Raw genomic sequence first — 60,948 nt, 5'->3', positions numbered from 1 at the left:
ATATTAGCATAGGCAGGTGCGATATCCCATTGCAGTACCTGCGATCTGGATGTAATACACCCCGATACATAAAATTTAATCATTTCAATACTTTGCCTAAAAGTTCACACAAACTCAATTGGTGGACAGTTATAAGGGCCCTGTAGAAGGGCTTCCCTAACAGCCTCAATCCCATTGTCATGTGGTATGGTGGTGTAAAGGGATACTACATCCATAGTAGCCAGTAAGGCATCATGGGGCAGAGATTCAATAAGATTTAGATCATTAAGGAAACTACCCGTATCACGAAGATAACTTGTTGGATTTCACCAAAGGCTGTAAGTAGCAGTCAAGGAAATGCGCTATTGGTTGTAAGATAGATACCCTGGCAGATATTATAGGTTTGCCAGGCGGATCAATCATCGATTTGTGCACCTTCGGAAGGGTGTAGATAACAGGACATACAGGAAAATCCATTTAGAAATTCAGCTGTACTCTTATCGATCCACCCACATTTAAGGGCTGTATGGATGAGATCATCCACTTCTTTTAATACGCGTCATGTTCATGCCGCGATGATCCGTGCAGCGTGTGGCCCCATTCAATCTAGATGGGTTAGATTTGAACTGACTGCATAAGGTAGGATGTCTATATTAAGCTATAATGCAGATGTAATATTGGGGCTTTGAGGAGGTTACTTCCGGTCGCGGATCATGCGGCAGGTATGTTTTATTGATGTAGTTATATATGAACACACAGGTGTTCGTGCAGAGCGTCATTTCTATTATGCGTGGTTGCTGTGCAGGTTGTTGGTCTTGAGAAAAATCCTTGCGAGAACCGAAACATTGACCATTCATGACCGTTTGATGCAAGAATAAAAACGCTGAGTAAACCTTTCACTACTTGAAAAAGCCTGGCGAGTGCGCTCTCTCAATTTATTTATATTGGCTCCTTTTTGGATTAAAAAAGCCTAAGTGTGGCACCCCAGCAAGGATGTGAATATACAAGTGAGTGCTAGATATATCTGATAGATATATCTATACACACACACTTCTTATACAGGCTCAGGTGCACACAGGTCAAAATTAATCCGCTCAGTCTGCTGGTTCATCCTAGTCACGTCACATAAGACGTATTTTCAGAAGAAAAAAAAAAAAAAGTAGATGAAAAAAGATGCCCGGTGCTACCAAAATCTAACGGGACCTAGGGTGCAGAGAGGGGCTTTTTGGTGTGACTGCAGTAAAGGTGTAAGGACACATACATACACACATATACAAAGTGATTCTTTTGGAAGAGAACATAATATACTAGAAAATCGCAGGCAATCCCACAAATAAGGGAAAAAAAACCCCCACAAAATGAAGTTTTGTACATTTTTATTTTCCAACTAAATTCCAGTACTACAAGGCAGTTAAACAATGATAGACGGAAAAAAAAAATTGCATTAAACATTTGTTAAAGACTGAAAGAATAAATAAAAACTACAAAACAAGTAATCATAAATCCGTTTTCACCTTCCCCACAAAAGTCCTTTAAAATACACATGCCCTATTTTTTCACTCAGATCTGTTGAATGTCACTTTAAAATTGTCCCATGGAGTTTCCCACCACATTGACGGTGGTTACTGTTTTGTAGTGCACTGTTAAAACCTCACTGGAAATCTGTCAGAGATGACCAATTTGATTTAATTACACAACTAGTACAGGGCATGTTCTTAAACACCAGCTTTAATCCATTTTAAAACATTAACAAAAGCAGCCAGATTTCAATGATACAGCAAATGAGGCCACTGGTATAGTAATACAGGTAGCATAGATCCACATCCAGGTGGCACTGACACCAGGGAGCACTCCAAAACCAGTTGCTGCATAAGAGTGGTTGCCACTGACAAAAGCTTGAAATAAGCTGTGTTCACAAGGAAGGGGAATATGGCATTGCCACAATTTTTAACTAGGACATCTTGCAGCAATAGGGGGAGAACAGCCAAAAGGAAGGCAAGGAACAATTCATGAGACATCTGCAAAGGAAAAAAATAAAGGTAAATGTTAGTTGAAACATGGAATGAAGCTCAATACAATTTACACCAGTCAATACGCAGGATTAGATTTACAATTAAAAGGGAAATCACTTCAATAGTAGGATTTCAATAGTGACATTTTACCTATGAGACATGTTGAGTGCATGTCATGGTTTTTGACAGAATAGAGCCACTGAATGGAGATCCCAACCAAAACTCCATTAGCCGACTAGTGACTTTTTTTTTTTAAAGTGAGGCCACTATTAGTAAATGGTCATCGATTGCCTATTTAGGAGGAATATGTATCAAAGCTTGATTTGAGTACATATATATATATATATATATATATATATATATATATATATATATATATATATATATAGAGAGAGAGAGAGAGAGAGAGAGAGAGAGAGAGAGAGAGAGAGAGAGAGAGAGAGAGAGAGAGAGAGAGAGAGAGAGAGAGAGAGAGAGAGAGAGAGAGAGAGAGAGAGAGAGAGAGAGAGAGAGAGAGAGAGAGAGAGAGAGAGAATATATAAATTTAAGAGAAAAAGAGAAAGAGAGAGAGAGAAAGATATAGTTATAGATATATATCTCTATCTATCTATCTCCAGTCAGCTCCTAATTTCATCTTGAAGGTTGTGTTTAAGAAATGATAGTTTGGAGCAGATTGTGAAATATATATCACCAACCAATTTCATCTCACATCAAGCTTTGATACATATATCCCTTCATTTCAAAGAGAGAAGAAATCACTTTGGCAGCAATTAATATGGTAAACAAATGCTTTCTGAATATTGTATAAAGGAAGCCATTTTGTATAAATATACTTACAACTAGCAGGCTGTTCTCCATATCGTCGCATTATCTGATCATGCGTGAACTTCACAAAAGCATCATATTGTTCTTAAATGGGAAAAAAAATAAAAATGACTAAATTGACAGAAAATCATGGTCTACACTGATATATTATATAAAATGTGTTGAACAGAGCATCCATCCTGCTGTAGCAGCTTAAGGGGTCAATACAAATAGATTGGAGTTTGTGAAAGTGAACTTGCAGCACTAAACTTGCATACATCACAAAGATGAAAACCCAAAAAATGCACGGTTGATGGCGATGGCAATATGCTGACAGCGTGGCAATGTTGCACGACTTTTCAACAGTGATCTGGGAGAAGTGCATGAAAATGTAAGGCAGTCATCCTGAGCGCCAAACAAGTGACAACTGAGGTAGCAGGACCATAGGGAATGTACTGCAGGTTCTTAATAGGTGTGAAATGTTGGATTTAAATTTTTTTTTTTTTATTAATGGTAGAATAATGATAGCAAGGTCTTTAAATACATTGGCCTTTGTGCCAGAATAGTGTAATGTGAGTTATCATTGTTTTCATACAAGTTGTAAAGTGTTGGAACACACACTTCCCTCCACATCATTAAACCCAATTTTGACCTTTAACGCCACTCCATTTTGACCTTTTATTCTCCATTGATACTATTGAAACCCCTCTAAGTGCATTACTCTTCATTGGGAGGGTTGTACCAGAGGCTCTGGACTTTCTCCTGACATTTACCATAATGTACAGATTTTCCCTACCTTTTCACCTGCTCAGCGTAGCGCACACACAAAAAACAAAATACTAGACCATACAAGTTTGCTGGGAAAACAAATCACAAAATTGGAATTGAATTGAAAATAAAAGCTGCAGTGAAAGTGGCGCAGAGGAACCTATACGTTCCTAATTGAAACCATCCCAATAGGTTACCTAAAATATTGACAGACCTAAATCTTATTTATCTGCACATTTATACAACTTCATAAGAGGAATGGTGCTTACTACCCTTGTTGGAGTTATATAGTGTTGTAGGCTAAACTACAGCCAATGAAATTACTAGTGGTGTACCAAATACATGTTTAAGTGATTTGACTACTGTTTATTCACATTTTGTGTACTAACTGATGCACTTTTAAACATTACAGCTATAGCAAAAGTAAACTGAAAAAAGTTGGAGTGACACATGTAGAGGCTGCTGTTGTGACACGTGAGGGGTCTGGATTGTATTATATGAATCTGTCTTTTTCAGTGTATTTTATGTGGTTGTGGCTATTTCAGTGTATTTGTGGAGTGGTTTTCAGTGTATTTTATGTGGATCTGTTTTTTTTCAATGACAGTCTCGTAGGGTGGGTATAAGAATAAAGGACCGTATCCTGAGTGTGTCTTTTCTCAATTTTCTATGAATCTTCAATTCACAGCTACACCCATAGATTCTTCTATTTTCTCTCGAGTCAATAATCCATATGAAATGTAAACACAGAGCGCCGACATAGCGTAATCCAATAATTATTTAATATGGTAAAATATAAATATAATTCAATAGACAAATATCCAAAAAAAGTGAACCACCAATGAATGGAAGACAAACGTACCAGAAGGTGTGGGTGTAGGCAATCTACACCTAAAACCGCATAGAACATACACTCCCTGGGAACAGGAATCTGGAGTCCCTAGTCAGGATGGGGGTAAAACACCTCTATTCCAACCTTCAGGTTTAGCTGCTTGAAGTCTCAAAAAACTAACACGTTTCAACTTGCACAGAAGTCTTTATCAAGGTATGGTGGTGTATTGGACTGACAGGACATGGCGAACTGCCCACGAAGGACCCACAGACAGGAGTAGAGAGGTTTAAGAGAGGATGGTCCAGGAAGGCCCTCTTGAATGTAAGCCTCAGAAATCGCCATGCGAATCCATCCTGCCAAAGTTTGTTTAGTGGCAGGTCAACCTTTCTTATGGAAACCATAGAGGACAAACAGGGAGTCCGATTTCCTAAATGAACTGGAACGGTCAACATAAATCCTTAGAGCACGTACCACATTCAAAAAGGCTTCATCAGCGGAGAGGTCTGGGGAATTAAAGGCCGGTACTATGATTTCCTCCCTAATGTGAAAACGAGATACCACCTTAGGTAGAAAGCCAGGGCGAGTGCGAAGCAGAAACTTGCACCATCAGTGAAGCAAGGCGAAGACCGTGATCTAAGCCCACCTGAAGGAAAGCCAAAACCCTTCATATCCTAAAGACCTGAGGATCAGAACCTCTAGGACGACACCATTCAAAGAAAGTATGCCACACCCAGTGGTAAATTCTTGCAGAAGTAGGTTCCCTAGCTCTGAGCATGGTGTTAACAACAGAGCTGGAAAACCCCTGGACCTCAAGAGGGCTGTGCCAACAGCCACGCCGTCAAGGACAGATGACCCAGGTCCGGGTGCCAGAAAGTAACCTGAGACAACAGGTCCTGACGTAGAGGCAACAGTATCGGCGTGTCTACTGAGAGACCCAGAAGATCTGAGAACCAGTGCCGTCTGGCCCACGCTGGAGCTATCAGCAGAAGCGTGTCGCCTTCTTGCTTGAATGTGCGAAGGGGGGAAACCAGAGGGAACAGGTACGCAAACCTGAAGGTCCACCTGACCGACAGAGCGCCTACCAGAAGAGGCTCTGTGTCTCTTGTTCCGGACCCGTACACAGGCAGCTTGTTATTGTGTCGGGAGGACAAGAGGTCTATCTCTAGAAGGCTCCGCATATTCACCAGTTATTAAAATACCTCCTGGTGAAGAGACCATTCCCCTGGATGCACATCTTGATGGCTGAGAAAGTCTGCTTACCAGTTGAGGACTCCTGGTATGAACACTGCTGATATGGCAGGAAGATTGGCCTCCGCCCAAGCCAGAATGCGGGACACGTCTGTCAGAGCTCCCCGATCTGACTGTACCCATACGGACCTTCCGTGGAGGACATGTGTTACTTGTTGGAGAGCCTTGGTTACTGCACGAAGTGCAGATTCTGTTGGCGTCCACCTTCTCTGAAAGAAGTGTGGACCAGTCACTGCTTCCCAGCCTCGGAGACTGGCGTCAGTCGTCAGAAAGACCCAGTCCGCAATCCAAAAGGGGCGCCCCCTGTTCAGTTGAGCAGTCTGCAGCCACCAGGCTAGAGACAGACGTACCTCTGGGGAAAGCACAATTGTTTGTGTCCTTATCCGATTGGGCAACCCATTCCATCTGTAGAGGAGCAGCTGCTGCAGAGGTCTGGAGTGGAACTGGGCATATTCCACCATGTCAAACATAGACACCATGGAGCCCTGTAACCTCATTGCTGAGTGCACAGACACTCGTCGGCTGCGAAGGCAACTGCGTATTCTTGCCTGTAATGCAGAGATCTTGTCCTCAGTCACCAAGATCCACTGGTGTTGGGAGTCCAACAGAATTCCGAAATGGAGCATCCTCAGTGAGGCTTTCAGTTTATCAGCCAGCCGTGATTCTGCAGCACAGATATTGTTAGTTACAGATGGAGCTGAAGGATTACCGGAGACCCTGCTCACAGGAGATATTCCAGATAAAACAGGTGGACCTCCTGCATCCACAGGTGGGCTGCCATGGCTTTGGTAAATACTCGAAGTGCAGTGGCCAGACCAAAGAGCACCTGAAACTGGAAATGGCGGCTTAGCACCGCAAACCTGAGGAATTGCTGTTGCGCCAAGATAATAGGGATATGCAGGTAGGCATTCTGAATGTCCAAAGACACCATGAAATCCCCAGGTTCCATTGCCAATATAATGGAACGGAGTGTCTCCATCCTGAACCGAGGAACCCTCAAAGACTTTTTTAGGGACCCGAGGTTGGGCCGGTAAAACCCATTTGTTTCTGTACCAGAAAGAAATTAGAGTAATATCCCGTTCCCTGCTGGGATAACGAAACATGATGGAAGGCCTGTAGTGAAAAACCGGCTTGGAGGCCTTCGCAGAAAGAAGAGGGCGTACCCCAGAGAGACCACTTCTCTGACCCAAGTGTCCATGGTAGTCAGATACCAGCACTGGGCAAACTGAAGAAGCCAGCCTCCCAGTTTGGGGTCCCCCAAGGGAAGGCCCGTCCAGTCAGGCTGAAGGCTTATCGTCTGAATTAAGCTGCATACACACGTAAAGATTGTATGTCCAACCATCCAACTAGTTGATTGGATGGAACGAAAATCTGGTAAGGTATGAAAGCAAATGACAATCAGCAATTTGCTCCCAAACGCCAGGAAAATGGAGAAAAACTGTTTCAACAAATTGTTTAGCTCAAACATTTAAACTTTCTAACGATCATTTTCATCTGTTTTCTGGCATTTAGGAGCAAATTGCTGATCATTTACTCCCATACGTTACCAGATTTTCATTCCAACCAATCAACTAGTTGGATGGTTGGACAGAAAATCTTTACGTGTGTATGCAGCCTGCTTCTTTGGCTTGGCAGATTTCCTGGTTGCTGACTGCCTAGAAAAGGACTGCCCTTTGGACCTACCCTGGGCCCTATAGGGCCGAAAGGATGAAGCACCAGACCCTGATGGGACCGTAGCCGATGGCACACGCAGACTTAGCTGCTGCCAGAGTAGCCACAATTTTGTCCAAATTAGGGCCAAATAGGACCTGTCCATTAAAGGGCAAGCATTTCAAACACTTTTTGGAATCTGCATCAGCTTTCCAAGAGCTCAACCATAGGGTGCAGCAAGCTGCCAAGGCTGCCGTGGAGATTCTGGAAGCGAGGAGACCTATGTCTATGGCTGCCTCATTAATATACGTGGCTGAGATTCTGAGATTGCCCACCAACTCCGCCTGAACAGACAAGTCATAGTCCAGAGACAATTACAAGCTATGAGCCCGGCGCTCCATGGCTCTGGCCACACAGTAGACACTACAGGCCGCAAAGATGATGACTCCCCCTGTAACACATCCGTTAGGTGCTGTACCGTATTGGACAGTGAACCCACACACGCAGGCTGCTGCGAGACCTGAGTGGACGAGCCAGCTGCCTGTGGAACCCCTGTATGGGTGAGGACCCAACAGACTGCCGTGATAAACCTATTTGGGGCAACGCAGGGGGTGTGGCCAGCTGACCCAAGCAAAACAAGGCCAGGGTGTTCCTGCGCAGACACAGAAATTGGGTCTGATATCAGAAAACATGCCCTGCATAAACCCCCAGTGTTACATAACCCTCTGCTATTAGTACATTACATGTGGTACACCTTAGCAGTAGGGGAAATTCACGTTCACTCTCAGACATGATGAGTGTAACGGAGTGTATGCGATTCCCCTCACAAAAATACTTTTAAAGTGAGGCAGTGACTACCCTGCAGCACCGCACCGCAAGGGCTTTAGCAGAGGAAGAACAGGGATAGTAAAATGGCTGACAGTCAGAAGTGAAAGTACAGGCAAACAGCGCTAGCAGTAAGTCACACACAATGCAGAAATAAATTCCTGCACTACCAGCGCTGAGATCAACTACACAGACCAGAGCCTGGTAGGAAACAACACTGAATACACTGACCTTAGCTTGAAGGAGAGGTATGCGGAGGACCCGGACAACACAGCCACCAGCTTCAGCGTCCAGCAGCGCTTGCACATTAGAATAAAATGGCCACCAAGGAACAGAGAAGAGGAACACTGAACACAGTCCACCAGACCGCTGTGGAGAGGCACTGTGCAGCGGGGGAGGCGCCGGCTGTAAACAGAGAAGTCACGCTCCACTGGCATGCATTTAACCCCAGGGACGCCAAACGTTTACCGCTCAGCCGCTGCCTGCTGTCCCTGGGGCTTATGGAAGCGCAGGTTAATACCTGGCTCCACTCGCAAGCCAGTCTCCAGGGAGCCCCCTGCCTGGGGACAGAGGACTTTGTTCACTGGCGGGTACCCTCCGCGGGACCCGCCACTTACCTTGTCCCCTTGGATCCGGCCACAGTCCGGGGTCACCGATAGCCGTGACCCCAGACCTCCACCAGCATCCCCGCATCGGTACCGGCGTTCTGGTACCGTCGGGGTGAAGGAGCGACAGCATGGACGTCTGTACAGACTGTCCATGCTGTACTGCTCTAGATGTGCAGTCACAGCGGCCTTGAAAAGATCTTCAGGGGGCCCTTACAGCCCCCCTCTGCTACAGGTGCTCAAACTTCTGGCCGGGCACCGACGAAAACTGATGGCCTTGGCTAGGGAGCGGGGCATAGGAGAGTGACCCCAGTGCATCCTGGGAGGCTGTAAGTTTTAACTCTGTGGTGCACGATGCTGCCGCCATCGCCTATACCCCAAGGTATCCTGTGGATACCCTATGGACCCTTAAGTAGAAATATCTGCAGTAAGCATACAAGGAGACTAGCCTTGACTATATTAATCTTGGCTTTTATTTTCAGGACAATGTTCAGTACTAATTAGAGTTGATATGACCATCTTCTTTGCCTGGTTCTCTCCATGAAGCTGTAGTAGAGCCCTGAGATCAGCAGGACAGGATCTCTCCAGCCTCATTTTTGACATACTGGATTTGTGTGTCAATTATACCAAAGTGGCCAGGAGTCGTGTGTAATCCACAATTAACTTCTACTAAAAATTACTGTGTGTTAACAAGTAAGGAATGTTTATGCTAAAAACAAAATCAGTAATTAAAGAAAACATAGGCTTTCCAAGAGGACCATAGGGACCTAGTCTAACCTCCATATCAAAGCATTTTTAAGTTTCAAGCCATAGGTAAAGAACCAACCGACTAGCATTTGCTAATCATTTAAGTGTTCATATATTTCATGTACACGAATAATCAAGATAAATTATACATAGATCCCACCTACACATGCAGGCAGTGATAAACTGATTGTATAATACAGTTATGTAAGAGTTTCCTCTTGGCCCCATAATACCTTGCACCGGAAATATAAAAAAGGCATTAGACCACGTACCTGCCAATTTTGTGGTCAAAATTTCTTCATATTCTTCACGAACTTTATCTTCTCGCTCTTTTAGAAGACGTTCACATATCATTCCGACTTGTCTCAGAGTAAACAGTGGCTGTTCCTTCCGCAATGGAGATGTTGATGATGTACCTTTGATAGAGATCGGGATTAGCTTTAATTAAAGTGCTGAAAGCTTTACATTAAGTGCCACAATACATGCAAATTATCCACTGAAATTTGATTGGATAACAAATAATTTGCAGAAAGTTGCTTTCGGAACAAAAATAAAAATTTTTTACTTGAAAACGCTCAGTGATTAGCACAGAAATACTAATGTCAACTGTTTCATTACTAAAAACAGACTGTCATAACATTGCCCCTTTTGCAAAGAAACCTTGGCACAATTCGTTTTATTCCAAGGACAATTACTTGAACAGTGCTGAAAAGCACCATTGGAAGGATATGAAAGGAATTCAGAGCCAATATTTAAACTTCGTAATAAAGCAAGAATATATAGCACTTGTAAAGCAGACAATCAAAAGGCCTGTGACCATCAGACAGTTAAATACTTCCTTTATGTTTTTTGTACCTTGTATTGTTTTAGGGAGGAATCCAATTGTTTTCTATTCGGCATGACTTTCAGCCTTCTGCGGTGGCAAGTAAAAATCTTCAAAAAGTCAACTGTTTGGGCAGTGACTAGAAGTTTGCACAGGTTTAGCCGCTTTACGCAGCTAAACCTGGCGCAATTGGGGCACGACTGCATGTGCTAAATTGAATAGCTCTGGGAGCTCCCTCCCGGCGCTATTCAATTCCCGCTGAATTGAACTGCCCCCTTGGTGGCATCATACAAGTATTAAAAAAAAAATCAGATTAACAGTCGCTCCGGCTTGTGAAACCTTTATGGTGGGAGAGGCAATCTGAAATCTCACCTACACTTTGCCAGGAAACATGTGGGGGAGACAGAGAAACAAATTAATTTCTGTGCAATGTGCAAATGCACACTTTACAATAGGCTGTTGTAATGTGTGCATCTGCACATTGCACAGAAATTAGACCATCATTTTCTTGCGTACCACTATGGGGTAAGGCAAAAAAAAAAAGTTTCCAATGTTGGTGGTCGCTGTTCCAGAACACACATTGCAGAGACGAATTGTCCTCATATATGCATTATAATGTCTGAGAATACGAAGGTTTTAGCCTCACTAAGTAATATCACAAGAACTCTATGAACAAAGTGCTACGGGGATGCTTCAATCTCCTCTGAATGGAAAACTAGTCAAGGAAGGGGGCAATTTCAAGCTCATGTCCAGACCTCAATACAACTAAGAAACTGTACAATTATATAAAAATTATATACATGGTCGAGCAAAAGTGCAAATACTGGGTAAAAGTTGCAGTGTCCAAAATGTACACGTAAACTGAAAACATGACAAAAAGTTGAAAGAGTGGTCCTCCAATTGACATGTGATCTGTCTTTCCGCTCCCACCCACCTCCATCATTTCGAGCTTATTAGCTTAACTGAAACATTACATTGGTCCAAGTCACAAATATCCATTACATTTAATAAAACTGCATGTTTAGCTGGTATAATATTCATTCATTTTGACAGCACCATGTACCAAACATAGGGGGGGGAATTCAATGCACATTGAATAGCGCCGGGAGGGAGCTCCCGGAGCGATTCAATTCAGCGCGCTGTTATGTCGGAGAATGCCGGTTCTCACAACTTAACATGGGTGTTTAGGCGCGAGAACAGGCATTCTCTGACTAAAGTGCGCCAGGCACTTGTCGGATTTTTCCTCACATCCCCAGGGTGGTGCGAGAAGAAATCCTTAGCCTGCTCAAACAGCACGTTGAATTGAATAGCTTTGGGAGCTCCCTCCTGCAGCTATTCAACATTGCATTGAATTCCTCCCATACATACATCTATACATACACAAAAATTTTTGATATTGATGCTGTTAAAATCATTTTTGTCATTTGTTCCAAATTTACTGGTACTAGTTATAAAATAGTCACATGCTGTAACCAACACCACTATTCCCAGTTGGACTAAACTTTTTGAAAATCTTAAAATGATAAATAATGACATGTTATAATTTACTCTAGCTGTACTTTTAGCCACTTCAATGATCATTAAATGACTTGTGCGGTGTGTGGATAGTGAGGGATGTTTTACCCATTCTCAAGTACCAACTAATAGGTCAAGTTTTTTTGATTTTAAAAATGCACAGGCGAGAAACTATTTTGATGGGTCAACAATTACCAGTTTCGCAACACAAAAATTCGGGAACAATGACCTGTTGTAGTTACTAGAGGCCTGGAAATCCCTGCCATAACCATATTCCTAGCATGTAGTGCTCTATTCATAAAAAAATATAGTAATGTGTAAACTTTTACATTTCTTGTCATTGTGGTGAAAACCTGATTTTTTCTTTTTATGCCATTCAGAAAGACTAGGCGAGCTCATTGAGGACAGAAACCTCACGTGGAGAAGAAGGGCCAGCAATCTGAAATGGTCAGCCAATCCCCAGCAAACTTTTCACAATTATTAAACAGCAATGCACAGGTCTGTAGCTGTGACTCCATTTTCAATCCAATAATTTTTTTTTCCCCCAAAGAACATAAAAATAATAACCAATAAAAATGAACAATACAATATTACTGTTTGTGTTGTCTATTTCATAAAGTATATCCAATCAAAGAAAATACATTTATATCTGTACTGAAAATTATTGTAAGTGTAAGCATTTGGGTATACAATACATCTTGCAGCATAACATCTAAACACAAATATGACATTTAGTACACAATGGGCACGAATCTATTCTATGCGATGTGAATAGCGCCGGGAGTGAGCTCCCGGAGCTATTCAATACACCCCGCTGCCAAGTCAGACAAGGATTTCTTCTCGCATCCCCCCGGGGATGAGAGCAGAAATCCGACAAAAGTCCCGGCGCAAGGCTGTTTTCTGCCTTTAGCGCCGGGAAAACAGCATCGCGCCGGGAAGTTAGGTCGGGGAATGCCCATTATCGTGCCTTAAACAGGGTGTTTAGTCGCGAGAACGGGCATTCTCCGACTAAACACTGCGCACAATTGAATAGCTCCAGGAGCTATTTCCCGGCGCTATTCACATAGCATAGAATCGTGCCAAATCATATCACTCAATATACATGGGGTATTAGCTACGCCTCTCATCTCCTTTGGGTACACGCAACCCACTAGTTCCCGATCTTCCTCCCCTCTGCACATGTGGTGAGTAACCACCTACCCCAGATTAAATTTTTTCTCAACCTTCCTGGCTAAATAAACACATTTTTCATGTGCCATGGTCTAATTTACCATAGCTATCCACACCCCTACTGTTGGACAGTCAGAGGCCAGCCACGTTCTGGCTATGCAGACACTTAACATTGTGTGAAGTATTTATCTAGAATATCTTCCTCAATTACAGATAAAGTACACACTATAGGATTTAGCACATCCCTGGGAACACCCGTGGATACAAGTATGCAAATTACCTCTTCCCACAATGAACTGATAACAGGACATGCCCATAGTAAATGCCAAAAATCCCCAGTAATCATATTACACTTAGGGCATTTTGAATTAGATCTGCCTCCGAATTTGAATAAACGTTCTGGTGTTAAATATATTCTGTTTAATAAAAACAAAATGAATTTGTTAAAACCTAATGGTTGTAGTAGACACTCTTGGTCTATCTAAAAACACTTCCATTTATAATCAGACAGTATTCCCAGGTCAATTTCCCACTTTTGCCTAATAAATGGTATATCTGACATGGTGCGCTTGTATTATAGCTGCATATGTAACAGATACAATCCAGCAGATCTAGGCACTTAGTAACAGATGCTTAACAAGGGAGTCTCGAAGCTCCGGGGTGGACATCTGCAAATTGTGCATTTACAGCATGTCTGAGCTGGAGGTATCTATAAAAATATTGGTTTGATATACTAAACTCATGTTGCAGCTGTTGAAAGGTCTTAAATACCCCAGACACACAGTTGTCCTAAGGACTTCACCCCCCATTTTCCCCATACTTTATCAACCTGAAGCATGGCAAGCTCCTCCAGCATTATATAAGGGGGTGTCAGGATCCCATCCTTGTCCCTGAAAAATCTGTAAAACCTGCCTCCAAACCAGGACTGCTTGTCGAACTATTGGAGCTCTAATCCCCCCTCCAGGGGGGATTCCTGCTCCACTAGCAAGGAAGGTAATACATTTATGTCCAAATCTTGCAGCCATTCCCACAAATGTGCCAATTGTGATTCATAATAATAAAACCTGAAGTGAGGTAACGCAAGTCCCCCAGTGCCACATGCTCTGCGATTATCCCAAATCAAAGATGAGAGCAGGCCATCTATTTGCCTGAATACACTTTGAGGGATATAAATTAGGAGAATGCTGTATTGCATAAAAGGATTTTAGGTCCCAGAACCATTTTAATTAAATTCACCTGTCCAGTAAGTGTCCACGGTAATTTGCCCCATGTTATCAACCGGGCTCTTAAATATTCTATTTGTGGCTTAATATTTAATAACACATAGCTTTGAGGATCATTGGTTATCCATACACCTAAATATTAAATAATGTAACACATTTCAAACGGGAGAGATACCAGCGGAGCATCGGGGCAAGCTCCTCTAATGGGGAGTATACAAGATTCTTCCCAATTTATCAACAATCCCGAGTATTTACCAAACGAATTAATGATTTCAAGAGCACTGGGCATGGAGGTGCCATAGTCAGAGACAAAAAGCAGGATATCAGCTTATAATGCTATCTCATCTATTTTGGATCCTAGTTGTAGACCACGAACATCAGGACTAGCCCTTATTAAACAAGCCAAAGGCTCAATGACAAGGGACAGCCCTGTTGCGTACCCCTCAAAAAGGGGGAATGAGGAGGAAACAAACCCATTTACTGATACCCTAGCCACAGGTGCAGAGTATAGCAATTTAACCCACTTAATAAATCCAGAGCCTATCCCAAAATTATACATGTTCTCCCACAAAAATAACCACTCCACGGAGTCAAACGCCTTAGCGGCATCTAATGAAAACTATTTTAGAAGAGGGATCTTCATGCTCGACCTGTAATCGCGTGAAAAGACGGAGGTTGATTGATGTTGATTTGCCTGGCATAAATCCAGTCTGATCCTGGATGAATCAGCTGAGCAATCACTTGATTTAATCTAATAGCCAAAACCTTAGCAAGAATTTTAATGTCCGTCGGAGGAAGTGATATGGGTCGGTAGGATTCCGTCTGTTTGGGATCTTTACCTGGCTTTGGTAGAACTATTAAAGCTTCGGACGTGGAGTGAGGGAGAGAGACACACTCATAATTGATTAAATAGCTCAAGTAGGTGGGGAATGTAGAATTGATTATGGTTTTTATACAGCTCTAGAAGGATCCCATCCAACCCGGGGACCTTGCCACTTGGAAAAGATCTTATAGCAATGTCAATTTGCTCCACAGTCAACAGGGAATCCAATAAATCCTTTGCCTCAGAAGACAACTTGGGGAGAGCTATAGCCATAAAATATTGGCACATTTCCTCAACATTATGTCAGACAGGAACCATAGCGTCTCTGATAATATTTAACAAACACTTGTGCGATATCCAGAGTTTGATCATAGACTACATCGCCCGAACCTGCAATCTACTACAGTGATCGATGGGCGTTCTAATCTTACCAAATTGGCCAGATAACTGCCAGGTCTATCGCCTGTAGCATAGAGTGTGAATTAAATAACAGTTTATACTTGGCCTTATCTTTTAAGCAATCGTCCCATGCCATCTGGGCCTCCAACCAAGCATTCCAACCCATCATTAAGATAAGTAAGCTCTAATGATTGACAGGAAGTCTCCAACTCTAACTCCTGTTTTTTATAAAAAGACTAACTCTGCAACTCGCCTAATCAAAGTCCCCCTAAGAAAGGTCTTAAAAGCATCCCATAACACCGGAACTGGGGCTGAATCGCGATTAAGTTCAAAATATTCTTTCCACACCTCCTCCAGTTCAGAGCCTCCACCCATATGGGTCAACCAGAATGGATTCATTTTCCAGAATGATTGACCATGCTGACAACCCAAATTTATACTAATGACTAATGGGGAGTGATCCAAAATTCCTGTGGAATGAATAGAGATAAACATGGAAGGAAAGCAATGAACACAGTGACAGGGTAACTAATGGGGGCGCATACATCTAGCCTAGGGGTAAGCAATAAGCGACCCTCCAGTTGCTGCTGGACTACAGAACCCTGCATGCCGACAGTTTTAGCATGCCCCGAGAGCAAAACAGTGGCAATGCATGCTGGAATGTGTAAGTCCACAACAGCTGGAGGGCCGTTTATTGCCCACCCTTATCTAGCCTGTCTCAGGGCAATGCAAAACATATTGGACAGCCTCGATTCCCCAATAGACCCGAAAATGGTTGGAATCGTTAAGTATTGGTTTTTAAAAATTGTTGATTGCTGAACAGATCACCAATAACCGCCGATCAGCGTTTTGAATCACCAATTGGATTCAGCAGAATGGGCATTAAGCCATAAATGTATGGTCCGCATAAAGAGAGGAAGCAGGAAGATATAACACTTCACTGCTCTTCCCGTCTTAAGGCCGTATTCAATTAGAGGCGAAAAGCCGTGATTGACGAAAAACATTCACCGAGTAGATGTTTTTGCCACATTCCCGCATATCGCCTTATTCAATTCCAGCACGTTTTCGCATGTGCGAGAACTCCATAAGCAAAAACAGGCAAAAAAGTTTCTTCACCCAAAAGCCAGGAGAAAAGATGTGCAAAATCCCTATTTTTGCCTAATAATGTGGTGACTTGGTTCAGAACCCTTTGGACAGCCCTCCTAATGGCTAATTAGGCAAAAACAAAATTATCTAAATTCACCCTAAAAAAAAAAAAAAAAAGTCAATTTTGGGGCAAAAAGGAAAGTGTTTGAAAATGGGTATAAAGTACTGGGTCTGGTAATTTGGGGTGCTGTATGGATGGGACAGGTCCTTTAGAATTGCAGTTTGCTTCAGCAGGTTAATTTTTTAAAACATTTTTATAATGCACTTTTAGACAAACATATACTAGTACCCATTTAAATGAACCCTCAATTTAACTACAATTATTTTTCACAAAAGATATTGCTTTTTATCATTTATTCACACTTATGCAAATAACAGCCCTTTGACTCAATTTAAAATACTATTAGGTCTATTAATACACTTCTATATTGATTTACAGGGTCAGTTAGGCTTTTTATGGGGTACAGACTGATTTCCACATAATAAACGGTTCTTTTTGCTAATTTTGCCATTCCCACCTATGCATTTTCGCCTGTTTTGGAGTTGAATAGGGCAAAAAGCGCAAACGCGCATTGCAAAAGTATGAGAAATCATCACACCTAAACAAGCGAAGGAGGCAAAGAAGTTGCAGTGGCGAATGCATTTACCGGCCGCGACTTTTCGCCTCTAATTGAATTCAGCCCTTAGTCTTATGACATTTTTCCATGGTAACCTATTCTGTGAATACATGAAAGCAGTTAAAAGTTCTGTTTTCACAGGCAAATGATAAAGGGCTTTTCACCACTTTATGAATAGAGCTGTAGTTTCTATGAAATTACTTCTAAAAGAATGTTCTGTGCTGCTGTAACCTGGATTTGTAGATCTGCTATGCAGGGTCTGTTTATGATAAATTGTGACTATTATTTTTCATTCAGTAACATAATAAATGTGACAATTAAATGGCCATGGTGAATGCTATAAATCAGGAATGGGGACCCTCAGGCCCGGGGGCCATAGAAGGCCCGCGATATCATTTGGTCTGGCAGTTTTCTGCTAACCTATAATCTGGCTATCAGGGAGCCTAGAATGGCACCCTGCAGCCAGAATATATGCAGCAGTGCCGCTACGAGTGTCCTTACGATGCTTCCGACAGTCACACCACTGCCCTTAAAACTCCCCGAAGCATCCTTATTGTTGTACTCACCGGCGATTGTGCCCCTGCGTGTTGCCACACAGAGGGGGCTTGGCCTGCTACAGATAGAAAGATAGAAAGAGATATATATATATATATATACATACATACACACACTCCCCCCCCCCCCCCCCCCTATATACCAAAACTTGTCCACGGCAGAAAAAAAGGTTCCCCACACCTGCTATAAATGAACACTTTTTGTACAAGTTAAATATTTTTGCAAGTGACAGAACAGCAGACTAGCAGTGACTGACAAAACACAAATAAGCAGTTTTTAGCCCAATTCATCTTCAGCACAGGGGTTGTGTAGCAAAGATAGCAATCTCACGTGCGTCTAGCTGTCACCAGTAACAAACAAAAAGGCATTTGACAAATTCACTCACCAGGTAGAGTCGGCCCAGCAGGCAGAAAACTGTGTGGCTGGCCCTCACCGGAGCAGGGTTCTGTCTGCTGAAAACTGCTTTCTAAATGCCTTCTCTTTTGCATGCGTTTATATTCTTGTTTTATGTTGTGAAGTATTTGTTCTGTAAAGAAAAATTAAGCCAATAAAAAAAAAAAAAAAAAACCTCATACATTTACTCATGTTGCTAACATTAAAAAAGTGCATTTTTATTTAATTTTTTTTTTAAACTTTGCCAAGATATTTATTATTTATGGCACCAACTAATTAAATATGCCCCATTTGTCCAAATTTGAAGTAGCATCCAGAGTAATTTAAATTCTTGAAAACAAGCATTGAAACAATAGACTACATATGCTCTATCAGCAATACTTTGACGCGCTCAACTATACAGACACAGTAAAGTAAAAACTTTATACATACAATTCAATTACCTAACATTTAGTTATAGTTACCAATTTAAAATCTTGGAAATGTGAAACTGCAAAAATGTGCATCTAAATTGCAAGTGGCTATTTCTCTTAAGAATAGGGACATCAAACTTGTACTTTAGTTATGATGTGTCACAGTAAGAAAGTGTAGGAACAAATGTAACCCCTTTGCCGTGGGACTTTTAATTCTCCATATAAACTCTAGATAACGAGTCCAACTGCCACAAAAAAAAAAAAATTTTAAAATTACCTACAGTACTGTTGAAGACTTCTAGCCGGGGAGCCAGGTTGCCCCTCTATCTCCCCAACCCTGACAACTACAAAGATGGGAAACTCCTCATTTGAAGGAGAGGAGCCTCCTGTTTCAAGAGGTGACCCCATAAAAGTTACCTGGTGATCAGTGTTCTCCCCTCTACCTGGCATCCAAAAAAAAAAAATCAGGGCACTAACATTTGATAGAGGGGGGATCTCCTCTTTCAAATGATATGGTCCCCTACAAGTTACTATCTGGTGATCAAGTGCAGATTTTTTTTGTCAAAACCTACACAGAATCCTTTTAACAATTTTGGAAAGGTGGAAAATTGGTAGAACAAGAACCACAAAGTATTTCTTTGAGGTGTTTATAAGACGAAAAAACACCTGTTTGCTTTCGGTTCCTTTTCTTGAAATTCCAATAAAAAACACTTTCTGCCTTTTTTTGACGTGTTAGAATGAGTAAAAAGTATTCTGAATAAAACAAGGTATAATTTGTGTGGGTAAACCACAAACAAAAACACACAAAAAAAAAACCTGACGTTGTGGAATGTGACAAGCGCCAGTGTCAGAATATAGCCTCAGCACAAGGGTGAGAAAACTCTCAGCCGCAAAGGATGTTGAACAAATTTGCTCTTTAAGAGTATACAGCAAATGTAGTGCAAATCTGTAGGTACTTAAAGTAAACGGGCAGACTAAAAAAGTTATAGGATTATATTTGTAAATACATGCATGCCAAATGAACAGCTAAGCTGGGTAAACAGACGACTTGCATATGAGGCGATGTCGTCAACGATTTCCTTTGAACTCCCAGACAAACGATATAGTGCATACACTGTGCAATCTTACCAACGACCAAATGATATATATCGTACGTCGTTAACGATTTCCAAATAGTTAGCTTGTTAACGATATTGTTTGCTTACCAAAACACCTGGCGACCACCTTAAAGAATTCTGCAAAATATAACTAATGGGCTGTACTATGACACAGGTGTATGCACAGATCAGAGAGATCTGTGCATGCATCTGTGTGTAAATAGCTTGTATAACTTTTTTTTTAAATGACGTAGGGCCCCCCCCTAAAAGCACAACCAGCACTGGACTGTTCAGAGTCAGTCCTGGTTGTGTATATACAGGGGACAAAAGACGTAGGAGTCCCCTGTATTTTGCACAACCAGCACTGGGCTCAGCGAGTCGGACTTGGTTTTGGAAATACAGGGGGACAAAATGAGTAAGGGTCCCCTGTATTTTCCATACCCAGCACTGGACTCTTTCTAACGGGGGTGTAATGCCACAGCCGGGGTAACCCTTTCACTGGCCAATAAAGGGGTCCCCTTCTCCAGGGCACCCCAGGCCTGGACTGACAGCCCGGGGCTATCCCCCCGCACCCCTAGCCGGTGAGTGCCAGGTGGATTGTATGTAAAAAAATTGATTTAATATTGCCTTTTGCTGTGGAACTGCAGGTCCCAGCAAGCCTCTCCTGCATGCTGGTACTTGGAGAACCACAAGTACCAGCATACGGGGCATTAAGGGCCCGCTGGTACCTGCAAAAGAAATATTAAAATAACCTCTCCCAGCCAATGAACGGTTCCCACCATTGACTTTAATGGTGAGAACTGCTAGGTAAACTTTAGTTATATAGCCGTTCTCAGGTGCGAAAGGAATGCACCTTGCTCGTTTCCAAAAGGCATGTTTTTGCCAATTTTTTCTGCAAAAAAATGTCCCATGGTCCCAAAAAGATTATAACAACTAGTTTGAGTATAAAGCTCTGAAAGTTGCACGTAAATAAATGTAAATGTAGCATAAATACTACAACAGTAAATGTAAGAAAGTTATATTTTAATGAGCAACTGTATGTAGATGAACACTGTTTTAAATAGACAATTAGGTAATTATAACCCAAAGGAATTATGTATAAACTGTGATATACTAAAATAAAGTTATGGACACCAAACTATGGGCTCGATTCAATTCAACACGAATTGAACAGAGCCGGGAATGAGCTCCCAAAGCTATTCAATCCTGCGCACTGTTAGGTCGGAGAATTCCCATTCTCCAGCCCCTTAAACAGGGTTTTAGTCACATGAACGAGCATTCTCCGACTAAACTTCACGGAGCAATGCTGCTCGCACCCCAGGAGGAATGCAAGAAGAAATCCTTAGTCGGGCTTAGCAGTGCGCTGAATTGAATAGCTCCAGAAGTTCATTCCCAGTGCTATTCAATTCGCTTTGAATTGGATCGAGCCCTATTTTTGAACTATCTGCATGCTCTGCTTTATGCCTAGCTTGTTAGTAAGGGAGGAGAGGGGGGGGGGGGGGGGGGAAGAGAGTTATAAGCCAAGAGGTGAAAGCAGTATGAAAATTAGAAAATAGAATTTCTCCCCGCACCTTTTCCCCAATTATAAAATGTTCTTTTTATGATTTCTAAACACTTATTTCACCACTTTAAATGTTACAGGGATTTCCTAAAATAACATTTTTATGCATATATATCAATTTGTGCAGGAAGCTAAATGAGAAGTGTCAGCAAAAGAATTCTGAATAGATGCATACAAAACACAGCACATGACTAACCTCTGCAAGATAGGTGACCACAAGCATAGTGCACAAATAAAAGAAAAAAAAAAAAAGTTAAAAAGGTATCACTAAAGCAAGTGTCCTATGATGTTTTAGCCATTTTTCCAGTGCATGTGAGAAAGAAAAACAATCCCAGTGTTACAATTACACCACATCTCTCCAAGAATTAGTTAAATGGGCTTGATTCAATTCAACGCGGATTGAATAGCACCGGGAATGAGCTTCCGGGGCTATTCAATTCAACACGCAGTTAAGCCCGACTAACTCGCATGCCCCCTGGGGAGCAGGCAGAAATCTGACAAAACTCCTGGCGCGATGTAGTTTTCTGCCGTTAGCACGGCGGAAACAGCATTGCACCAGGCAATTAAGTAGGAGAAATGGTGTTTAGTCGTGAGAGCGACCAAACACCATGTTTAAGGCGCAAGAACAGGCATTCTCCTACATAACAGCCCGCTCAATTGAATAGCTCCAGGAGCTCCTTGCCAGCGCTATTCAATTCGTGTTGAATTGAATCGTGCCCAATGTAAAATTTCATGATCATTTTAGTGATTTAATATTTTGAAAGAAGAAGGATTTAAAAAAGGAAGTATTTGGAGGCAGACAAAAGTGACATTACAGGAAAAATAAAATGGTTGGAACAGCTGGCTCATCAAAACTGCAGGTCACATCTTAGACTAGGTAAACTTTAGCTGCTGAGTTGGTAGTTGAATAAAGGTTAAACACAATTTAGTCTGATGGGGAGACATCACTTTATTTGGTCTTCCCAAGTAAATCCTATGTTTTACAGGTATAGATTTGCCTTTGGTAAAAAAAAAAAAAAAAAAAAAAAAAAGTAAGAGGCACTATCCTCAAATCCAGTTTTAATTTTTCTAGGCTATAATCAAAATTATGAGGCACTGCTAGCTTCCCCTTTTTGGTCTCTTCCGACTGGGTCACATCCCCAATTACATCATGCACTCCCAAACTCTTATATTGCAAGATGCTTACTACATATTGCTAAACGGAACAAAGTTTTGAATGACATACGAGGATTGCGAGACACAAAAGTATGCAAGTACAAGGAAGTCTGCATGCGTCAGCTATGGGAAAACATTCAGAAACATTTAGGGAAACAATTCAGACTGGGAATTTGAAGCCATCAACTTTGAGGTACATGACTGAGCATCCTTTAAACACCAAGCCATTGAGTGCTGCCTTAAACACAATATATACCTAATTGGGGAGGGGGGTAACTATTTACTAACCCTTAAAACAAGTTTCATTATCTTGGATTACAGGAACACAGTTAAGCTAATGGTGGTTTAAGCTGGGCACCCACTATACAATTTTCTGTCAGATATCTGTCCAATCTGGCTGGTTGGCATGAAAACCTGGTAATGCATGGGAGCAAATGACAATTGATCATATGGTTTTAAACAATGAAAAAAAAAGAAAAAAAAAAATTGTTCAAATTTGTGCGTTTTAAGCAATTTGTCTGAACAACCATTTTTGGCTAGTTTCCAGTTTGTGAGCAAATGGACGATTGTCATTTGCTCCCATACATTACCAGGTTTTCATTCCAACCAGCCAGATTGGACAGATATCTGACAGAAAATTGTATAGTGGATAGCAAGCTTCAGATTCAAAAGTATTGGGGGCCAAAAAAAAAAAACCGACGGCAATCCAATATTATTTAGCCATGCACCTTTTAAAAGGGGAACCAATATTTTCAGAGCAACAAGCATCCCTCCAAACTTGTAAAATTGCAGAAGTCTAGCATCCTGTAACCATAGCAACTCCATTTTCAATGTCAGCTTTCAAACATTAGTGATCATGTTCTATGGGGCAATAAAACAATCCTTAAAATATTAAGGAGGCAGTTACGCAGGGATTTAGTTCCCAGGAGCTAATCAATTACTTCTTGCAACGTCCACCGGTTCCCACATTGATCTGCAGCTGTCAGGTCGCATATAGCCTCGAAGTCCTACTTAACGTAGATTTCTGCTTGCACCTCAGGAGGGTGCAGGCAGAAATCCACAATAAGTGCAGCCCTGGGGCTACTCAGGGGAAGCAATTGAATAGCTCCCAGTCACTTAGTCAGGGAGTCAAATTGCCGGGTACCCAGCAAAGGCAATCCGTACACACTGCACAACCTGGTGTACGACCGCTCGATATATCGTTCCCCCGCCGTATCCAGAAGCATGGTGTCATTCCTCAAATCGGCCTGCACTGCAGGCGATCTGGAGAGAAGACAAATGACGCGTGGGTGTGCGCAGTTGTGCGTACACACTGGATGGTGTCTTTCAGATTCTTCAGAAACTGGGAAATCGTCCATTATATTGTCAAATGTGCGCCCAGTTAAGGATTCACAAAACTTAATACCTGTAGGAATGTAGTATGCTGGTGAACTTCAAGAAACAAACATACAATTGTGCCCAAAAACAAGAGACCACAATAAAAGATCACAAGAAGAAAACAGAAGCAAGAAACATTTTGAATATGGTTATTGTGGTGATTTCTACTAAAAATAAATATAAAACTTTCAAAATAGGTTAAAGGAAGACGCCAAAAAAAATAATAAATAAATTTATGGTTTCATACACTATAAAGTAGTACTAATCGTTTTTGGTAAAAGTAGTGCACTATAAATATTTCCCTATTTTAAAAGGTGCATTAAGATTTGCTGTGGAGCAGCATGATGCCCAATAACACTCCTACAGATTGGGACACAGCAAGTGACTAGCTTTGACAATTAGGGTGGGTACATACTTGCATGATATTAGACAGATTTGGGCAAATTGGAAAGACAAATCGCACATATAGGGGCATATTCAATAACCCGCGGGACCTCTCCCGCGAGTAATTGTTGGGTGAGTCCCGCGGCGCGGGGTAATGCTATTCAATAGAATAGCTTTGTCCCCCGCGTCCAAAAAACAGGACTTCCACGCGAGAACACACTGATTCCGCGAGAACTGCGGAATCAGTGTGTTAATATTGCTCGCGCGAGGCCTCACGCTGATTTTACCTCACACCTACATGAGGTGCGAGGTAAAATCAAACAGCAGGGACACCCGCACGTGGAATCCCCGCTAATTGAATCCCGTCAAGCGCGTCAATTAGCCGCGCTAATTGAATATGCCCCATAGTGCAGCGTGTATGCCCTGACTGGTTTCATGCAATGTTGGTTGATTGGCCACCCTGCACGGCCAATCACATAACACATGTGAAGCTGTACATATTACTGAAGGACGAAACAATGATCGTTCAGTCGTTCATTAAATCTTGTGTGTACCGGCAATCTACTTTGGAGCGTGGAAAAACGTCCCCTCCACTGGCACGATAACCGGTTGTACAAGTGCGTAGCCAGCCTAAATGGTGCTCCATACTGCTCTATTGTCAACTCCAATCCTCACACACCCCCAAAAGTTCAGATTTGCTGGATTTTTTTATATAAGCAGAGGGTGAGTTTCTATTTGTATGGGTCATTCAATATTCCACAGAAAATAATCCTGAAAACATGGATTAGGTAGTCTGAATCCAGTTAAATAAGTTAATGAAGCAAGAGAGACTGAAGAGACCCAGGTAATAGTTGAAAAAGGTTATCATTGTTACAACATTTCAACGTAACAGACAGTGCAAAACAATTTAAAAAATAATTCCGTTTTGGGTAGATAATATTAAGCAAACCTTGGTACCCAAATATAGTTTTATTTACAAACATTCTGCAGACCACCACCCACAAGACATCTTTAAGTGGGGAATTTTTCTGTGCAGATTGAAAATCTTTTAGTTTATTATCCCCCCACACACACTCATTAGATTCCAAGCAAGCTTTCAGAACCAGGGTTAACTAGTCATAGTAAAGCATAATATAGTTGGAAAATGCATCTCACTGTCAAAGTATTTTGTAAATGAAACAAAGAAAAACTACAACTGCTGCATTTAATTACACCATTGTTTACACAAAGAAAAGTGACTTGTCAAACAATTAAGACAGACAAGGGGAGAAATGACTAATTCAGCAGTAGCAAGGACCAATATGGTTATGGGAATGCATCATTCCTCAGCTAGTCAATGGAACACATTTGGGCATTTGTCAATTCTTTGCACTGAATTATCACATTTTAAATATATGTATCCTAAATGCAGCAAGTTTCAGTTGTGTCACTTGGACAGCCTTTTCCTAATAACTGGTTCTATCAACTTTCAAGAGTTGCATAGCAATTACAGGTTTACCAGGGTAAGGAAAGACATGATTGTGATAACTGTAGATGTTTCCATCATCTAGTTAATTTCATTGACAGACTTCTGAGTTCACCAAATATAATCCATAATAAGCAAATTTAGGCTTGAATTATTAAAGGGACTTAGTGGAACCATAGTGGAGCTATTCAATTTCTTCCCATGACTGCTACATTTTCCCATTATAATGCCCACATTTAGCCACTATAAGCTACAGCCCCTGGGAGCAATCAGCTATCAAGCCGCAACTAGCCCCGATGCCCTAGTAACCCTCTTGAGGTGCACACAGAAAAACAAGATAAGTGCAGCCTCAGGGCTAGGTGCCAGAAGTAAATGAATAGCTCTCGGGCACTCAGCCAGGGAGCCAAATTCCTGCTAATTGAATCTGCCCCAATGGGCTCGATTCAATTGAACGCGAATTGAATAGCGCCCCGGGAATGAGCTCCGGGAGCTATTCAATTCAGCGCGCTGCTAAGCCCGACTAAGGCCTGTATTCAATTTGAGGCGAAAAGCAGTTTCTGGCGGAAAATGTTCGCCGATGACTTCATTTCACCAGGCGGAAAAGTATTTCCGTATTCAATTTGAAAGACTTTCCGCCTAGGCGGAAAGTCAATGCAATGTAATAGGCGAAAAAGTTTTGCCTATTACATAGGTGGAAAAAAGTGCAGAATTGAGGTTTCGGGGTGCAACATTGTGGGAACCCCCGTGCAGCCTTCAGACAGTCCCCCAAAGGTAAACTGTCAAAAAAATTTAGAAAAACACTTAAGGACACCCCAAAAAATAACTTTGAATTTGGGTGTAAAAAAAAATGTTGGGGGACAAAGAAAAACTAGCGAACTTGACTCTGGGGAGGGGGGGCTCCAAGTATGCCTCAGGTGGTTTTTTCATTGCAGAGGCTTGCGGCAGGTGGATATTTCACATTTTTCTAAACTTAACTTTAAAATATGCTGGCTTCCATTTTGAGGTACCCAAAATTTGCTGGGATAAAGCAAAAAAAAATCCTGAATGCTTTTCTGCACCACTTATACAAAAACGCTATTTAGCAGCTATTAAGACCGTTTAAAAAACATCAGATACCTTAAGCAGGCCAAATCGGGGAGTATCATAGAGAACCCCCATGTCAGAGCATCTTTTTGGGGGAGTCAGGCCGATTTCCCCAAATCTGACAGCACTTTCCACTGGTTTAAGTTTCGCCGGGTCCCGTTTTCACGTACTTTCAAATTGAATGCGGGGATAAGCGGGCACGTGCGCGATACTTCTCCGCTTGCAAAACATGCGATGTAGGCGAAAAGTCCAGGAGGCGAAAAAGTATCGCGGGTCCGCTCAAATTGAGCACGGCTTTAAGGATTTCTTCTCGCATCCCTCTTGGGTTGCGAGCATAAATCTGACAAAAGTACAGGCGCAATGCTATTTTCTGCCCATAGCTCCGCGGAAACAGCATCGCACCAGGAAGTATAGTCGGAGAATGCCCATTCTCGCGACTAAACACCCTGTTTAAGGCATGAGAATAAGCATTCCCCGACCTAACAGTGCGCAGAATTGAATAGCTCCAGGAGCTCCTTTCCCAGCGCTATTCAATTTGCGTTGAATTGAAACAAGCCCTATGAGTGTGTTTTACTAAAGCTGTTCATTTTTGCAACATCTCGGATGATCTATGGACACGATTCTATGCTACGCTATGTGAATAGCGCCGGGAATCAGCTCCCGGAGCTATTCATTTTCGCGCAAAGTTAGGTCGGGGGAAGGCGCATTCTTAGGAGCAAGAACGGGCATGCTCTGACTAAACTTCAAGGCGCGATGCTGTTTTCCCAGCACTAAGGGCAGAAAACAGCATCGCGCCTGGACTTTTGTCGGATTTCTGCTCGCCGGATGCAAGAAGTCCTTTGTTGGGCTTAGCAGCGCGATGTATTGAATAGCTCTGGGAGCTGACTCCCAGCGCTATTCACATCGCGTAGAATAGAAATCGAGCCCTATGTTTGCATTCAACTGTCAACTAGGTTCATGAAAAAAGTAATGTGCAGATTTGTATTATATTTTTCAAATAAATGAAACAGCAGGAAAACATACTCTGAGTAAGTCACTGACTGAAAGTAATCAACTATATGGCTCCTGTATGCTACTAGCAGGAGTGTACAAAAACACTGGACTGTGTCTGGTAACATTTTATAACAAGACTGAGTATCGCTGTAACATGTGTTCTAACTACATTTTTAATATGGGCGAAGCTTGTCTACATGATGCCCATCTGTATAAGCCCATATGTTGGTCTTTTGTAATAAGGCAAAGAAATCTATGCCTGTCATGCAGTAAAAAACAAAAAAACAAAAAAAAAAACAACTGCTACCAATAGAGAACCCTGAATAAATGCCTAAATGCAATGTCATTAATATACACATCACTGAGAAAGAACAGCTATAAAAACTGTTGAGTGCAGTAAAAATACCTTGGCCTTATGCAAGATTAGCTTGGTGTGGGCAGAAGTTCCTGTTGCCCTGATCTCATGTGATTACTTGGAGCCAATGTGCAGGAAACTAGCAGCTTGATGATGTTACAGGATGTTCCTCAGGAGCATTAAACATGTTCTTGCCAATACATGGACTGTTTATGATCATAAATATTCACGGCTGTCCAGAAAATGGTCATCTGCATGCAGAGATATAGCTGTAACACACTAAACATCAGTTTAGTGTGTTCTATACAGCTGTCATTTCCATGTGAGTTATGTAGGTGACAGCACTGTTGATAAGAGTAGATCAGAGGACAGACAGGAGTCTACTCTGCTAAAATAAAGCTAGCCACCCTGTTGGCAATGGTAACTTACACACAAAGGAATGTATCAAAGCCAAGGGGCATATGTATCAAAGCCAAGGGGCATATGTATCCAGCTTGATGTGAGATAAAATTGTGAAATATATATCACCAACCCATCGGCTCCAAACTATAATTTCTTAAACACAGCCTGCAAAATCTAAATTAGAAGCTGATTGGTTGGTGATATATCTCTCACAATTTTATCTCACATCAAGCTTTCATACATATGCCCCTTGATGTGAACTCATGTGGGCTCGTGTATAATATATATATATATATATATACATACACACACACACTACCATACACAGTTATGTTACCCCACATGATGATGTGAATACCTAAACCTAGAAAGTGTGCAATATTACAGTATGACATCAGCAATAATCACCATGTGTGTCCATAAAGGACATGTATAATGCATTCTGATAAAACAATCGGAAAAAGAAACATTCTGATTCTCAAAGAGCAGTGTAATTAATGAGCACACTATGGAACAATAGCCATTACATTTGCCATTCAATGAATAGTTCATTGCATTCCTGTAGGAGACCATCCCCAAGTGTGATCAGTAAATTATACATGGCCCTGCCTACAGTACATTAAATACTTTGAAAAAGAAAACTCCCAAAATGTATCCCATCACCCAGATAAGTACTTATATGAATCTCCACCCAATCAAAAGAAAACATGGCAGCTGGAGAATAAGTGTAAGTTATTCATGTCACAGATGAATACATTTAACGGCAAATCAATCTTGAATATATTATGTTATCTCACACACAATACACACTGCCTACAGGAGACGCCTCACACGGTTATGGGCATGTTTTTAGATAAATATTTGTATCCATCTCCCCATCCCTTAGCAATTAGATCAGTCATAAGGCAATATAAATGTATCTAGCTTCTGACTAGCACAACATTGCATTACATAGTGTATCACCGCCATTTGCACACATTACAGCTTCGTTTTCCTTGTCCAAAATGTCCCCTTAGCAGCAAATGGTGACCCAGGGATGGCAGCCGTCTCCCTCCCCCAAGCACTGTCTGGCAGTCCCATCCCTGGCACACACCTTGCCCATCCTCCCCCCATATCCCAGGCTCTATGCCTCTTCCCCATGCACGTCCCCAGCACCGCTTTGAGAAGCCCACCTGCGGTTAGCCGGGAGGACACCTCCCCGAAGGGTGAGGGCTCCAAACGGAGGTATTTCTGTGGGGAGGGTCCGGAGGGGGAGAGAGGGGCGCATCGCCTTCTCTTTGGGGAGGCCGCCGGGCTCAGGAGAGGGTCGAAGTCGATAGTCCTTTTAAGGGTGGCTCCACAGGCCATGTCCGGGCACGGGCGAGCACAGACCCACAGCGAGGGGCAAAGGTAACGCAGAAAGGCTCCACACTGCGACTGCACCCCGAGTACCCCCGGCCTAGATCTAGGCGCTGCCTCCTCAGCCTCCCGTCACCTTCCCGTGACAATCCTCTGGCTGCCTGCTCCCCGGGAACACACCACACCGTTATCAGCTGTAACCGAGCCGCTGGCGTACAGAGCAGGGGAGGATGGCGAGGGATGGTGGAGCCACTCACTGATACACCGAGCTGCGCTGCCTGTATGACTCTGTGGCTGTGCTCTCCTCAATATGGCGTTATCAACAACGCCACTGATTCACTCTCACTCCGACATGCACCGCTGGCGCAAAGGGGCTTCTGGGAAATGTAGTCCGCGCGTCTAACCGCTGCGCTGCACAAATCGACAAATAAACGACATCCCCCGACATGCTCTGGTGCGGGGAAGTCACTTCCGTATTTGAATTTAAATCCCCGTAGTTGTTTTGAAACTTGTAAACGGAGAGATGCCATTGGCTGTTTGAGATGCTTAGCCGCCGCCGTGGGGTGTACGATAGGGATGGGCAGGGCGGATCACAAGTGATGCTGATATAGTTGGACATTAAATAAGTACCCTGAAATGTACAGATGAAATATATGTCTTTTTTGACCATACAAACACCAGTCGCTTGAACACCAGTCCGCTTGTATCTGCTACGTGTTTCCCGTTATCTCTTTGTTTTGTAATATACATTGATGGGGCAGATGTATGAAGCTCTGGGAAGTGATAAAGTGGAGAGTGATAAACGACCAACCAATCAGCTCCCAACTATCATTTTTCAAACACAGCCTGTAACATGACAGTTGGGAGCTGAGTGGCTGGTGGTTTATCACTCTCCACTTTATCACTTTCCAGAGCTTCATACATGTCTAATCCTCTGTCGTTAAATATAATCATTATGATGTATCATTTTTGTCACTACGTAATGACCATTTAATTTTACAATCTGTTATCTAGGTAATTCATTTACAGTAATGCTGCTGCTGCTGTCATATCTTGCTTTCAGGTACCATAGCCAGACTTGGGCAAAGGAGTTGTCTGGCACATCAGAAGCAATGTTCAAAGCTCCACTTCCTTCCCATAACATTTGTTTTGTAAATAACACATTTTTAGGTGTTTGTCCCTCATAGCCAATGTTAAGTGAGGGTCATACTTGCCAACTCTCCCTGATTAACAAAGTGATAGAGAACTATACCTTGGCGCAAAAAAGGGATTTCAAGCTGCCCAACTCCAGTCTGGGTTAACACCCCTAAACCCCAAAACAGATCAAATAATAATACAAGAAGTGACTAGAATTATGGCGCTAATCCCACTAATGAAGCATTTACTATATATCACAAAAGATGAAATAAACAAACAAACACTTCCCTTAATGCGATGATCTCTTTCTTGGTTCAATGTTAAGTATCAAGTTATAAGCAGATGCTTTCCATATATGTAAAACAAAGTGTGATAATGCCACGGAAGGGCGGTTCAGGTGCAGTCCGACAACGCCACCAAGGAGGAACTCGCAGTCGGGCAGCGATGTCGGAGGTGTCTCGCATTCTTGCTTGGGCGGAGTGTCACATTCCAGCGATCTCGGCAGTCTTCATTCTCGGAGTCCTCAATTGGGAGGCGGACTTCCTCAGCCATCGCGACGTGCATCCCGGGGAATGGTCGCTTCACCCAGAGGTGTTTTAGCTACTCGTGGACAGGTGGGGGCTGCCGGAGCTGGACTTGATGGCCTTCCATCACAATCACAAGTTGCCTGTTTACGGGTCAAGGACAAGAGACGCAGGCGCCTGTCTGGTAGACGCGCTGTCGGTGAAATGGACGTTTCACCTGGCGTATCTGTTTCCTCCGATATCCCTGCTTCCTCGGGTTCTGCGGAAATTCAAGCAGGATGGCGGCACGCTCGTGCTGGTAGCTCCGGCGTGGCCCAGACGTCCTTGGTACTCCGATCTGAGGTGCCTCTCCATCGACGCTCCGTACCTTCTTCCTCAGCGTCAGGACCTATTGTCTCAAGGGCCCTGCCTTTACCCAGATCTGGGTCGGCTGTCTTTGACGGCATGGCTCTTGAGACAGCCGTCTTAAGGTCTCGGGGTTTCTCCAGTTCGGTCATTGGTACCATGCTTAGGGCACGCAAGCCTGCTTCCGCACGGATTTACCATAGGGTGTGGCACACTTACTTTCGGTGGTGTGAATCCAGAAGCTATGATCCTCAGGTGTTCTGGGTTTCCAGAATCTTGGAGTTCCTTCAATCAGGTTTGGACCTCGGCTTATTCCTTGCCTCTCTGAAGGTTCATGTGTCTGCTTTGTCCGTGTGGTTTCAACGTGGGATTGCTACACTGCCATATGTTCACACCTTTTTCCAGGGTGTTCTCAGGATCCAGCCTCCCTTTGTGCCTCCGGTGGCTCCTTGGGACTTGCCGGTGGTACTACAGGTCTTGCAGGGTCCTCCTTTTGAGCTGCTTGAGTCGGTGGAACTCAAGTGGCTGACGTTTAAGACCGTTTTTCTCCTGGCAATTGCTTCTGCCAGGAGGGTGTCAGAATTGGGGGCGCTTTCCTGTCGCCCTCCCTTTCTGATTTTTCACCAGGACAGAGCGGTGCTCCGCACTCGTCCTGAGTTTTTGCCCAAAGTTGTCTCAAAGTTCCACATTAATCAGGAACTTGTTGTGCCAGCTTTTCAGTCACCTGATCTTTCAGCTGGTGAGGCTTCCTTAGATGTAGTCCAGACACTTAGAATTTATGTGGACCGGACTGCTTCGGTTAGGAAGTCGGATTCATTGTTTGTCCTCTTCGGTTTTCACAAGAGGGGTTGGCCTGCCAACAAGCAAACGTTAGCCCATTGGCTTCGTTCCATTATTTGTGAGGCTTATGCACAGGAGGGTTTACCTGTGCCAGCCTCTGTTAAGGCTCATTCCACTCGTTCTGTGGGTCCCCCTTGGGCTGCTAGACGTGGCGCCTCCGCTGTTCAGCTGTGTAAGGCGGCCACTTGGTCTTCAATTCAAACGTTTTTGAGGTTCTATGCGTTTGACACCTTCGCCTCTCAGGATGCATCCTTTGGGCGCCGGGTGCTCCTTTCAGCACAGGAGCGTCCCCACCCTTAGTTGAACTGCTTTGGGACATCCCCAAGGTCAACCCTGTGGACCCCCTGTGGACCCTGAAGTAGAAAACAAGAGATATGGTAAGAACTTACCTTTGTCATCTCTGTTTCTACGAAGTCCATAGGGTCCACAGGGCACCCGCCCTGACGCACCTGGCTTCATATGGGCTATGTGACTGGTCACCGGTTTTCCGTCTCCCATTTCTGTGAGTATGGTTTCTTGTGTGTTCCAGTCTTCCTTCTCTCTGTTTAGTCTCCTCCTCCGGCCTTAGCTGCTTACCAACTGAGGTGCCTATGGTCGAGGGCGGGGTATAGAGGAGGACGGACCCAAGTGCATCCTGGGAGCAGCAAAGCTTTAACTGCGTGGTGCCCGTGGATCCAGATCCAGCTATACCCCAAGGTCATCCCTGTGGACCCTATGGACTTCGTAGAAACAGAGATAACAAAGGTAAGTTCTTACCATATCTCTTGTTGTATGCAGCTCTGTGTCCTACCAGACTCTGTGCGTAGTTGAGGATCAGCGCTGATAGTGCAGGGATTGATTTCTTGCATTGTATGTGACTTCTGCTAGCGTCTGCTGCCTGTACTTTCACTTTCTACTATCAACCTTTTCACTGTCCCTGCTCTTCTCCTGCTAAAGCCCTTGCGGTGCGGTAATTGCAGGGCGGTTCTCCCACTATACTAACGCGTATCAGTGAGAGGGGTTACATACTTGCCATCATGTCTGAGAATGATCTTCCTCTCCAGCTTCTGTATACTACATGTAAGGTACCTATAGCGGAGGGGGAGGGTAGCGCGGAGGGGCAGTGTCGGCAGTGTTTTTTATTGACACGGCCAATTACTGTCACGGCTCCGGTTCAGGAACCGCCCTGGGCTTGTTTAGCTAAAGCCCTTACAACCGTTATGGGCCAGTTAGCTTCGCAACCTGCGTTCCCTCAGATGGGATTGTCCCAGTAGTCAGTGGTGTCGTCACCCATGCAGGGGTTCCCGAGACAACTGATAGTACCCCACAGTCTCCCTATTTCCCCTCCTCAGGTCTCTCAGGAGCCTGCGTGGGTTAATTCTCTGACAAGTTCTGTGCAGCATTTGTCAGACGTGTTACAAGGGGAGTCTGTGTTGCGGCCTCATAAGCGGCCAGTGGCGTCTCTGTCTACTCCTTATGAGGATGACGAGGAGACGACCGATGATGGGTTGATTCTGGATCTCCGTACTAAAGAGTCGGACGCCAAGTCTAAGGTTTATATACCTGGCCTTATTCGTGCAGTCCGCACAGCTTTAGTTATTGAGGATGATGAACCTCCGGTATCAAAATCCAAATATGCCTTTTTCAAGGATGTTAAGGGTGACGCCACAGTGTTTCCTCTTTCGGCTCAATTGGTGGACCACTTAGAGGAGGCGTGAAAACATCCTGGCAAGGTATCAGCCTCAAAGACGTTTAGCAGTGGCTTATCCGTTTGCGGACAATTATTTTGCTAAGTGGGAATCCCCGCCACAGGTGGATTCCCATGTGACATGCCTGGTCTGAAGTGCCACGTTGCCCATGCCCTCCATGTCCTCCTTAAAGGATGCCACAGACCGTAAGGTGGAAATCTGCCTAAAGTCCGTTTATTCCCTCGCGGGGGGGGGCAGCCAGGCCGGCTATGGCCATTTGTTGGGTAGCCAGAGCTATGGAGCGCTGGGCAGATAGTTTAGAGGCGTCTTTCGATTCCGACTGTTCGGCTGAACAGACCGAGTTGATGGGCAATCTCCGGGATTCGGCCACTTACATTAATGAAGCGGCTTTAGATATCAGTACCCTGACTTCTCGGATTTCTTCGGCAGCGGTGGTGGCTCGTCACACCTTATGGTTGCGATCTTGGAAGGCGGACGCTGATTCCAAAAAGGGCTTGGAAGCCTTGCCTTTTAATGGAGATGTCCTATTTGGTCCGGATCTGGTCAAAATTGTAGCCACGCTGGCGGCAGCCGAATCGGCATGTCTCCCGTCTGCTGCAGTTCCTTCCAGTTCAGGTACCTCGTCCTTTCAGCCTTACAGGACCCAGGGTAGACCTAAAGCACAGTCCTTTCCCCGACAGGCTGGCCCCACGAAAAATCGGCCAAGCCCCGGAAGCACGCCTGGAGTACCAGACGTCCGGCCCCTAAGTCCGATGACAAACCTGCGGCCTGACGGTCCGGGCCTCCCTTTGGGGGATCCCAAAGTGGGAGGCCGTCTACTACGGTTCGCCCAGTGTTTGTCGGTAACCACGACAGACAGTTGGGTTCACGAGGTGGTTTCTCGCGGGTATGCCCCCTCCTTCCGGCACAGGCCCCCATCCCGATTATTCAGCACGGTTGTTCCATCAGATCGGAACAAAGCCACGGAACTGCAGAAGGTTTTGCACACTATGCTCCAGGCTGGAGTTATAGTGCCTGTTCCTTTCTCCCAGAGGGTCCTGGGTTTCTATTCCAATCTATTTTTGGTGCAGAAACCCAATGGGTCTTACCGTCCAATACTCAACCTCAAAGCACTCAACAAGTCCTTACAGGTGCCAAGGTTTCGGATGGAGACCCTACGGTCCATCATTCTGGCGCTGGAACCTGGGGATTACATGGTGTCGTTGGACATACAGAACGCTTACCTGCATGTCCCTATTCTTTCGCGCCATCAACAGTTCCTCAGGTTTGCAATCCGCAACGATCACTTCCAGTTCCGGGCGTTACATTTTGGCCTGGCGACAGTACCACGTGTGTTCACCAAGGTTATCGCGGTCATGGCGGCTTCCCTGCAGCTGCAGGGAGTCCACATGTTGCCGTACCTAGACGACCTACTGTTGGTAGCAGGATCTCCGGAGCTCCTTCTATGCCATTTGTATCTGACGATTGCAGTACTGCAACGGCACGGCTGGTTGATAAACTGGCAAAAGTCCACCCTGATCCCGTCTCAGTGGATTCTGCACCTCGGAGCCTTGTTGGACTCCAGTCAGCAGCGGATCTTTGTGATGGGGAAAAGATCTCTGCCTTGCAGTTGAGGGTGCGCAGTTGTCTGCAGAGTCGCCGGGTGTCTCTTCACTCGGCAATGAGGTTACTGGGCTCCATGGTGTCGTATTCGACATGGTGGAATATGCCCAGTTTCACTCCAGACCTCTGCAGCAATTGATCCTGTCCAAATGGAATGGACTGCCTCAGAGTCTCAAATCCCAGATGATGGTGCTCACTCCGGAGGTTCGCCTGTCCCTTGCCTGGTGGTTGCAGACGACCAATCTCAACAAGGGTTGTCCGTTTTGGGTGGCGAACTGGGTCCTATTGACAACGGACGCCAGTCTTCGGGGCTGGGGAGCGGTCACGGGTCCACACTTGTTCCAGGGCACATGGACTCAGGCGGTAAAGGGGCTTCCGATAAACATCTTGGAACTCCACGCCGTTTTCAATGCTCTCCAGCAGGCCCATCGGGTTCTCCAGTGTCATCCCGTGCAGGTCCAGTCGGACAACGCCACCGCCATGGCCTACATAAACCGGCAAGGAGGAACCTGAAGTCGGGTGGCACTCGTAGAGGTGTCCCGCATCCTGATCTGGGCAGAGCGCAATCTCCCGGCCATATCAGCGGTATTCATCCCGGGAGTCCTCAACTGGAAGGCCGACTTTCTCAGTCGCCAGGACGTTCATCCAGGGGAATGGTCTCTGCACCAGGACGTCTTTCAACTTCTGGTGGACAGGTGGGGTCTTCCAGAGATCGTCCTCATGGCGTCACGGCACAACAACAAGTTGTTGGACGTTCCGATTTTCTTATCTCTTTCCTCCGTTTTCCCTTCCACGGGTAATCCAGAAATTCAAACAGGAAGGAGTGACGCTTCTGTTGATAGCTCCCGCGTGGCCCAGACGGCACTGGTTCTCAGACCTTCAGGGTCTGTCCGTGGACATTCCTCTGCGGTTGCCGCTGCGACCGGACCTACTGTTGCAGGGTCCTTGTCTTCACCCGGACCTGACTCGGCTGTCTTTGACGGCGTGGCTGTTGAGATGGCCATGTTAAGGTCCAGGGGGTTTTCCAGCTCTGTAGTACGCACTATGCTAAGAGCTCGGAAACCGTCTTCTGCAAGAATATACCATCGTGTGTGGCATACGTTCTTCCAATGGTGTCGACCGAGAGGTTATGCACCTCGGGAGTTCCGTCTGTCTAGAGTGCTAGCCTTCCTACAGGTGGGACTAGACCATGGGCTTCGCCTTGCTTCTTTGAAGGTGCAGGTTTCTGTCCTGTCTGTCTGGTTCCATCGTAGGATTGCTACAATCCCTGATGTATGCACCTTTCTGCAAGGTGTTCTTTGAATTCAGCCGCCATTTGTTCCACTGGTGGCGCCTTGGGATGTGGTCCTGAGGGCTCTCCAGGGACCACCGTTTGAACCACTGGGCTCAGTGGATCTTAAATGGCTGACAGCTAAAACAGTTTTCTTTCTGGCCATCGCTTCGGCCAGACGTGTTTCTGATTTAGGGGCTCTCTCTTTCTTGATTTTTCATGGGAACAGGGTAGTGCTGCGCACTCGTCCTGATTTTCTTCCCAAAGTTGTTTCCCGTTTTCATTTCAATGAGGAAATCGTTGTGCCAGCTTTTAACTCACCTGACCTTTCAGTGGGTGAGGCCACTTTGGACGTTGTGCGGGCCTTAAGGATTTATGTTGACCGCACTTTTTTGTTTAGGAAGTCGGACGCCTTGTTTGTCCTCTATGGCTTCCGTAAAAAGGGTTGGCCTGCTTCGAAGCAAACTTTGGCAGGTTGGATCCGTATGGCAATTTCAGAAGCTTATCTTAATGAAGGTCTACCCGTTCCATCTTCTGTGAGGGCTCATTCCACTAGGTCTGTGGGTCCTTCGTGGGCAGCTCGACATGGTGCCTCTGCAGTCCAGATCTGCAAGGCTGCCACGTGGTCCTCTGTCCATACCCTTGTGAGGTATTACGCGTTTGACACCTTTGCCTCTCAGGATGCTTCCTTCGGGCAGCAGATTCTCCTTTCAGCACAGGAGCGTCCCCACCCTTGAAGGATACTGCTTTGGGACATCCCCAAGGTATCCTGTGGATACCCTATGGACCCTGAAGTAGAAAATATGAGATATGGTAAGAACTTACCTTTGTTATCTCTATTTCTATGAAGTTCATAGGGTTCCACAAGACTCCCGCCCTGTCGCACCTGTGCTGCAGATGGGCTTTGCTCTGGTCACCAGTTTTTCCATCTCCCTCTGGTGAGAATGTGATTCTTGTGTGTGTCCAGATCTTTTTTCTCTCTCTTCCTTCTCCTCCTCCGGCCTATGGCTTGGTACGTAACTGAGATGCCTTGGCTCGGGGGCGGGGTATAGGAGGGGGACTCTAGTGCATCCTGGGAGGCTGAAAACTTAACTCTATGGTGCCCGATGCCTGACGTCATCACCTATACCCCAAGGTATCCTGTGGAACCCTATGGACTTCGTAGAAATAGAGATAACAAAGGTAAGTTCTTACCATATCTCATATTTTACTTCCAGGTAGGCCTCCGTATAACAGCCTGTGTAGGCAAACATACTGCTGAGCCAGTGCTCTATCGTCCTGTAGGCCTCAGTCTGTCCACCCATAACTGCGGCTCTTTCCTTGTCCCTTAAGCCTGCCTGCATTAATGAACAAATGTCCACAAATGCGCCCTTTATTCTCCTTCTTAGTTTGCTTTGGTAAGCACCTTGCCACTGACCCCAGGACACAGCCTTCTAACACCCCTTCCTGCAGGAACCCCACTACCTTCTGTTGTTGCACCTGTCCCGTCTGGTCTCTAACTGCGTCTACCCCAGGAATGGCCACTATTTTCTTCTTACTATTCACTCTTGCTAGCTTAAGCTATTCCCTCAACACTTTACATGCCTCATCCTCATCTGACTTTGAAGAACTACTATCCTGCACGTTGATCTGTACTGCTCCCTTATCACTAGACAATCCTGTCAATTTTTACACTAGCGGTGCTAACATCCTACACAATCCCAGCATTAACATTTACATTATGAACTTTGCAAGTATTATTGATGCTCTAACCATTCCTGTGTGAAGCAGGATCGTCGGCCTCGCTGGAATTGGCACTGGCTCTCGTGGCTGGCGGATTTGTTGTGTTCTCCGCTGCGTGTTCAGCCTGCGGTGCTGATGTGTGAGTCCCGCTGATCAAGGCACAGATCGTGTCGATATTCCCTTGCGCTGTCCTGGGTGTGGTGAAGGTTGCGGCACCCTAAAGAACCGTCTGGATGGGCCCGACGTTGCATGCCTGGCCTGATGCTGTAGGAGCCCCATTGGGTGCGACGTGGGACATGCTGCAATTGCGCTGAGATGCTGCTGCTTGTCGCTGATTCTCCACTTGCGCTGGCTCGGTATTGCAATGCTGCTGCGGACTGCGTCGGTGGTTGCTCCTGCTGCTTTTCAAAACTGTTGAACGTCCTTCTGCGTATCCTGTGGTAATTGCTTGCCTGAATGCCTGCAGCAGGTGCTGTGCGCTGCTCCTTGAGGTGATGCAAACTGATGACAGGCCAACCTTGCAGGCGATAACTGAGTACTTCGACTCCCATGGGGGAATGGGTAATGGTGTAATGCTGCTGGGGGGGGGCAGACCACTCACCCCATGCGTATGCTCCTCACTGGGAAGTACTCCTGATGGGATGCAGTCAGGGAGCCGACGATCAAAATGCCGACCGCTGGCTTCCTGACTGTCAAATCCCGGCAGGGGTCTAATGATAGGCGTTGAAATCCCGATGCCTATCATTATTCATACGCCGGGAGCCAGACGACCGGCATACCGAACGAAGGTAAGCCGGGCGGAAAGCCGTGGGGGTGAGGGTTAGGGTAGGGGCTCCGGGGGGGACTTAGGGCTAGGCACTCCCCCCTGGGAGGGTTAGGCTAGGGGAAGGGGGGGTTGGGCAGCCCCGGGGGGAGGTTAGGGTTAGGCACCCCTAAGGGTGGGTTGGGGCGGGGAGGGTTAGTTAAACTTACCTTTTTAGCTGTCAGGATCTTCACTGCTGCCGGTCTTCCAGCGTCTGTCATTCATACCGATCCCCTCCTGATTGTCCTTTCTTATTAGAAGCCCCCACTGCCTGCTTGGTGCTCGGTCTCCTTCTTTTATTGTCCTGCAACCGCTTTGCCACTCTCGACCACCAGAAGGAGCACCAGCCCCGTGCTTACCAGACGAGTGCTGCTGACGCCTGCTTCTTCTCTGTGCTGCTCTGAATTGCATATCTCCTTGCTCAGATGCCTCCCGAAATCACTGGGGCAAGACTCTCTACCTCACTGCCCATGCCTGCTGGATCTCTATCTTGTCTACTAGAGGGTAAGGCTGCTTTCTTTGTGTGCCCACGTGCTGCGGCTGGGAGTCCTTTAAATGCATCCTGCGCTGCTGCCTTGCAAAATTACCTGGCCCCGTCCATCCTCCTGCTTTAAACCCCCGTGCGCTACCTCGGCGCCCGCTGGCCCATACTGGCTGCCTTGCAGACCCATGTGGCCCATTTTCCCACCGCGGGCCACCTAGCGCCATCTTTGCGGTGCCTCGGCTTCCGCAATCTCACTGAAGAGTCTATCTAGCAGTCTCCCTGATTGCACATTACCCCTACTATGTAGCTATTATTTAAAATAAAAAATAGGATTTGGTACTTAACCTGTAAAATCCCTTTCTCCGATTCCACAGGAGACACTGGAGATCAAGTCACTTGAGCATAGAGGGGTGGATTAGTGGAGCTGGCACTTTAATTTTATAAGTGTGAGTGACTCCTCCCTCTCTATCCCCCAGAAGCCCCAGTCAGAGAATTGGAGCCCGAGGAGACAGAAACAGAAGACATAATTGAGGAGATGGAATCAGACAAGGGCGGCAAGGCCGAATAGAAAAAACACACATAACAACATAGTGCATACAACAAATGTAAAAACAAAAACACAAATGACATGTAAAGCAGTGCTAGGAGGGCATCCAGTGCCCCCTGTGCAAATCGGAGAACGGTAAGTACCAAAATCCTATTTTCTCCTTTATCCACCAGGGGACACTGGAGATCAAGACACTGGGGACGTCCCAAAGTTTTCCCCTCTGGGTGGGAGAGCCCTGAGAAACCTGTAAAACCCTGTTACCTAAAGAAGATTCTGAGGCCACAAAGGTATCAAAAAACAAATAATAATAAAAAACAATATTAATAATAAAAAAAAAATAATGCGGACCGTGGACCACGGGCCCGCACGGCAGAACTAAGTTGCTGAGGCGCCACAACTGGCAGCCCAAGAAACACCCACCACACGAGTGGAAAGTGCAGATAGAAAAAACGGTGAAGGCTGGGCACAAACAACATGTGCCTGTTGGATAGCCAAATGGATCCATCTGGCTAACGTCTGCTTAGAAACAGACCAGCCACGTTTAGCAGCACCATAAGGAATAAACAAGGAATCTGACATCTGCAATGGTGCATTGCTGGCCACATAAATCTGAAAAGCTTGCGCAAAGTCAAGGTGAGGAAAGACTGAGAGCCACCCTACAGCGGAACCACAATCGGCTGGTTAATGTGAAAGGCCATAACCACCGTAAGCAGGAAGGCGGCATGGAACTGAGGTCCTCATTCAGACCCGGTCGCAAGCGCTGAGCGCTCGCAACTGGGTCGATGTTTATGCCCTGCGCACGCGCAGAGGCCGCACTGCGCGTGCGAAAGCCCCGGAGCGAGAGAGAAGTTCTCTTACTCCGGAGCTCACTACAAAAGGGGCGGCTGTCGATGTTGATCGACAGCTCACCCCGTTTTGTAGGCGTGGTAAGGGGGTGGTTTCACAAATGGAAGCGCTCCTTAAGGAACGCGTGATGTCAGTGGGGAGCTTCCTGCTCGATCAGAGCAGGAAGCACCCTGGGGCTTGCGGTTGCCGAGACCCAACCTTAGGGTCTCGTCGCAAGCCCTGATGCTCGCGATGGTCTTGACCATCGCGACCATCAACCTGGTTGGTCGCTAAAGCTGTGGGTGGTAACCCACAGCTTAGCTAGCGACCAGGAGGCCGCACTTAAAATTACAAGCGGCTGCCCTCATTCAGAACGAGCGGTCGCTTCTTGCGACGACCTCTGAATGAGGGCCTGAGTTCCACATGCTCATCAATAAAAAAGGGATAAGGAAGCCGACAAGAGAGAGCTCCCAACTCTGAGACCCGCCTGGCTGAAGCCAAGGCCAATGTGAGGATTGTCTTCCAAGAGAGGAGTTCCAGTTCCTATCTGTGTATACAGATAGGAAATGTAATTAAAAAACACATACAGAAATATCCAAATACCTAAAATCAACATGTCCCAGATATGAAAGCGCTACAAAGAAATGTAGCTAAATTTTGTATAACATCATTCAGTACCACTAAGTTCAATTGGGTATATAAAATAAAAAAAACAGATGGTTAAAAATATTGCAACATCAGAGTATTCTACGTTTCAGCACTGCTTCACTTGTTTTTACAAGACTTCTGAGTGCCGCCTTTTTCGTTTGTGTATATATATATATATATATATATATATATATGGGAAGCAGTCAGGAAGCCGACGGACGGAATCCCGCCCGCCGGCTTCCCGACTGTCTAATCCCAGCAAAGGTTAAATGACAGGCATCTTAATCTCGACACCTGTCATTTTACCTATTCCGGGAGCCCGACACCCGGCTTACCGATCAAAGGTAAACCGGGTGCGGACAGCCACGGGGGGGAGGGGTTAGGTTAGGGGCTCCCATGGGGGACTTATGGTTAGGCACCCCCCCAGGAGGGTTAGGTTTAGGCTAGGGGAATGGGGAGTTAGGGTTAGGCACCCCGGGGGGAGGTTAGGGTTAGGCACCTCCCCCGAGAGACTTGGGTTTAGGCAACGGCGAAGGGGGGGTTAGGGTTAGGCATCCCTAAGGGAGAGTTAGGGGGGGTTAGGTTAGTTTATACTTACATTTAGCGCAGTCGGGATCTTCACCTCTGCTGGGCTTCCGCTGTCGGGATTTGAACCGCCGGCCATGCAGCCAGTGGTAAATCATACCGATCCCATATATTTATATATATATATATATACCGTATGAAGCAAAAGAGTCTGCATAACCTGTGCTACAATAGGGACAACAACCCATAAATTGATCAGTAAAGTGTCTTTGGTCCTGGAAGTACAACAATACCAGACCAATGCATGTAGTGGACAAGTGAGCTGTCCTATCCAGCATAGTAACACATTCTCGAGAATGTAATGATACCCATATGACATTAGTAAAAACTCCAATCTCCCCTCTTCAGAGAATAAGGGTTAAATTTACTAAAGTGAGAGTTTTTAGAAGAGATGTTGTCCATAGCAACCAATCAGATTCTATTTTACATTTAACTAGAACATTCTAAAAGATAATAGCTAGAATCTGGTTGGTTGCTATGGGCAACAACTCTTCTAAAACTCACTTCTAAAAACTCTCACTTTAGTACATTTACCCCTAAGAGAGGGGAGAGACTATGGCTGGCAGTTAATCACTGTTGACAGTTATAAACAGGTAGTTATGGGATCTCTGTAAGGAGTGATAAAGCAGGAATATGTGACCATACATATTCTTCAGCAATTCACGAATATATGCATGCTTATGTCTTTCATTATTATTTTCATTGCAATTAAGAGTACATAGAAATGATTCAGGATATATATTAGTTGTAAGTTGCAGAGGACAACATGTGTCGTATGGCTTCACGTCTAGAGATGAGGCCTTCCCTCTATCTAAAGTAGGCAGGTGTTTGTCTGAAGCAACAGTTATTATTATTTAATATTGTTTAATCTAAAAGGTATAAGTGTTATTACAGAAATAGGTATAAATCAGAACTGCGGAAAACTATTTCTTCACTAGCAAGAGAGAATCATGGGTTAGTTTAATACTAACAGACTAGAAGACAGCATGTCTCAGATCTGTCTAAGCAAGAAGAGAGCTAATCAGAATAGCCTTGGCCTATATGTGGTCACCAGAATTTTGAGAACATAAAAAGGAGATAGATTTTGTTATGATTAAAATATATTAGCAGTGAAATGTTTAGTGCGCATGAATATTGACTTAATTAATTAATATTTGCCATTTTAAAATGTCAGTAGCAGAGAGGAAAAAAGTATAAAAGATTGATCAAAAAGGGGAGGGGCTGAGCAGGAGAGATCGTAGTTTGAGAGAGTCGCGGGGCGCTGGGTTGTAAGTATAAACAGGGCTGGCTGTCACCTTTTTAGTCTATGCTAGGCATTGCAAATAATCATTTTGTTATTGCTGCTGAACTAATGTTTTTTTTATGTTATAAGTCTGCTTTGTCAATAATACAGTGGTGCATGTAGAATTGATTTGCTTTTTAAGTAATATATTGTCATTTATTTTACAGTTGGTATTGGTGTGAATTATTACATTTCTTATAATAAGTAAGGTTTAAAAATAATATCCAAAACACCTCGCGATATCAGTAGAGTTATGTACTGCGATTAATTATTTTTCAGCTCACTATAATGGCATAGGAGCTGTAAACAGACACTCTTATTAGAAAATGTATTAACAGAACTACTACAGCCTAGGGGCAGCATTATATCTATGCTAAAGTATGGTTCGCCTGGCAGGTGCCAACCCACCAGGGCTTCGGCGTCTTCGCCTAGTGGGCGGCAGCCTGTGTCAGCTCTTTTGCATGGCCGCCACCCACTAGGACTTCTAGCGTCTTCGCTTGATGGGCGCCAACCTGCCAGGGCTTTGGTGTCTTCGCCTGGTGGGCACCAACCTGCCTGGCTTTGGCATCTTAGCCTAGTGGGCAGCAGCCTGTGTCAGCTCTTTAGCATGGCTGCCACCCACTAGAACTTCTAGCGTCTTCGCCTGGCAGGCGCCAACCCGCCAGGGATTCGGTGTCTTTGCCTGGCGAGCGCTAACCCACCTGGGCTCTCTCTATTTTCACCTAAGGGGTGGCAGTCAATTAGCTCTTTTGCATGGCTGCCACCTCTCCAGGGCATCTGTTGTCCTCTTTACCTAGTGGGCAGCAGCCTGTCAGCTCTTTTGCATGGCCGCCGCCCACTAGGACTTCCGGTGTCTTCTTTCTTCAGGAGCTATCTCTGCTCCCTCCCTGCCATTGCACTGCCATGCTGCCCCCTTGCGCTGGCTTATATAAGCCAGTCGAGGGGGCTGAGCGACGACGTCGCAAGCCGTGATTGGCTCGCGGCGGCCATCTTTGAATTTAAAAAATTGCACTGAGGCGCCATTTTTGAAATGGGGGCCACTACCGTACTAGCCAGAATGGCTGGCAGAGACTGGATCCTCTCGGATCCAGGCCCGACGCCTGCACAGATGCCGGGTCCCGGTACTGCCATGTCCGGGAGCTCCTGCTGATGATGTCACGAGCCATGATTGGCTCATGGTGGCCATCTTTAAATTTCACAAATGGCGCTTCAGCGCCATTGTTTAAATGGGCTCTGCTGCCAAACTCTGCAAAATGGCAGGCATGGACTGGATCCTCTCGGATCCATGCCCAATGCCCGCAATGCTGCTGGTTCCTCCATCGCTGGGTCCTACTGACACCACCCACACTGCCGCCACCACCCATGCCAAAGCCGCCGCTGACAATCGTTCCATCGCCGCTGATGTCACCAACACTGATGGCCCTCTGCTGCTACCGCCCACTGCCATTGCTGTGTTCCAGCGCTGCCATCGCCCGCAAATGATGGCCATCTTTGTGCACCCAAGTGAAGCCACAGTGAGTACACCTGCTTGAGGCTCCTACTGAGGCTGCGCAACAAGTTGAAATTTCCTATCTATTCAATGGCGCATTCTTGAGGTAAGCATTTAAATACTGTAAGATTCTAATTTACCTGAACCCCAAAAGCACGTACCCTGGAACAATAGCTACCTAATACAACAAACCCCAAGTCTAAATTTCCCCCCTACGCTGAGTTATGCATTCCCAAAAATTCCCCATAGAGAACAGATGAAAAGTGGTCCTAACTGAGAGTGTCAGAAAAAACTGACAGTTATACCTTTAGATGCTTCCCAAATGCTAATTTTTTATGTTTTTGCCCTGAAATTTAGCATGCAGCACCAAGCGACAGTTCTACCCGTCCGTGCCAAATTTCAGCTCCACACCTCCAACAGCTTTTGAGGTGCAGCCTCCTAAAACAGCCTTCCTCCCCCTCTGGAATCCTGTATGTAGATTTCCATTTTTTTAGATGCAGCCTTAACATAAGGGCACGACTGTGCCCATATATATGTATGTATATATATATATATTTTATGACTGATGGTAGCGCTCACCTTTCCTTCTTTGGGCAAGCATTTTTCCAGATGTCCCAAACAATCTGAAAGGGGATTCATCAGAGAAAATAACTTTACCCCAGTCCTCAGCAGACCAATCCCTGTTCCTTTTGAAGAAAATCAGTCTGTCCCTGATGTTTTTCCTGGAGAGAAGTGGCTTCTTTGCTGCCCTTCTTGACACCAGGCCATCCTCCAAAAGTCTTCATCCTGTGTCATGCCAACAGTAAAGCATCCTGAGACCATTCATGTGTGGGGTTGCTTCTCAGCCAAGGAAGTGGGCTCACTCACAAGTTTGCCTAAGAACAGTCATGAATAAAGAATGGTACCAAAACATCCTCCAAGATCAACTTCTCCCAACCATCCAAGAACAGTTTGGTGGCGAACAATGCCTTTTCCAGCATGATAGAGCAGCTTGCCATAAGGCAAAAGTGATAACTAAGTGGCTCAGGGAACAAAACGTCAACATTTTGGGTCCATGGCCAGGAAACTCCCCAGACCTTAATCCCATTGAGAACATGTGGTCAATCCGGGTGGACAAACAAAAACCAACAAATTCTGACAAACTCCAAGCATTGATTAGGCAAGAATGGACGCCCATCAGTCTGTATGTGGCCCAGAAGTTGATTGACAGCATGCCAGGGCAAATTGCAGAGGTCTTGAAAAAGTAGGGTCAACACTGCAAATATTGACTCTTTTCATAAACTTAATGTAATTGTTAATAAAATCCTTTGACATTTATGAAATGATTGTAATTTTACTTCAGTATACCATAGTAACATCTGACTAAATGCCTAAAAAACACTGAAGCAGCAAACTTTGTGAAAACCAATATTTGTGTAATTCTCAAAACTTTTGGCCATGGCTGCAGTTGCCCAGGTTAAAGGCCCGGGGGTGACTAGTGTTAGGGATCCTGGACCTGTGAGTCTGCCAAAGAACTGTATTGCTGATTGGAAGTTTCTGTGTTCCAGCCTGTAACATCTTGCCTATGAACAACTGCACTGTCTTGTATACCTGCCTGTGGAGAAAAAATAAACATCTGTTAGATTTTACCTTGTCTATGTGATTCTTGTCACATTTGGCACCCGAACAAGGACCTTGCTGGATACTACTATGCAAGCAAGAGTCCGGTGACCGGATCCACCCACAACGGCAGTGAGACGCATTGGAGTAGGCTACCTGCTGCGCAGCGGCTTGGTGAGTGAGTCGCATTACTAGAAGCTGGGTAGGTGAGACATAAAACAGCAGTTGTTCACAGTGATAATCTGTGTATATGCAAATTACACACAATATAAAAACTACTTAATTCCTGTGTATGGGGAATGTAGTGCAGTTGAAGGGAAGCCAGCTGTTATAGTTTTTTGGGAATCTGGCTTGCAAAAGAGTGTTTATAAAGCCTCCTAAGTTTGTCCATAAAGGGATAAAGTGGTGTGGAATGGAGGAGCTTTTGAAAAGTTTTGCTGAACTAGCTGCAGGGCAGCAAGCACAGATTCAGGGTCAACAAACTCAAATTCAGTTATTATATGCAGAGTTAACTGAAATGAGGAAAGGTGGGCATGAGTGAGATGTGTTATAGAAGCTTGCCCCATCTGATGACATTGAAGCTTTTCTGTGCACCTTTGAGCATACTGCTGCCTGTTTAAAATGGCCTGAGGAGCAGTGTGCTGCCAGACTTGCTCCCTGTCTCACAGGGGAAGCTCAGAGAGCATATTATGTTTTAAACATGACTGAGGCAAACTCCTATCCGTGCCTGAAAAAGGCCATACACAGCAGGGTTGGAGTGATTGGCCCTAACAAAGCTCAGGATTTTCAGGAATGTCGGCTGAACTCATCTTAGCCTCCAAGGGACTAGCTGGCCGAATTAGACAGGATGAGTAAGGCATGGTTTCAGCCGGATAAAAACTCTGCTCAGCATATTGTAGAGGTGGTGGCTTTGGACTAAGGATACTGAATTTAAACCTCTATACGCTCCTGCCTATACCTTCTAAAACCTGCCTATACCTTCTAAAATTTACGATATTTGCGTATGCAGTCATACAGTAAATAAATACCCTCAGACTTTGAGAAAATGTGTTTCCAATGCACAATGTATTATTCAAGCAAAGTACAGATAGTTACACGCTGTGATCTAAATACAATTTAGCGCAAAAAAATTATACAGACCCAAGGTACAGTTATACATATGCACGCGCTCTGGGACCAGATTCCGGCATCAACAAGAAACCTCCATCAACAGCATCAGCATGAAGACTGAAGATTGGGGTCAGAACATACATATATATACCCTTACAGAAATAGACTATACAACAGAGAGGTTTGTTGCGATCCCATTGGTTCTCCATCACGGTGCTTCTGTTACAGGACATTTAACAGGTCGATTCAAATGGACACAGACCAGCCTCCGACACCCTTTTGTCTCCATTTTCCTGCCTCATGCAAACCTAAGCTGTTAATATTACAAAGTACATTTTGGTGCTTTAACTTTCTACGGTCCATAAGTTGAGAATGCATGTTGCGATCTTCACACCGATGATACCGGAAAGCTGTTGAGAAAGTGCAGATCAGTACAACACTAAACACGGATTACTTATCAAGTATTAAACCTTAGATACCAAATAGTCTCTATTTCACAGCAATTGTGCTAAATGAATAAAACTTGAATCTTATATGTTGAAGCTATGGAACCTTTTATGTGAGTGTGCATTGTGTAAGTATTAGGGGTTTGGGAAAAGATGCTAGTTAACTTGGGGCAGATGCATACGCACAAAGCTAATAAACAGCGGTTGCATGTGGGGTATTATGCATTCGCTAATGTGCGACATGTTAACAGCGCAACTGTGTGTATTAATGTGTGTACAGGGTCTGGTAAAAATATGTGATCACATGATGCTAATAATAGCATTGCCATATGTACTTAAGTGTGAGTTTAGCTAAAATGGCGCTGAGCCGCCATTCACAAAATGGCGTCTCTCAGATTTCATTTTCAAGATGGTGTCTGACGGCCATTCGCAAGATGGTGTCATTTTGATCTCATTTTAAGCTGATCTTGTCTCAGCCAATTATCCAGCTTCGACAGTCCAACCTTTGATAACAAACAACATGCTATCACACTCTGGTTTTAAAAATATTAATTTAGGCTTACATTTATATATATTATTTCATGGTATTATGGGATGGCACAAGGTGGTTCTTAATCCATCAATAATGTGTCTCTGGGAGGGGACATAAAACTACCATTATATGCACACCGCGGATCTTGGAAGATCATGGGAGTGATGTGGGGATGCATCAATCCTATAAAGGCAGTATTGAGGGGGAATAGAGACTTGCATTATTTGAGGTGTTTTTAAAATAACATTTTTAATAATAAATTTTGTGCACGACTAAATATAATACATTATAAGATGGTATTACCTAGTTCAGGGTTGTAATGCAGTTCTATATTTACCTCAGTATTCATATTGTCATTACTGACCACCATCATAATTTTGTTCTTTCATTTTACCTTATCTTTACATTTTCCACACTTCACCACAGTAGGAACACACTGGACACATATCCCAATTATTATGATAACAACCAGTATAAGGATCAGGAGTTTACCTATGCTTGCAATTATTTCCTGGACCCATTTCCCTAGACCTGAGAACCACTTCGCTGGGTTCAACCATGAAACCCATTCCTCTACCGTCTCCTCTACTTCAGCCACTGAAGCATTATGGTTCTTCCGAAATTCCCATTTTAGCTGCAGAATTTCATCCATCTTCCGGTCCATCACCTCCTTGGGGTCGCTGGTATCATTGGTGACATAGGTGCAACACTTAACTCCAAATTGGGTGGCCAAAGTTACGCAGTACCCCCCAGTGACAGCTGTTAAATAATTTAACACTAGTCTGTGTTGCATCAGTTCTTTCTTGTACGCTTGCAATTCCCTACCTGTATACCTGAAGGTGTCATCATACATCTCGGTGATATTATCTATCAATTTAACAAGATCCTGTCTATATCTAAATTTAATGTACCCCGAGCGATCCTGGTAGGATCCAGTGCTACTAAAACTTGAAAGCCAGTTGTCTCACTAATTAACTGGGTGGCTTTATGCACATCACCAGGTATCATATTTATTTTGCCTCTGTGTTCATACTGCGTGTGAAGATATGGTGATGGTGTGTTTTTATGAATACCAAGCATTTCAACATGTGTGAGGGTCATAACCTCTGGGACTATTCTTCCCAGGTAACACAAACCTTCGGAACTCGGGGAGAGCCACTTATACGCTTTTCTTCCACATATAAAATATACATTATCGGGGAGATCATAAGGAATAGTATGCATCATTATCATTAAACACATTTCCCTTGCAAATAATCCTATCTCAGGTTCTTCCATCTGGTACATGCAAGTTTCTGGTTGTATTATCTTAGCACAATATCCATCTGGTACCTTACCAATAATTTCTTTGGTGGAACTTAATGTATACCGATACCTAAAATGTCTCCCATTAGATCTAATTGAGCGTAACAGATCATGATTCATAGACTCATTATCAGCTCTCTGTGAGAAGGTCATCGTCCGATTATTCCCTGTCACTTCCCAACTCCCTGGTTTATTGGGGTTGGTTATGTTTAAGCACAAAAGTAATCTATCTACTTGGAATTGATAGAGTTTGAAATGAGGTGGTTTGGATGAGAGGAAATTTCCATCCAATGTTTTCCCTTTTTGCAATTCTAAAATTTCCGTAATATTCAGCGGAAATGGAACCAACCCTACATTATGCTGACCCTGTGGAACGTGTGAGCACACCCAACAATCAGTCTGGTTAATACTTTGCCTACCATTCTATGATAATCCTCTAAAGGATACTCACCCCAGTATGGGTTATATTTAGGCTGGCACCATTGGATACAGTTCTCATCAACTAGGGACCCACAAATCTCACAAATACAGGAATCTTCAGACGATAAACCTCCACACCGTCCCCGAGTATCTGGAATAGCAGCTCTCTGAATTACAGTACTATGATTGGTCAGACACTCCCCTGATTGGCATAGAACTCCTCTTTCTGACTGCACTCCATCAGCACTGCCATCAGCTACCATCTCCTCTATCGGTCCCCTGTCACAGAAACCGGACATTCCCGAACCAACCAGAATGGTGAAAACTCTGTAAGAGAATATGAAAACGATCACAGCAGGCCAGTCCATTGCCACAACAAAGACCTCCAAATTTCTTTTAGTTCAGGTATCTCACTACAACCTTTTAATCCTCCCGGAACAAGCTTGCGATCAACAGGTCCACGTTATCAGCCTTGTCTCATTAGCAACACCTGGTACGGGCCTTCCCACCAATCAGTCAAACAACCTGAATGCAAGAAATTTCTGATCGTAACATATTCTCCAGGTTCAACATCATGACTGTTAGTTTCAGCATATCATGGGACAACAATTTCAGTTTCTGATGTTGCTGTTTTAACTGTTTACTCATTGATATAAGATACCTTACAGTTACCTCATTGTTACCCTTCAAGTCTTCCTGTGGACTTATAATCAAATGAGGTTGTCTACCAAACAGTGTTTCAAAGGGGGACAGATTTAGAGGGGGTCTAGGAGTGGTCCTTATACTATGTAGTACCAACGGTAATGCTTCTGGCCATCCTAGTCCCGTCTTAACTTAACTTATTTTTAATAGTCCCATTCATCCTCTCTACCTTGGCGCTGGCCTGCGGTTGGTAAGGGGTGTGAAGACGACTATTAATACCAATCAGTTTACACATATTTTGAAAAACATCACTGTGAAATGAGTACCCCTGTCACTCCTGCTAATTTTAGGGATACCATATCTGCATACAAACTCCTGTGCAATTTTCTTGGCAGTAAATGCAGCAGCATTAGTGGCCACTGGGTAGGCCTCAACCCAATTGGAAAACACGTCAGTGCACACTAATAAATACTTGAGATTCCTGCAGGGTGGTAATTGGATGAAATCAATTTGTTTTACCTGGAAAGGTCCGTCAGTCGGTGGAATGTGGGATGGTTCGGTAGGGATCGCTTTACCTATATTCTTCCTCAAGCAGGTCAGACGGAACATTGCTCTCTTTTCTGCTTGTGAAGAAAAACCCGGTGCACACCAGTATGCTCTCACCAATTTGCACATACCTTGCTTTCCCAGATGAGTCAGACCGTGTGCTGCCTCAGCCAGGCTGGGGTAATATGCTTTGGGGGCTAATGGCTTACCTTGTCCGTCCCTCCAGAGCCCAGAGGACTCCTGCCCACATCCCTTGGACTTCCAGACTGACTTTTCCTGGTTTGAACACAAATTTTGCATCTCAATTAATTTCATCATATCAATTGTTTGAAAAGACAAAGGGCCTGATTCAGAGCCGGACGCAATTCTTTGTTCGCTCGTATGCATTCGATGTTTTCCAACCATGCATGCGTCCGGTTATCACTGCGCATGTGCAGCCGTATCTTTGCGGTCAGTTTTCTTTCGCTCGTATACACAGCAAGCAGGAAGTGACCTATATAATTTGATTGACAGAATAGTCCGTTTATGGGTGGTGACGGGGGTGGAGATTTGAAAACACAGGCGTGTCCAGCCGTTTTTTGGGCGTACATTAATTATCTTGTGCGAGCGCAATATTTGAGCGGAAGTTGTGATACGTCACTGTGTGATCCAGTTTCCATTATGACTGCTCGTTCAGCTTGTGGTAGGGTATTGGATCTTGCAAAGACGATGGTGTCTTCGTAGCTCCCTTAGCGAATCGATGATTTGCTATTCTCCTGAATAAGGCACAAGACCAATCACCTAATAATTGGATCACTTGTTATAATGTGATGTGCAATGGCCCTGATTTATTAGCTAAATTTGGAACGCATGTTGTGATCCTATTTGTTTGTATGTTTGGAAATCACAACAGCAATCACCTAATAAATGTTTCATTTGTTATGTTATTTGAAATGTGCTTGTTTTATTTGCTATATTTCGTACGCATGTTGTTGGCACATTTCCTTAGTTATTTTAGAGCACAACACCAATCACCTATGTTTTTTTTTTTTTTTGGTTTAAATACACAAAGATAATCACCTACTAATTGCTTAGCTTGTGTTATTGTTTACTTACCTGTTGGGTTTTTTTTTTTGGGTGCAAATATTTTAGTATATGATCTTTCTCATGCATTTAAGTATGTTTGTTGCAGTCCCTTTTACCAAGTTGATAATGAAATTTCAAACCATTTTTTTTGTTTTTTTGATTTGCACAAAAATGTTATTAATGTAATATTTACAAATTTTCTTTTTTTTTGGGTCAGCCAAAAAGGAAAATATTGTCAATTGCACAAATAACAAATATTACAAAATAAAAAAATCACAAGAAAGGAGATGGAGGTTTTGGTGTGCACAAATATGGGGCAAACACAGAGATGGATTTTGTGGAAATTAACCAGTGCAGTCAACGCCTTTTTGTCCGCTTGGCCTGGTGTTGCTGGGAGCATGACTTTGTCCGTGTGCTCCTGCGCCTGGCCTGGCCAGAGGTAGATGTTGTTGCCTCTGGCCTAGGCATAGGGCTAGGCACATTTTGAGGGATGGCCGATGTTGCGCCAGAGGTGGAGGGCCCTGATGTTTATTCAGGAAGGGAGGGCGGCTCCAACATGCGCAGGCAGACGACCTGCTCCAGAGCATTTGCTATTCTCACATTGGCTACAGCATTTTCCTCCAGGGCGTCCGCCACCCGTAGCAGATTGGCGTCCATCCTCATCAGAATCTCAGTGTTCTTATCTGTTTTTTCATTGAGATCTGTGAGGAGAGCCACTGGCTGTGATGGGGAATGCCCTGGACTGTCTGCCACAGGGTCCCCAGCCGGATATACTGCTTCCTCCCCTGCGGAGCCAGCAGATGTACTGCGGCCAAAGCTCACCTCTGGAGCAGACTCGTCCTCTTCTGTGCCTGTGTGGAAAAGATTGAAAAAAAATGAAATTAGTAAATTAGAAACTTTACTTCTACATTTTTTAGATAATTATCAAAAATTTTTACCTGCGGCAACATGTGGAGCCGCAAAGTCTGGCATGTCTGTGTCCATGTTGGACACGACAAACACCTCCTCTTCCTGCACACACCCCTGTGCCAGCTCTTCCAAATCTGTTAGCTCCAATGACACAGGGGTTGGCCCACCACCTGTCCTCCCTGCATACCTAGCCCTATCTGCCAATTTTTGTTTTAGCCAATATCTGAAGTCGCTCCATCTGTTGTTAAAATATGTAGGGTTATATTTTTTATAAAAAAAAACAACTGTGGAAATAGGTTACAGCATTTACGTACCAGCGTTTGACCTCTTTGGTTGAACGGACAAAGTCACCAACCCCATTGACAGCACTGGCTATTTCCTCCCACAGTTTCCATCTCTGTGTTGCACCCATATTTTGGGGTGCCTGTGCCAGGTTATCAATGCACTTTTGCACCAAAGCCTCCATCTCCTTTCTTGTGAATTGAGGCTGCCTTTTGCGTTTCGCCCTGGCCTGGGTACTAGGCCCCGCAGCCTCCTCATTCTCAGTCTCCACACCTTTCAAACATTTTTGAAAAAAACATTTTTTGTCTATTTTTTATATTTTTTTGTAACTTAAATTTTTGAGCTACTTACTGTGAGGTCCTGGATTTTGGCTTTGCTGCTGTTCAGTGGTCATGATGAGACACTTGAATTCAGCAGACCCATTGTGTGCTCTCGTGACATTTTTATACATGCGTGTGCATTATGCGGGTGCATCTATTGTGCGTCATTGATTTGAGCGGGAAAGTTCTGGCTATTTAAGGCTTTTTTGTGGCCTTGTTTTGGGGTGGGTTATTGGAGTTGGCGTTGGAGTTTGAGTGTGAGTCGGAGTCGTGGTTTTTGGCGGACAGTTTGGAGTTTGTTTTGACATTTTTGTTTGGTTTAGTTATTTTCGTTAGCATTTTTGCGTATTTTTTTACTATATTTTTTATCATATTTTTGGAGGTAAGTTTTTAATTTTTATTTTGGGTCTATTATAACTTGGTAATATTTTTCACATTTTAAATGTTAATACGTCTTTACTTTGCTTTTTTTAGTTTTTGGATTTTTTTTGTTTGGTTTTTGGGATTTCGTTTATTTTGGTGTGTTCGTCTTTGTGTGGTAAGTGTTTTTTTTTTCTACATTATAATCCTTTATTTTTGTAAATTTTGTTGAGATTTTTTGTAGGGGTCACGCTATGCAGATTGGTGTACCTAAAAACATGTTGGTTTTGCAATGCAATTTTTTTGTAGAAATGTTTTTAATGTATTGCGTATAGTTTGACCATCTGTCTGTGGGTTAAGCGTACCATTAAGCATTAATTTTTTAATGTATTGCGTATAGTTTGTCCATCTCCTGTCTGTGGGTTAAGCGTACCATTAAGCGTTAATTTTTAATGTATTGCGTATAGTTTGACCATCTCCTCTCTATGGTTTCAGCGTACCATTAAGCGTTCATTTTTTAATGTATTGCGTATAGTTTGACCATCTCCTGTCTGTGGGTTAAGCGTACCATTAAGCGTTATTTTTTTAATGTATTGCGTATAGCTTGACCATCTCCTGTCTATGGTTTAAGCGTACCATTAAGCATTAACTTTTTAATGTATTGCATATAGTTTGACCATCTCCTGTCTATGGTTTAAGCGTACATTACAATTTTAATGTAGAATCCAAGAATAACTCAACATCATCTGTGTAGTGCATGCATTCTTGATATTTTGGCCTTAGCCTGTCTTATTTTTTGAAAATTATATATTTTATTTCTTTACAAATTCTAAATCGTAGGTTTACTGCAAGATGTCACTGCCCAACCCTGTAAGATTCTTCTTAATATGAAAAAAAGATAAGTATATTTTAACATTCTTAAATTTTGAATACATAACTACATTGTCTAACATTTCAGATTGATGTTGGGTGAATTATAGTGGCGATGGTCCCCAACCCCGACCAACCTGGACATCCTTCTAGGCGTAGGCCTCATAGGCGTGCAAGACCCCAGATATTTTGAACACGTGTCACCCTTTTTGGAATGCCTGATTATGTGGTCTTAAGGCGTTACCGCCTACCTCCCAAAATCATCCTAGACACTCTTTCATTAATAGAGAGTGATCTTGAAAGGCAAATTAACAATCCAACAGCAATACCACCACTTACGCAGTGTCGGTGTTACATTTTTGTGCCGCAGGATCCTTCCAGACCACAGTCGGCATAGTTGTGGGAATTTCGCAATCCTCCTTTTCAAGGATCCTGAGGGTGGTAATGGATGCCCTATTTAAGCACCTCCATCATTTTATTAATATGCCATTGGATATGGGGTCCCTTAATGTGGTTAAGCAAAACATTTTTTAAATTGCAGGCTTCCCACACATCATAGGGGTTGTGGACAGCACTCACATACCACTTCAGCCTCCAGCAGTGCTGGAGGCAATATTTAGGAACCGCAAACATTTCCATTCAATGAATGTAATGGTGGTATGTGATGCCTCCCTCCAGATCCTGTCCCTGAATGCCAAATTTCCAGGAAGTGCACATGATTCTTTTGTCATCCGGCAATTAGGGCTTTGGTACAAATTAAACAACCTACAAGCTGGTGATGCGTGGCTTCTGGGTAAGTGGTACCCATAATTTTAAAAACAAACACTGTTGAGTTATAAATGGTACTGATGTTTTTTATTTTTTCACAGGAGACAGTGCACGCCCTGGCTGCTCACTCCTTATTTGGTTCCTACACCAGGGCCACAAAGTCAATATAATTCCACACTTACTGCCACCAGACAGGTGGTGGAGTGCTGCATTGGCCTTTTAAAAGGCTGATTTAGATGCCTCCACCGCTCTGGTGGCGACCTAATGTATTTGCCGGCTATGGTTTCCAAAATTGTGGTCCTGTGTGGGATATTTCACAACATCGCCATAAGGAGTGGTGTCCCAATGCAGCCAGAGGATGCCTTGCCTGAGGATGCCCCCCCCGAGGTTGGTCAGAGGAGAGTGTCTGTGGGGGCCATACGTGATGACATAGTGGCACGTTTTTTCAGGTAATTTTTTTCAATCATTTAGTTAATCAAACATATGTTATAAGATTTTTTTTGACTGTTAAATTTCCAATGTGGTATTTTGTTTTAATTTTTCTTCTCTTTTTTTTTCCAACAAATAAACAACCTGCATACTTCCTGAAAATAAACGACTGTGACAAATATATTCCAAAATGGGATTTTACATCTGGACAAATGAATTATTACCATGAATTGTGGAAACATGTTGGCATGCTACATCTACAACCAGTTCTTGATGTCCTTTTTTTTAAATGTATATTAAGCGTGTTTGTGTTGTGTGTATTAAATGTTTGTTTTGAAAAATGTGTTTGGTTTTTTTTAACAATAAGTTACACAAAATTTTTGGATTTAAAAAATGGGACAATAGCTTCTTAATTTTGTCCCAAGTGAAAACTGTTGCAAATGTGGCTAAAATGTTTTAAAAGAAATTCACTTTTTACACAGGTTTTTTTTGGAATAACAAAAGGTATTATGGCAAAGCAGTATGGAGGGAAAGACTAATACAAACACGTTTATGTAAATGTATCCATAAAAAAAAAACCATAATGTGTGTTAAGGAATTTGCAAAAATTCTTATTAAATGTAATAGTATTAAAATGACCACTTTCATAATTACTTGAAGTTTCCAAATATTCCTTTTCAAAATGTCAAAACACATTCCACAAATGCAAACTTATTATTTATCCAGGGATTAAAATGTTAGAGGCAAGGAAAGAGAGTAATTAATTTTTTTTTCAAAAACGAAAAAAAAAATGGTTAACAACTGTATCAAACAAAATAAAGCACAATTAAGGCCTCCTTAAAGCCAACAAATGGTCCAAACACACTAGAATGCCAATAATGTGGCCACGCAGACGCCCAAGCTCCTGGAATATTGCATCATTCTGCATCCGTGCCTCTGTTAAAAGAGAAATGTGTGTATTACAAAAATGTAGACATTAATAATTTTTCTAATGGTCATTAGGATTAACATATAAAACAAGATAAGATACCATTGAAAATGGGGCAAACATTTCACATTTATTAAAATAAACTCAACATTGTAAACTTCCAAACACAAAGCAAATGTAACAAAAAAAAATAAATTATAATAGTGGTTAGAACTAAAACATTTGCATATGAAGTAAGCCTAAAACAAGTTGACAATGTTAAAATTAATTAAAAAACATGAAAGACACAAGTGGTAGTGGTTTTGCAGGTGTCATATGCAAAAGGTTAAACCAACATTTAAAAAAAAAACAAAAAAAAAACTAGCAGATTTGTACTCCACTGAATTTTTTAGGTACACAGGGCAAATTTAAAAATCATATAAAATGGAGAAAAAAGAAATATAATGTAAAAAAAAAACAAAAAACAACAAAAAAAACCCCACAGTGTATGCATATAGGGAACATTTCAAAACATTACATACACCAAAAAAAAAAATACCTGCAGCATCCAGAACCAGGGCAGAGTGGCCAATCTCATCCTCGGATGATGCCGGCCAATGGACATGTGATGTGGGAGGTTGAGTTGGTAAAGAGATGAGGGAGTGGAACATGGAGAGGGTGGATCAGGGAAGGGAGTAGAAATATGGATGGGTATGACAAGGGAAGGAGGGGTGATTTGGCAAGGTCAGGGGAGGGTGGGGAATTTGGGGAGGAGTGGGCAGGGGAAGAAAGGGTTGGAATGGGGGATAGGGGTCAGGCCGGCCTTCTTCGCTGCCTCACTATCTGCTCTTGACCCAAATGATGGATAGTTCAAAAGATTAACTAAATTGGCATACATTTAAAAAAAAAAAAAAAAAAAATTTAGCCTAAAATAATTCACATACACAAATACAAGGTGTAATTTATAACAAAACAAGGCCATATTGCAAACATGCACACGCATTAATGATAAATTACATTAGCAAAGTACATTATGCAAATGAGATTAAGATTAAACCATTCACATATACACTTACGCCGACGGATCCGCAGGCGGAGAGACTCGAGCAGGCGGGGTGACCTGCGTCGCAGATTAGACCATCTGCGCTCCAATTGGCCGATGTTCCAGCGCTAGCCCATGGAACGCAGATGATGCCGCACCTCCGCGTACACCAACTCTTCATTATATTGGTGACGGGGGGCTGTCGTGTGGTGATTCTCTGGTCCATTACCTCAGTAAGAACCAGCAACTCACGGCGTGTGAACACACTGGCTCTCATGATGGCAATGATTTTTTTCACACAAAACAGTTTTAATAAAGGTACAAGAAAAATCTGATTGGCTAATGTACTTTCATGATTATAAGGAACAATTCTATTGGTTAATGTGTGAGTCATGTGAAAAACCCCCAAAAATATATTGGGACTTATGATTGGCTTGATGCATTTAGATGCATTAGCAAAGGTCAGAACAAACGGAATAACCATATAATCTATTTGTAAACCAAAAAGGAAAACATTAATAACAGAAGCATTCTTTGGAATTATACTATAAATCTGCTTTGTCATTATAACCGTACGGATTCAGCGGAACAAATGTCACACAATACAAACAATAAAGTTTATTGACATTCAAAAATAAAACAAGATTGAAAACATTTGAGGCTCAATTAAGTAACTTAATATGGTGATTGCCACCAATCGATTCAAGTATGTTTGCAGAACGAGAAACAGGCAATCGAAAACTGACAGGACAACTTCCGGAAATTACTTGTGCGAGCGCAGACATCAACCAAAGATGAGTAGAGCGCTCGCTATTTTGAATGCTCGCTAGCTAGAGGAGGGGTTGGGTGAATATGGGGCGGATGCCTAGCTACGAGCGAACAAACATGCAAGCGCTTTGTTTTACATATTTCCATTCGTATGGACTACGAGCGAACGGCCGCTTGCGTCCGGCTCTGAATCAGGCCCATAATTTGTTCCATTGGTATGTTCATTTTTAAACTTGCTGCCCATTTTGCAACTTCATCTGCTCTGTTGTTGCCCAGTGACACCGGATCATCCTCACATGTATGGGCTTTACACTTAATTACTGCCACCATTTTGGGCAGTTGGATTGCTTTTAATAATTGTTTTATATGTATGGAATGTGCAACTGGTGTGCCTGCTGCTGTCATAAAATTTCTCAGATGCCATAGAGCTCCGAAATAGTGTACCACTCCGAACGCATACCTAGAGTCAGTGTAAATGTTAGCAGATTTGCCTGCTGGAAGTTCACACGCTCTTTTTAGTGCTACTAACTCTGCCACCTGGGCTGAGTGAGGAGGACCAAGGGGTTCAGCTTCTATGATGTCTGTGTCATTTACAACAGCATAACTTGTACATAATTCACCTGTGTCTGTTTGTCTATGACATCTCCCGTCCGTGTAAAATGTCACATCCACATTCTCTAAAGGTGTGTCACGTATGTCAGGTCGTGCAGTAAAGGTCTGATTCAGATATTCCATACAGTCGTGTGTATCATTATGTCCGCTGAACTCACTTCCCGCCAGCAACTCGTCTCCTTCCACCCTTTGTACATCATGTTGTACATATGGTAAATACATTGCTGGATTCAGCATATTGCATCATTTAACAGTGGTGTTTGCAGGTGCAATTAGAGCTACTTCCCATTTGGTAAACCTAGCTGAAGAAACATGTCTGGTTTGGGCAGAGTTCAGCAGAGCAGATACAGCATGGGGAGTATAGACATACTATGTCCTCACTTGTAATCACCAATAGAGCCGTTGCTGCCACACTTCTTAAACATGTTGGGAGTGATCTTGCCACAGTGTCCAATTGGGCACTGTAGTATGC

The 60,948-nt window shown here is 43.8% G+C and overlaps 1 protein-coding gene across 1 annotated transcript; it reads right to left on the bottom strand.

Annotated features, from left to right (window-relative positions):
- Positions 1-1,338: 1,338 nt before the first annotated feature.
- On the bottom strand, positions 1,339-30,168 carry AKIRIN2 (akirin 2). The gene is made up of 5 exons (XM_088471933.1): positions 29,589-30,168; positions 18,124-18,264; positions 9,740-9,883; positions 2,829-2,900; positions 1,339-1,997 (listed from the first exon to the last, which is right to left on the bottom strand). Exons 1-5 carry the CDS (start codon positions 29,761-29,763, stop codon positions 1,987-1,989), a joined length of 543 nt encoding a protein of 180 aa, XP_088328059.1. The 5' UTR covers positions 29,764-30,168; the 3' UTR covers positions 1,339-1,986.
- Between the last annotated feature and the right edge of the window lie 30,780 nt (positions 30,169-60,948).

This window comes from Taudactylus pleione, unplaced genomic scaffold (assembly GCF_031769625.1).
Source record: "Taudactylus pleione unplaced genomic scaffold, aTauple2 ptg000015l, whole genome shotgun sequence".
In the NCBI taxonomy this organism is placed as follows: Eukaryota; Metazoa; Chordata; class Amphibia; order Anura; family Myobatrachidae; genus Taudactylus; species Taudactylus pleione.
Note: the sequence above shows the minus strand (reverse complement) of the source record. Positions and strands in the feature narration are given on the sequence as shown.

Coding starts and splice junctions, on each gene's coding strand:
- AKIRIN2 (XM_088471933.1), bottom strand. CDS start 29,763: ATGGCCTGTGGAGCCACCCTTAAAAGGACTATCGACTTCGACCCTCTC. Junction 9,884..18,123: donor TGCTGGGCCGACTCTACCTG/GTGAGTGAATTT, acceptor TCTCTATCAAAG/GTACATCATCAACATCTCCA. Junction 2,901..9,739: donor TTTGACCACAAAATTGGCAG/GTACGTGGTCTA, acceptor TTCCCATTTAAG/AACAATATGATGCTTTTGTG.